Source organism: Argentina silus (assembly GCF_951799395.1).
Source record: "Argentina silus genome assembly, chromosome: 9".
Taxonomy (NCBI): Eukaryota; Metazoa; Chordata; class Actinopteri; order Argentiniformes; family Argentinidae; genus Argentina; species Argentina silus.
This window is the reverse complement of record NC_139663.1, coordinates 15391388-15463476: the sequence shown is the minus strand read 5'-3', so window position 1 is coordinate 15463476 and position 72089 is coordinate 15391388. Positions and strand designations below refer to the sequence as shown.

The window sequence follows — 72089 nt, the reverse complement described above, 5'->3', positions numbered from 1 at the left end:
CAGCTGCTGTTATGGGCCAGAACTGTACACACTAGAGACAATTTCTGAGTCTTTCATTCTGTCCTCTGGCCGGTAGAGAGACTTCATTATGTCCTCTGGCCGGTAGAGAGACTTCCTGCCCTCTCCTCTCCCTGCCACTTCCCGGGGCTGACTTCATATGCCAGTGTAGTGGAGGTGGTTTGTCTACACATGAGACCCAGGTACACTTTCCCAAATACAGTCTCCCAAAAACATCACTAAAGTGGTCTTTTCGGTTAGGGACAATTCAATAATTAGAGAGAGCGAGAGAGAGAGAGAGAGAGACAGAGAGAGAGAGAGAGAGAGAGAGAGAGAGAGAGAGAGAGAGAGAGAGAGAGAGAGAGAGAGAGAGAGAGAGAGAGAGAGACAGAGAGAGAGAGAGAGAGAGAGAGAGAGAGAGGCTGGGTAGGAGAACCCCTGCTGGTGCTGCTACTATACTACCCCAGCCTCTCCCTCTCACTCCCAGCTCCTCACAAAGAGGGCATTGATTCTCCTCCATGTTGTCCCTCCGCACTGGGGCCAATCTGTTCCCCGCTTCCCCAGGAAATGTCCACTTAGCCTGGGGAAGCCCGGGCTGGCTCAGGCTCCCCACCGCAACTTTGATACCAGCGCTGTCCAAACACTCACCGTGGCGACTACACGGGTCAGGAGGTCCCGTGGGGAACTTGTCGACGTGCCCACGCTGTCCTGCGAGACCTCAGGTAAATAAAGGCACACGGAGAAGACTAACTCTAATGATGAGGCCTTTAGACACCTCTGAAGACAAGCTGGTCTTACACACTCATGTTGTTGGACCACCGCTCTCTCTAACCACACTTTACATATGTATTACTGTTATGTTTTCCCACGTTTCTTGAAGAGGCCTACTATGTCCAATGCAGGGAAATACTGGGACCTTAAAAGCCTTGTATGAGGACAGCAGTAGCCACACACCTGGTATGGCCTGGATTGATTGACTCGTTTGTAGTTCCAAAGAGGTGTGACACTGAGAGGGTCATGAGCATCACCAGACACTTCTCTGACTGATAAGAACTCCTAAAATGGCCGCACCAACGCCTTGTCAACAACTCCCTGTTCCACCAAAGAAAATACGTTTGTAAAATAAAATGAAACGTTTTTATTGATATTTCCGCACCACATGAGGTACCTCTAGGCCTATAAAAGGGATGTGAGGATTACATAAGTATATGTACAACACATACAATCTCAATGAGGGAATTTTACATTTTCCTGAGTATGTCACAGTCTAATACTGTAGCGACATCCCAACTGGGGAGACATTGGGACACTCGTAAACACACACTTAGTTGTTCCATTCCTTTCATGCCATTTTAATAAGAGAGAAGACACCCAGTTTTACAATCAATACTTTGCCGAGGAATAACCCAGGCCTGCATGAGGCAGACCTGTTCAGGCCTTGTAAACTTGAAGCTGTTCTGTTACACTTCTTAATGAATTACATCCATCTCAGGGTGGACAGAGACTGTGGTGTCACACACACACACACACACACACACACACACACACACACACACACACACACAAACACACACACTGCATACTATACTAGTAGTACTTCAGTACCTCACACACACACACACACACACGTTATATAAGAGAGTGCTTAATGCTGAATCTCATCCATCTCAGGGTGGTATATATAGTATATATATATATATATACTATATATACTATATACTGATAAATGTATGTACTCACTGCAATGTAAGTCACTTTGCATAAAAGCGTCCGCTAAATGGCTTATATTATATTTATATACACATATATATATGTGTGTGTGTGTGTGTGTGTGTGTGTGTGTGTGTGTGTGTGTGTGGGTGTGTGCCTCAGAGCTCATCACAGATCAGCACCTTCTCTACTTGCTCTCAGCAGAGCTTCAGACCTCTCCAAGTCCTCTTTACACTTCCTATGGGAGAGAGCTTGATGCTCACTAACACTAAGACAACTTCCAAACCTAACTGTTCCCAAACCAAACATCCTTATTGGGGGGAAATGTCAGCAGCTCCCTGAACAATTACCTTATTGTCATGTAGGACGGGCCATGCCATTTAGTGTAGTCAATGATAACCAATAAGGCCTACTACTTAAAAGCCACAACAAATAGAAATGCATTAATGCGGTCCTCACAGTATTAGCTTAGCATTAGCCCAGATGACTCAGCAAACACTTCTGACTGTACCCACAGTGTTAGCTTAGCATTAGCCCAGATGACTCAGCAAATACTGACACTCTAGGTCTGTGTTGTGTCACCATAGACTCTGATAGAGTAGCAGAGGTTGTGGATGAGGGTTCACTGAGGTTGTCTCTGTCTCTTCCGGGTCTGTCTGCCACATACACAGTTCCACAGCACTCAGACACGCTCACACACAGTCCAGTAGCACTGCTAGAGTTACCAGAGCTATCTGTAGCCTAGCCTTGAGTCATACACTCACGCACGCACAAGCCCACACACACACACACACACACACACACACACACGGTTGCAAGCATGCAAGACCAAACACATGCACGCGCTAGCACAAGCCAACACACACTCATGCAAACATGCGACCACACAGGCAAGCATAAGCACACACACACACACACACATACACACACACACACACATTTCTCACATCACTCTCTCACAATTTTCTTTCTCTTAAAGGCATTTACGTTTGACATTATTGTGATTAATAATAATCACAATTGGTAATTGGAACTATGTTACAGATTATAGAAAAGTTCACTGCCATTGTCTTCTACAAAACATTTACATACCATTTTTAGTGGCAGGGAAAAGGGCGACCCACAGCTTGAAGTGACAGGAGCCAATATCTTAATATCTGGGCCTAGTTTAGTTTGTTTTCCAAGAGTCAGCACACATTCCTAAACAGAGCAATTTGGGAAAGTTTGGATAAAGGGTAGCCTACAACACAAGATGCTATCTAATGGTGGACTGAGATTCCATTGCAAGTACCTCTGGAATCAAATCAAAGCACAACTATTTGTTTTGCCTTTGACAATACATGGTCAACAGCACCACCTGGTGTTGGTTTTCTGTAACACCAAGCGGAACGCTGAACGTTCTATCCATTCATTCGTGTGTGTGTGTGTGTGTGTACTTTTAGGCACTCCAATCCAACTCCTATTACAACAGCATCATTGTCATTGTCAGCTTTACATGTTTGATGCAGGCAATTAAGCCCTTTAGGTTTTTGAGGCCTTTTGTTGTTCTAGATTGAAATCATGCCAACTGCTATCTAAAACCTCAACTCCTTCATTGGAAATGGAGAGAAGCTGTCACGCAACATTCTTAGACTTAGACACACACACACACACACACACACACACACACACACACACACACACACACACACACACTGTAGCCAATGGCTAAGTTAGATTGTCTTTGTCTGCCGTAAGGTAGAACATATATTACAAATCAGTGTGTGTGTGTGTGTGTGTGTGTGTGTGTGTGTGTGTGTGTGTGTGTGTGTGTGTGTCTGTGTGTTTCTGTGCATTTGGTTTAATGGGAAATGAGACTGGCTCATTTGGCAAGCTAACTCAAAATCTATGCTAGTTTTCGTATTTTCAGTTACGAGTCATGCTGGTTTGAGGGTGAAACTCTGGCCAACACGTTCTAATGTTTGTGTTTGTGTGTGTGTGTGTGTGTGTGTGCGCATATACTTTAAGGCTCTCCAATCCAACTCCTATTACAACAGTATCCCCCTTTGAAGACAATGTCAGTATTACATGTTTGATGAATAAGTAGGTCTGGGCATTTTGTTGTAGGTTGATACATTACATTTTAGACATTTAGCAGATGCCTTTATCCAAAGCAACTTACAACAAGTACAAGTACATTTGTCTGAAATAAGTAAATCATGTATACATCAGTCATCACAAGAAAAACAAATCTATGCTAGGACCCGCGGCCATTGGCAGTCACAATGCTAGAAGATGTTTTTTTCACTTTTCTTTTATTCTTTTTTTTTAATTATTATTATTTACAGTATAGAAACTGTACAGGGGGGTAGTGGGATGAAGAGGTCTTTAGGAGGGACAGTCAAGATGTAGCCTGAAGAGATGGGTTTTCAGTCTAAGGCGGACGATAGCTAGTGACTCCTCACAGCAGTGGAATGTTACACAGGAACATCTGAGGAACCAAATGACGGCACACAGAGAGAGGGAATGTGTAGCCCGAAGGCGTATTTAATATATATGTTATGGTAACAGTGTTACGCTTACTCTGAGATTAACTTATAGATTCCCATCTTTTATTTGAGGGTATTTGTGTACATATGGTTTCACCATTTAGCATTTAGCAATGACAACACTTTTTATACATAGTCCCCCTATTGCAGGGCACCAAATGTAATGGGTCAGATTCATATAAAGACCAAATTAAGCACTCATGTTTAGTATTCGGTTGAAAACCCTTCGCATGCAACTGCCTGAAGTCTGTGACCCATTGACCCCACTAGAAGCTGGGTGCCTTCTCTGGTGATGTTTTGCAGCCATCTTCAGTTGTTTGTTTTGAGGTATATGGACAATTGGCTTGATGGGTGTCTCCCGGTTAGTCAGGTTGTGCCTGCAGAGTTCTGGAAAAAGGTATTGTGGACAGATTCGATAAATATTATCATGTACCAGAGTGATTGCAAGAGGAAAGTTTGGAGAAAAACGGAACTGCACAATATCCACAGCATACCACCTCATCTGTGAACATTGTGGAGGGGGTGTTATGGTTTGGGCATTTATGGCGGCCACTAGAACTGGCTAACACTTGATGATGATGTAACTGCTGACGACAGCAGCAGAATGAATTCTGAAGTGTACAGAAAAATCCTCCAAGAGAAATGAAAATGCCTCTGAACTCATTGGATGGTGCCCCATCAAGACAATGACCCCAAACATCTGAAGCTAAGCAGGAAAGGAACTAGATATCTATCATAGAAAATTACCTGTGCAAAATAATATCAGCAATATTGAATAAATGTTCAAATTGAGAAATCTGGTCTTTCTTTGTTTGTTCCATGACTGTTGAATGACTCTGTGAACTGAGTCCACATACACTGATCATATCAGAGCTCCACGACTCCATATGTAGTTTACTTAGCGTAACTGAACAGGCTCTCTCTCCCTCTAGAGCAGTGGACACTCTCCCGGGGGGGCGCGAGTTGGCTACAGGATGGGAGGGGGAAAAAAAACACGAAAAAATCACGGACTCACTGGCTATTAGTAGACCTACAAAGGAGATGCAACAGATTCCCCCCCCATGTCGAAATGCAAGTGGTTGGACTATAATAACACACAAACAAATCAACCACACAGTTTCATTTCAAATCTACCAATACAGGGGGTAGTATTTTGAGCCTGTGGCGCGACGTCACGTAAGTGCTACTATATAAGCGTCCGCACACGCGTCGTAGCTCCATTCACTCTAGTCCTAGTCTCTTGCCAAGGTCGCTTGTGCCAGCTCTCGCTAGTCTATCTGTTATCAATCTCGATATCGATTTACTTAGGCCTATACTTCAAAACCCAAACAGTCTTTTCAAAGACTAACCCCACAAACAGTCTTTTAAAGATTATCCCCATCTCAGCCCTAGCCAGTAATTTTTTAACTGCTTGGCGTGCACTAGCTAACTAGCTAGCAACTTTTTCACCGTGTTGCAACACAACTATACGACCCACGCGCCTAAGACACACAACACACACTCACTCACAAAGGACTACAATTGTTAAGTCTTAAAATAAAATCTGCATTGCCTGCAAAATCGTTATTGTGTACTGTTGTATTAAAGATCGTGCCTAAGTCCCGACTGATTAGCCCCCCGATACTAGTCTCTCAACATAGCCACACACACATCGTTACATCATAGCCTAAACTTTATTGAAAACACAACTAATCCACATCCAAATTATTTCAAAACCAAACAAAAATTGAGAGATTTCTAGTGAGGACCAACAAGGCAACCGACGCATCACCAGCTGCAAAAAAGCTTCGAAGGTACGATGAAGCATACCTGCAGTTTGGGTTTACAGTCACAGCTGATCTGAGACCTCAGTGTGTCGTGTGTGCCGAGGTGCTGGCAGATCGCACACTACAGGAGAAGTCATCTTCAATGTCCTCGATATATTTATCCATGAAAATGGTTTGGCTTGGGACCGATGCGTTGGCCTATGCACGGATGGTGCGCGGGCAATGACGGGCCGTGAGCGTGGCCTAGCTGCTCGCGTTCAGCAAGTAGCTCCACTTGTGAAATGGACACATTGCATGGTCCATCGCGAAGCCACTAGCTGCTAAAAACTCCGTGCTGAACCAATCCGTGAAAATGATAAATCTCATCAAATCACACGGCCACTAAACTCTCGCTTGTTTGGGGTCCTCTGCCCAGGAGATGGGGTCAGGGCACGAACAGCTGCTTCTGCACACTGAAGTTCGCTGGCTCTCCAGGGGGCGGGTGTTACAGCGGTTGTATGAGCTGCAAGAGGAGGTGAAGTGGTTTTTTGACAAATCAAATCAGATCTGGCGAAGCATCTGGATGACACAATGTGGCTTGCGTCTCTGTCCTATTTGGTCGATATATTTGACCGCTTGAATGGCCTCAACCTGTCTTTGCAAGGCCGCGAAACTCATATTTTGCTCCTCGCAGACAGTGGACACCTTCACACAAAAACTTGACCTCTGGCATGGCCGCATCAGCCTTGCAGACTTTATCACTGATGCAGGCACGTCACACGATTTCTCCTCTCTATTTCAAGCGTCTGAGCACCTGTCAGCAATGAGAAAACAATTTGCGACGTACTTTAAAAGAGGATTATCGCTCTTTTGCGTGGGTTCGAGATCCATTTGTGTGCATAGCAAACGAGTTGTCAATTGATATGCAGGAACAGCTTATTGAGCTGAAGAGTGACAGTAGGCTGAAGGAACTCTTTACTCCTGCCCTCTTTCGTCATTCTGGGCAGCATTGATGCAGGAATACCCTAACTCTGTGACGTCGCCTTGAAGATTCTCCTCCCTTTATCGACATATTTGTGTGAGGCAGGATTCTCAAAAATTACTGCACTCAAAACGAAATACCGCAATCGTGCACAAATCGAGGATGATTTGAGGCTATGTTTATCAGACATTGCGCCAAGAATTGAGGATCTTTGCAAGGCAAAGCAGGCTCAGGTCTCACATTAACATCGCCTACCTGCAAGCATCTGTAAAAAATGCAGATGATATGCCCACTATTAGGCCTAGTAATAATAACAATAATAAAGCATAAATTCATATCAGAGGTCTGGTGCCAATTCCCAATTATAGCAATAGCCTAGTAATGATAATAGGCCTACTGATGATGATAATGATAATGATAATAATAAAAAATAAAAAAAATAAATAATAATAATAATAATAATAACAACAACAATAAAGCATGTAACCTCATATAATTATATAGCAATAGCCTAGTAATGATAATAGGCCTACCACTACTCATAATAATAATAATAATAATATAATAATAATAAAAATAATGCCTGCAAGCTCACATTAGAAGTCTGGTGCTACTGCCAATTATAACAATAGCCTAGTAATGATAATAGGCCTACCTACCGCTACTGATGATGATAATAATAATAATAATAATAATAGTGTGGGCCTAACAATAATAGCCTAGCCTAGGCTATCTATCTATCTATCTATCCTAACTATCTATCTATCTATGCAAGGTGGTGTAGTGGGGGTGGCGCCGGGAAGGGGGGGGTGGCGCCACGGGAGGAGGGGGGGCCCCAACTGCAAAAGGTTGAGAACCCCCCTGCTCTAGAGGATTGTGTGCAATTAATCTCTTGATTAATCAGGATGTCCCTGATTTCTGACATCAGACAATCACTGGTCAATTTGCAGAGGATTTCATTTGCTTAATTAAAAGCTGCACAACCTAATTGAAAGTAAACATTGGAATGAAATAGCATTTGATAATATACAGTACATACTTTATTAGGAACACCTGTACTGAGGTGGTGTAATGTGGGGAATGTTTTCTTGGCACACTTTGGGCCTGTTAATACCAATCAATCATCGCTTGAATGCCACAGCCTATTTGAGTATTGTTGCTGACCATGTGCATCACTTCATGGCCGCAATTTACTCATCTTCTAATGGCTACTTCCAGCATGATAATGCACCATGTCAGAAAGCAAAAGTCATCTCAAACTGGTTTCATGAACATTGACAATGAGTTCTTCAGTGGCTTTCCCAGTCATCGGATCTGAATCCAATAGAACACCTTTGGAATGTGGTTTTCACAGCTTTAAAGTGCACCTGAGAAATCTGCAGGAATTGCGTGATGCAATCATGTCATCATGGACCAGAATCTCAAAGAAATGTTTCCAACATTAGATTAGATTAGATTAGATTCAACTTTATTGTCATTGTGCAGAGTACAAGTACAGAGACAACGAAATGCAGTTAGCGTCTAACCAGAAGTGCAAAAAAGCAGAAAAGTGCAGTGTGAACAGTATATACAGGTAGTGTAGTATATGTGCAGTATAGTAGTGTAGTATAGTATAAGTAGTGCAGTGTAAGCAGTATATGAATTAGCAGTAGCATTATAAGCAGAATAAATAGAATGCAGTATGAACAGTGTAAGCAGCATATGAGCTGTATAGGCAATGCAGTATAAGCAGTATATATGTATTAATAGTAACATTAGAGTAAATAGCAGAATAAATATGGAATGCCGTATGAACAGTATAAACAGGTATGTACAGTATGTACAGATATGTGCAGTGTATTAACAGTAGTATTAAAAGAAAAATATAAGGATATGTGCATTATGAACAGTATAGACAGATTATGAACAGTATAGAGAGATATGTACAGAAGAGCAGTGGTATGTAGTAAGAGCAGTGTGTACAAGTGAGGACACAGTATGTACAGTTATAGGAATACTGGGTGTGGAGTGTGGAGTCATTGTGGAGTGTGGAGTCATTGACAAGCCAAGTCCTCACTTCCAGGTACTGTACTAAGTATGGGTTGACTTACAGCCATAATGGGTACACACAGACACAGATACAGACACAGACACAGACACAGACACAGACACAGACACAGACACACACAGACACAGACACAGATACAGACACAGACACACACACACACACACACACACACACACACACACAGACTTAGCCTTGTCTCGTTCACAACAGCATGGTGTGAATGTTCCACTGACTATTAGGTGAACCAGCATTGTTATAAGGGTAACAACATAAGAGGTCATGTGAGGTGAAGATAAACTGTGTTTTCTCCTCCACCACCTTGCTTAGGCCTGCAGAGGGCAGTACAAGATTCAACATTAAATATCCTTTTATTGCCACAAGTGAGCTTGTTAGAATCTGTTTTCAGTACAGTGTTGTGGGGAGCTCTTCATTCACCAACATATACAGCAATGAGACAAGACAGACTACACAATACAGTACATTAAATACAACATTGTGCAATGAGTGTGTGCATGATGCTGTATTGTACTCACAGATCTTGACGTATATTGACTAGTTTGGATTGTTTGTGTACTGTTTTTATAGATTTACCGTCTATTTTTCCAAGTGGAAATGTGCTGATTATCTCAGCAGTCTGCCGCCCTGCTTCCAGTTTAACACACTTCAGTTAAGTGTTTGGTTTTCTGTACATTAAAGGAAGAAAGGTAATGTGTTTCTTGGAGTCATTAACAAGAGTTTTAGTCTGTCTGCCTGCCTGCCTGCCTGTCTGCCTGTCTTACTGTCTGTCTGTCTGTCTGTCTGTCTGTCTTTCTGTCTGCCAGCCTGTCTTTCTGCCTGCCTGTCTTTCCGTCTGTCCGTTACTCACCCTTGTGGCTGAAGAGCTCAGTGAGGAGTGTGCTGGCGGAGGTGATGACGGCAGAGGACTCGCAGGGCAGCTTGTTGAGGAGCTGGGCGATGGTGCAAACACGACGACGCTCTGCCATGCTCAACCACTCCGCCTCAGACAGGCCAGGCAGGTCACCAGGCAGGGATACTGACCCTAGGACCTGCGAGGAGGGGAGGAGGATGAGGAGGAGGAGGAGGGGCGGAGAGGGAGAGGAGGAGGAGGAGGGGAGGAGAGAGAGAGGAGGAGGAGGAGGAGGAGGAGGAGGGGAGGCGGAGGAAGAGGAGAGTAGGAGGAGGAGGAGAGGGACAGAGGTATAAAACAGCCAGACTCAACAAGGTAACAACAGCATTTCACAAAATCATTCACTAGGCAGATTGGGATTACACAATACAGCCACCAGTGAGACATATGTATGAGATCCATTATTGTACTGTGTGTGTGAGTGTGTGTGTGTGTGTGTGTGTGTGTGTGTGTGTGTGTGTGTGTGTGTGTGTGTGTGTGTGTGTGTGTGTGTGTGTGTGTGTGTACCTGCTCCCCTGGGGCGGGTCCTGCAGCAACAGACACTGGCAGAATGGTGCTGTAGAACTTCTGTCAGAGCCTGACACTGCTCCACTAGATGGGCCCTGGTGTTGGAAGGAGACCCGGCCTCCTCACACCGCGACAGCCCCATCACCACCACTGGCTTCATGTCCATCCGCTGCAGTTTAATAACAAGAGGCCCCCCTTTAGATCAGGGTGGCCTTGCACCTAAATCAGTCAGACAGTCAATGGTGTGGCTTGGCAATAGTACATAGTTGGCTCCCCTCTTGATCAGATGCTACTAGAATCTTTATATACATATTGTATGCAGAATAATAATAATAACAACAGACATTTCAAATAGATTCACAATATACAGAATAATCAATGAAATGTTTCAGAAAAATGTACAAGAATAGAATGATTCAATATGACCCATATGAATCAAAGAGACCTTCAATTCAATACATAATACAATAACACAACAATAAATAATTAGTTTCTCAAAAGATTATATTAGATGGAGTAATATTCTCGTCATAATTGTAGGCTACAGTATATAAAAGTACATATTTACAAAGCTAGAATGGATGCGCGAGCTAGACTGGGCTCACACATCAAACGGCGCGAAAGAGGCTGCGCTCGTGCACATCACACCATAGCCAACAGATTATGTTTGGGAATATACAGTACCAGTCAAAGGTTTGGACACACCTTCTCATGCAATGGTTTTTCTTTATTTTTTTTATTATTTTCTACATTGTAGATTTATATTGAAGACATCAAAACTATGAAGGAACACATATGGAATTATGTAGTGAACAAAAAAGTGTTAAACAAACCAGAATATGTTTTATATTTTAGATTCTTCAAAGTAGCCACCTTTTGCTTTGATGACAGCTTTGCACACTCTTGGCAAGGTGTGTCCAAACTTTTGGCTGGTACTGTATATTTACAGATCGACACAAAAACATCTCCATACCTGGGTTATAAAAAAGCATAAAACAGACTACAGTCAGTGGTGTAGAGTGGATATACTACACAGCTGGCTCCCCTAATAAAATATATGACACAATGAATTAAATATAGCTGCCGCGAGCAAAGAGAAATAGAGCAACGGGTTATCTAGGTAACTTTAGCTTTCCCTCGGGGTTTGATTTTCTATTTATATGGATGTGATCAGAAATGTACTCACAACTAGATTTCTTGCATCACATATACAAATAGAAACGTCAACTCATTCACTTTGGCTAATCAAGTTAGCATCTGCGTATTACTATCGTCAGACACGTACTTCAAGAACCGCAAATGCAGGCGATCGTGTCAAATTGGCCCTGTGGAATTGGGTCAACCAGTACCGCGAATCTCTGGGGTCCCCACCTATTTCATTGAGAAATGCCTTCACGTCCATAAATTAGTGTGCGGTTTGCCAAAACATGAGGATCGGAGGTTGAGAAAGACCTAGGGAACTCCTGATGGGCCGAAGCTTTTATTCATTTTTTGTTTGTTTAACAAAATGCATACTCCATTAAGCGTTAGAAATTCCAAAGCTACTTGTGGAGCAACTATATGTCCTATAAGGGTTGCAAGTGGGTTGTAACCAAATCTAAATTATTTCACTCCATACAACAGTAGTAATGTGACATGCATCAGATCTATGCAAAAGAAGGAGACTAGGAGGGAGGAGTCGACTTCTGGCTATTGGAGGACAGTCATTGCTGATTTTTGTATCGATGTTGTCACAATAGGCCTACTAAGATCATATTCCGTATGAGTAGCCCATTAGCCAGAAGGTCGATATTAGCCAACATTATAGGCTCTGGAATTTCATACGCCATTGTGAAGGTAATGTAATCCTGTCCGGGTTCCAAGATTTAAACCGGTTTGACTACACCGAGGAAATAGACCGTTGATGTCCTCAACACCATGCATCTTTATCATGATTAAACCGTTTATTACTGTAGGCCCGACTGCCATTTCCCAAGCTTCCAAATGTACGTTTTTCAACGCTATTTTTTTTCATTGGGTCAAACGTTTTTCAGCGCAAATGACTACAGGTAAATATGCCCTTTAAACTAATCAATTTACCAATAATGGTAAATTGATATGATCATTGTGCGAATGGTCAGTGTTTGTTTCAGGGGGTAGAGTTTTGAAACGTCACCATGGGCTGTGTCCTACATATCCGACGATCATAGACTTAATTTTCGTAAGGGATATAATGCATAATTGTTTTGATATTCAAATGAGTCAAGACTAAGCAAGTCGAATTAGAAAGACAAAAAGGTTAACCAGAATGTTGTTTTGTATTAAGTTTGGCACTGTATTGGAGAACTGTGTTAATTCCAACAACTTTATAACCGTTTCTAAAAGCTGCCGTTGGTAGGTCAATGGAAGATAGGCGCTTTGTGTGTCCTGGGAGGAAGGATAATATTACTGTTAGAGGCTGCAATCTAATAACATATAATTGTATCGAATTCAATGAAATGGAATTTAATCGAATCGGATCGTGACCTACTTTATTTGTACATCTGTTATAACGGAAATTGATTTTTTTTTCTTTGCACACACAAACATGAATACTGGTTGTTGGAGCCTACTCATTTCACTCATCTATAGCAACAGAGAGAGGGGGAAGAGTTTGTGAGCACATAGCACAATAACAATTCATAACAGGAAACAAAACAGAGATGGGTAGGGAAATCACATGATACCTTTCAAATTGCAATAGATACCCATGTCACCATACTGTATCTGTTCGTGGTACTGAGAAATACAAGCCACGCAGATCAACGCAGATTATAGTATATCAATGGAAACACCCACGCTTTACCTGTGCAAGATGTAATGTTGACGTTATACTATCAAGATGGTGAAATGTATTGTGTTGAACATGTAGGTAAGCTGCATATAAACTTTGGACAATCACTCACTCCTGCGTGGCTCTGTGACATGATGAATTGAAGGGGATAGTGATCTCTGCCATTATGGTTCACATGTTATAATTACATATATTCATATACTAACTGGACTGGGACAGCAAAACGGCCCGACGGGAGGACAGGGAGGGAGTAGAGGGCCACAACGTTCATTTTGGGCTCACAGCCCACAGATTTACCGGCCCATCCACCGGCCCCGCAGCCCACAGATCGTCCGGCACAGGGAATTCTCCGGGTGCTCCAGATGGCCAGTCCGCTACTGCTCGTAGGCCTGTTTAAACCGCTGACTGTTATTATCTTGATCAGCCCAACATGCTTCTTGACTACAGTCATGAGAAAAAATTAGGACACCCTATGAAAACCTTTGTCTTCTTCAACATATTCAAACATATGGACATTTGATATTCATTTGAACAATATTGAAAAATTGAGGTAATATAACTAAACAAATACAACTGAAACAAATTATTTAAAAAATTATTGGTAAAATGTAATTAATAGAAATGCAATCTTCTTGTGAGGAAAAAGTTAGGACACCCCTACATTTAGTTCCACTTAAAATGCCTAAAATTATAATAAAGAGCACCACATCAGGTGCAAATGATTAGAACATCGTTACAGAGGATTTTGGAGGAGCCTGTCCTATTTAAACCTCAGATATTTAGTTTGGTTTGCTCTTGATTGTTGAAGTGAGTTGCATCACCATGGCGAGATCAAAAGAGCTCTCTGAGGCCTTCAGAAGAAAAATTGTAGATGCATATGAGTCTGGGAAGGGATATAAAAAGATCTCCAAACTATTCGAAATTGGCCATTCCACTGTCCGGAAAATAATTTACAAGTGGAGAACATTTAAAACCACCACCAACATGGCCAGGTCAGGCCGCCCAAGCAAGTTCAGCCTAAGAGCTGACCGAAAGATGCTTAAAGAAGTCTCCAACAATCCCAGAATGTCATCACGAGACCTACAGGTATCTCTTGCCACAATTGATGTCAAAGTACATGCATCCACCATAAGAAAGAGACTGAACAAGTTTGCATTACATGGGAGGTGTGCAAGGAGGAAACCCCTGCTGTCAAAAAAAACCATCAGGGCAAGACTAAAGTTTGCCAGAGAACACCTAGAGAAAGACCAGAACTTCTGGAACAATGTGCTTTGGACAGATGAATCCAAAGTTGAACTATTTGGGCACAGTAAGAGTAGACATGTTTGGCGCAAAACCAAGACAGCATTTGAGAACAAGAACCTCATACCAACTGTGAAGCATGGGGGTGGAAATGTCATGGTTTGGGGCTGCTTTTCTGCAGCAGGGCCTGGTCAGCTCACCATCATAGAATCCACTATGAATTTTGTATTGTATCAGAGGGTGCTTGAGGAAAATGTGAGACCATCTGTTCGAAAGTTGAAGCTGAAGCAGATGTGGACCATGCAACATGACAATGACCCAAAACATTCCAGTAAATCTACCAAGGAATGGACTCAAGAAAAATAAATTGAGATTTCTGGAATGGTCAAGTCAAAGCCCAGATCTTAATCTTATTGAGATGCTGTGGATTGATTTGAAACTGGCTGTGCATGCAAGACACCCCTCGAACATCACACAGCTGAAAGAATTCTGCAAGGAGGAGTGGGAAAAACTTTCTCCCAATTGATGTCAGAGACCTGTAGACAGTTATAAGAAACGTCTAATTGAGGTTATTTCAGCCAAGGGGGGCAATACTAGCTATTAGGGCATAGGGTGTCCTAACTTTTTCCTCAGTAGGAATTGGCATTATTGTTAATTTTTCGTTAAATAAATGATTACAAAGTTACATTTTCATAGTTTTTTGTTCAATTACATCCCCTTTATCTATAGACATTGTTAGAAAGAAGATAACATATTGATATGTCCATATTTTTAAGAGAATAACTTAATATTTTGGGGGGTGTCCTAACTTTTTCTCATGACTGTATCTACTGGTAGTCTACTCATCATAGTAGTGCCAACATATAATCTCTGCAAAAATACATATTTGTTTCTCTCTCAACTCAATATAGTGCTCATAAAAAGACAGACAGGTATAATACGTCCTCGTTCAAGGGTTCGAAGCTTATCCAAAACGACTCTCGTTTGAGTAGGGCCTGCTTGAGGTCGCCTCCGCGTCGGAAATCCTACACGCGAGTCTCACGGACGTGGATTAGGCCATTGATGATACCATATATCGACGGACTGGACTATATAAAACTATATAGACTTCTTTGAAAAAAAACGGTTAGCCTATCTATACACTACAGATCCCAACCAGTGACTTTTTCAAACCAACTGCATGACTTCAGAAAGTAGCCCATAGGATTTTACTTGGATAATTAAAACAAACAGCAAAGTAGTCCTAGTAAAGTGTGTAAAGGAGTTTCTGTTACCCAAATAACTTTCAATTGGTACAATCCTTGGACAAAAGTTAACTTTAAATCTATGACCAAACCTAGGCATACACAGTATGTGGGTTTGTGGTAAAGGCAATGATTTGTTTGTATATATTGTTTATTATTAGTGAAATGTATTTGTGTTAGAACTATTTTATCATTGCATAATCCTGGGACAGACAAGTCGAGTTCCCCTCCAGGTTTGCACACATGGCATATCGAACACTTTGATATCAATGTTAGGCTACAACATGCAGCGCCATACCAAATGTTTTATTCATTTATTATTATTATTATTATTATTATTATTATTATTATCATTATTATTATTATTATTATTAAAGAACAATATACGATTTACAAATCAGGGAGTATTCGAATTTCCTTTTTCAGCGTGTTATTGAAATATGCCTAGTCCTCGTTTTCCTGCGCATTAATCAATGGCAAAAAAATGTTTTCGTAACGGCGACATCAACATTGGACAACATAGGCTACACTCTAAAAACTGTTGGGTTAAAAATAACGCAATGCATAACGTAAGCTGGTTAAATATTGGACAGAACAAACGCTGGGTTGAATCTACCCAGTGTATTCGGTTACCTGATTAACCCAATTGTTTGGGTTGCCTAGACTACCAAAAAATTGGTTAATTTGACCCAGCTAGTAGGTTGTTTCTTACGTTCATGCTGTTTTCCCATTTGTATATCTGAAACTGCTCATTCAGTCTTTAAATCAGCACAACTAGGCCTGCATTACCAATAAAAATAGTAAGGTAATAACTTAACAGTTAACACATTGCATTACATAGGCCTAATATATAAGTACATTAGGGCTAAATAAGACCAATAATGACAAAGTGTTGATTAAGTACACAAACTTTTATTTCAGTCTTTTGGTCAACTTCAAAAATCAACAATTTACATTTTCAATAAATAAATAGGCTACATTCTGACATTATACATTTATATTCAAAAGAAAAAAACAGAAACATGTAAAAACAAATCTTATCATCATTGAAATTAATCCTTGTAACAGGCAGACAAAAACATGCCTCAGTCCATACTCAAATGTACAAAAAGAAGAAACAAAGGAATAAACTAATTATGCACCTGTTGCTCAGGAGCATAGATGGATGCTCTCAAACATCAAGACGAAAGGTGCTCCTGTGCTCAATCAATTAGTTACAATCGATAACAATGGGCCAAAGTAGAATAATGTGCTCTCTTTATTTGAATAAAATAGAATAATTATCGGCGACGTCTCAGGTGCATGCTCAATAATATGATAAGATGTAGCCTAGGATTGGATTTAATTGGATTTATTTATACATTGTTTTCCCTAATATATAACCCGACCCAAACGGGGTCAACCAGTTATGAGTCAACCCACGCATGACTAGGCATATACACGTGGTCCTCCAAAGCAGTTTCATGATGACTGATTCCGATTATTGTTGATACCATGAATATTAGTGTTATATTACTAAATTTTTGCCATTATGATTGTCAATTATGTTATACCCTTGTACCACATTTTCTTTTACAATATTATAACAGTGATTTAGTTTGTTCTATGCATTTTAGATCGCCTGTATGAATATAATTATGTATTCAAAATATGCATATTTTCTATTTATTAATCTGTAAAACGTTGCTGATGCTTGCAGATAACATATAATTGATTGCATCCGTAATCTTATGTCATTCAAGTCAAACATTTTGATCACTTTTGGTGTTAAATTGACAGATTGCGATAACATAATTTATCTTCAGAATTATATATTCACGTTAAAATATTCTTAAAAATGCTTGAAAACGCTTGGAATACAAATGTGTCATGTTAGTAAGCCACCATCAATGACGTGTTGCCTAAGATACCTCATAAAACCACATGCTACAAAGGGCTGAATGCAAAATACCCCCCTAAAATGAAACAGTCTGGTCCGGACTGTATTTGAATGTCATACAACATCTTTTTTTCTTTTGCCTCTATACTCCAAAGGTTTGTATTTGAATCAGACACTCACTATGAGGTGAAATTAGAGATTTTCAGCTTTTATTTAAGGGGTTCTTAGACATAATCCCCCTATTTTAGCCCTCCCTGGTTGCTATGGCATTACGTTTTGGGTCATTGTCCCGCTGTGATGAAGCGCCGTCCAATGAGTTTGGAGGCATTTGTGTCCAATATTTTCATGAATACCATCAAATAAAAGCTGAGAATCTCCACTTTAACCTCATAGTAATTGTTTGGAGTGTAGAGCCAGAAGAAGAAAAAATGCTTCACTGTCCCATTATTTATGCAGTATGTAATATGTCACAAACACCTCTATTATAAAATCTGTATTTGTATTTCTTATTTGAATAAATGATGTGTCATTATTTTATTCACAGTTGCTGAAAATCTCCTCAGATGAAATCCAGCCAGTGCCCGGCTACCCTAAAGTAAAACATATTTACAAAATGCTTTTCTTCAACAACAGAAAAAGGAAGGTTCTCATACTTCTACTTTGTACTACCACTTTCATTGCGTTGTTTTTTTTGCGTGGTCAGACATCTTCCAAGACATTGTTTACATATGCCCATGGCCTGCTGGACAAGATGTCCCTCCAGTCCATTCCTTCTTGTGCCTGTCACAAATGCATGACAGAGCCAGAGGATGATCCCTGGTTTGTGAAGCGTCTCAAACAATCTCTTAATCCATTTCTGACAAGAGCAAACAAGGAACTTCCTGGGGATACCATCCAGTGGTGGAAGGTAAATGCTTTCTGTGTTATTGAAGATTAGTTCCCCACAATCCAACTGTCAACATTGTCACTGCACTTAACTTTTTTACTTCACTTTAATTGTTTTGGTCATTGGGTTATCAATAGGAGCAGAACTTATATGTGAGGTAGATATAATTAGATATTATTAGGGATTCTGCTCATGTATGGTCTGCCTGTCATCATCAGAGGTTGCAGAATGATAATGGAAACCTCAGCAAAGCGGTGGAGGAGCTATTTCAGGTCATCCCTGGCAAGGAGCTGTACTTGGATGCAGGACCTGAACGCTGCAGGACCTGTGCTGTGGTGGGGAACTCTGGGAATCTCAAGGGGTCCCACTACGGAGCCCACATTGACCTTAATGATGTCATAATAAGGTACTGATAGGTGTGGTGCATCAGTCTGTTTGCCAGGGAGGTTATATAGGCACACACATCTTAAACCATTCGTTAACGAGGCTTCATTCGCAACAGGTGTGCGACAAAGCCTCGCTTCCGCACCTTGGCCACGGTCCTGTAGCACCCTCTACAGGCCGAATGCTGCATGTCTATAATTAGCAAAATTATTTAGTTAATGACAACTGTTTTTAAGAACCTGTAATAATGCTGAAGGATGAAAAAATATGTTTTACCACAATATCTTTTGACTTCATATTTTGACCCCCAGTCACAATAGAGGGTAAACTTCTCCCTATCAACCAGAATAAACAAGGCATCTACCAAAGGCTATGAAGAGGATGTGGGGACCAGAACCACTCATCACGTCATGTACCCAGAGAGTGCTGTGGACCTGGACAACACCACTCATCTGATTTTGTTCCCTTTCAAGACTCTGGATCTCCAGTGGCTCCTCTGTGCCTTAACCACAGGCTCTACCGTCAAGCAGTGAGTGTCCATGGACTTCTAACTTTCTCTGACTAGTTCAGAAGTTAATCTACTGATAGCCTACTGTTAATTACACGTTTTAAAGATCATTGAGTGCTCTTTTAGAACATTATCACATGTATTTTGACACTAAAAGCCATGATTACAAAAAGGACATGATAACATCAAAATGATCAACACATGTCTTTTTACCTTATTCAACAGCACATATGCACCAATTAAAGAAAGGATCAAAGCCAACAAGGACTTGGTGAGTCAATTAGAAACATGAGCATGGGTGTTATGGTTTCTAGAGAGTTGAAGATGCCAGGTGGTCTCCTCTTAATTAAAGGAGGTGGTAAATTCTAAGTTGGATCAAATAAGGTCTTAGGTTGAGTTTAAATTTATTTTGCTAATGAAAATGAATTACAATACTTGAACCCCAGAGTGGGAACAGTGATGCCCTACAACGCTACCTTCTCCCTGACAAAATACCAACTGGACCAAATATGTTCTCCATTTTGATGCATCATCATGTGTCCACCATTCTCATGTTGTGCACACAGGATTTAGGATGTATATAGCTTCTGTGGCATAACTACACTGATTGAGATAACTATGTAATTTATGATTCATGCAGGTAATGGTCCTGCATCCTACTTTCATGAAATATGTTCATGATATTTGGCTTGAAAAACATGGCCAATATCCATCCACTGGATTCATGGCTCTGATATATGCCATACACATATGTGATGAGGTGAGCCTTCCTTTCCATAACACTAACAATGTTCTGCCAGTCATTTTGACATGTACAGCTCAGCTCACTAAGGTAACTTGTGTACAACCTGCACTGGGAATAGAACAACACTGACACCAAGAGGCAGGAAATCACTGACTAATGATATACAGTGGGGGAAATAATTATTTGATCCCCTGCTGATTTTGTTAGTTTGCCTGATTACAAAGAAATGAGCGGTCTATAATTTTTATGGTACTTTTATTTTAACAAATAGAGACAGAATATCAAAAAAAAAAAGTCCAGAAAAACATATTATATAAAGTTATAAATGAATTTGCATTTGATCAAAGGAAATAAGTATTTGATCCCCAAGCAAAACATGACTTAGTACTTGGTGGAGAAACCCTTGTTGGCAAGCACAGAAGTCAGACGTTTCTTGTAGTTGGTCACCAGGTTTGCACACATCTCAGGAGGGATTTTGGTCCACTCCTCTTTACAGATCCTCTCCAAATCCTGAAGGTTTCAAGGCTTTTGCTTGGCAACTCGAAGCTTCAGCTCCCTCCACAAATTTTCGATAGGATTAAGGTCTGGAGACTAGCTAGGCCACTCCATGACCTTAGTGTGCTTCTTCTTGAGCCACTCCTTTGTTGCCTTGGCCGTATGTTTTGGGTCATTGTCATGCAGGAAGACCCATCCACGACTCATCCTCAGTGCTCTGGCTGAGGGAAGGAGGTTCTCGTCCAAGATCTTACGGTACATGGCCCCGTCCATTGGCCCCTCAATGCAGTGAAGTCGTCCTGTACCCTTAGCAGAGAAACAACCCCAAAGCATAATGTTTCCACCTCCGTGTTTGACGGTGGGGATGGTGTTCTTGGGATTGTAGCATTCAGCATTTCTCTCCCTCCAAACACGAAGAGTCGAATTTATGCCAAAGAGTTCAATTTTGGTCTCATCTGACCACATCACCTTCTCCCAAGCCTTCTCTGAATCATTTAAGTGTTCATTGGCAAACTTCAGATGGGCCTGTACATGTGCCTTCTTGAGCAGGGGGACCTTGCGGGCACTGCAGGATTTCAATCCGTTACGGTATAGTGTGTTACCAATGGTTTTCTTGGTGACTGTGGTCCCAGCTGCCTTAATATCATTACCAAGCTCCTCCCGTGTAGTTCTGGGCTGATCCCTCACCCTTCTCATGATCATCCTTACCCCACGAGGCGAGATCTTGCATGGATCTCCAGGCCGAGGGCGATTGATTCTTATTTTGTATTTCTTCCATTTTCTAATAATTGCACCAACAGTTGTCTCCTTCTCACCAAGCTTCTTGCTGATGGTCTTGTAGCCCATTCCAGCCTTGTGCAGGTCTACAACTCTTACCCTGATGTCCTTTGAATGTTCTTTGGTCTTGCCCATGGTGGTGGAGAGGTTGGAATGGAAGAGATTGATTCTATTGACAGGTGTCTTTTATACCCATAACAAGCAGAGATTAGGAGTACTTTCTTAAAGTGACAGGAGTAATCTGTGTGCCTCATGGGCATATAACCGGTCTGTATGAGCCAGAATTCTTGCTGGTTTGTAGGGGATCAAATACTTATTTCCTTCGATCAAATGCAAATCAATTTATAACTTTATATAATGTGTTTTTTCTGGACTTCTTTGTTGATATTCTGTCTCTATTTGTTCAAATAAAAGTACCATAAAAATTATAGACCGCTCATTTCTTTGTAATCAGGCAAACTAACAAAATCAGCAGGGGATCAAATAATTATTTCCCCCACAGTACATCATCCATAGAGATATACAACTCAAGATGGCACCGGTTATCTTTCCCATTTACTACATTTGTGACATCATGAGGGGTGCCATGTAGTCAACTTGGGTGGGACTTCCTATGAGCTGGGAAGGAATCAGCCAATTGGATCAACACATGGTCTTCTTCTTCAATAGGTTTATTTATAGATTATAAATGGCTTTCATGTATAGGATGCCATCTAATGGTGCCAATAAATCACAGACCTGAGACACTGGAGCTGAGTTGAACAAACCCACTAGCACAGTAGGTGGTAGTGAATCACCAACATTTGACACTCAAATCACAGATTAAGTTGACGACATGGCACTCCCCATATCATCACAGTCCATTTAGGGGAGTGCGCCTTCTAGTGTTTATATCTTTATAGTATCATCACACAGTGCTAGCATGTTGGTGTTGCCCATGGCAATAGAAATAGAGATCAGTATGAAGCCCTTGTTTTTTCTTTTCAGGTGAATGTTTATGGATTTGGGGCAGACAGATATGGAAACTGGCATCACTACTGGGAACCAAAACCAACCAACCTTTTAGATTTCAGTTCATCGCATAGTAGAAATCATGAATATAGCATCACTATGCAGCTCTTTGAAAGACAAAAAATCAAGTTATTCAAAGGAAACAATGGAGACTAATCTATATGTACTAAGGCTGCCAGTTGATTATAAACATTTGTTGATTAATCTTTTCCTATTAGCTGATTAACCAATTAATCTAATGTGGAAATATACTGTTTTTCGCCCTTATTTTTCACCTTAAAATATTGGTGGTCATAGAATTTCCAAACATTCCTAGACAAGAAACCCAAAGTGGTGCTTAAACAATGAGTTGGGGAGTAATAGGGTACTTTACAAGTTAGCAATTAAATGATGGCCTCCAAATCAAAGGTGCAAATTTTTCCATTATAGATGAAGACAAGAGGGCTTACATTCTTACTTGGCTATATGCCACTCACTCTAGCCTTAACATCTTGTCCATGGTCTGATATATAGAAATCCAATACATAAAAAATAAAAACATCAGTTGTCAACTGAAACATTCTTTAGATTACCGTAAAATAAATGTTAGTAGCCCAGCGTTTATTTGCTTTGAAGGGATGGTTCAGCCTGAGTCGTCCTCATAGGCCAGTAGTAAAAGCTGCTTCCGTTCTCCATTCTCTTCGCTGCCGCGGGAAACAGTAACAGTTAGCAGCGCCCTCTCCAATATACAGGATTCTAATGGTACTTAAGTTAGCATTGCTGAAATTACATGCCAAAATCTCCTCAGAGAAACTTCAAACAACGTCTCCCTCTTTCACACACACAAACACACACACACAAACACACACACACACACACACACACACACACACACACAAACGTATCTATTCCCGCCCTCAATCAAATGTATTAGTAGTTATTTCTGCATTCTAAATTCATGACTGTATGCAAAACATGACCGTTTTTGATATTTTGTATGATTTCATGACTGCTTATCTTCCCCGGCCTTGTATAAGATAAAATTAATTTATATCTTCAATAATCAATAAAAAGCCATTGATCTGTCTCTATGGCTTTACCATATGTTGAATTTTATACTCTCAAGTAAAATGACAAAAAAGCAAAAGATCAATGGAATGTTGAATGTCCTGTTCCCCTATCCTGTTGAGAAAGTAATGTTTTTTTTTGTTGTCTTTTTATATATTTTAATATGTATCATGATGACAAGCCTATTTGTCTTCCTTGAATAAAATAGAAGAATGCGTTTTTCTGTAAACATTATGTGTAATACTCACACTCACAATTATTAGGATCCTTCCCACACTGGTTGCAGACAATAGAGCTTTTTCATTTTGCAGTGGCTACTTCTGAGGTAAACTCGGAGCATATTGGGTACACATATCTGTGTATATGTATGGCATAGGCCTACTTGTATTTTATTTTTTCTAAATAATCTTTTTGCTGTCAAAAGTGTAGACTATTTTCTTTTAGTGTAATGACGAAGAAGATACTGAAAACCACAAATGTCATTGATTTAAATCACATTAAATGAAGATTTATGTTTCTTGTGTTTTGTGAGTTTCTTTTTAATCCATTTCCCTTTTCAATGTTATGTATGCATTTTAATGTTATATATAAGTTACCTTAATGTGTCTATTGTATATTTCTACCTTTCTTTCCCTGTTTTAGCTACATCATCAGTTCAGAATTACATTCAAATCCAGAAATTATGCATTTCTGTAGGGGACCCATTTATTCATTACGTTACCGTCATTCAGTTACTGGATGTATATCCACTCAACAACCAAACTCTATCTGCCGACATATTTGAATGAGTTTTGGAGAAACTATCGGATGAAAAAAAAAGAATATCGAATGAAACGTTTTGGAATTGGAATTGCCAACATTTTTATACACCCCCATTTTCATTTTATATACCCCCATTTTCAGGGGCTCAAATGTAATTGGACAAATTAACATAATCATAAATAAAATGTTCATTTTTAATACTTTGTAGAGAATCCTTTGCAGGCAATGACTTTGTTTTTGTCTTCAGCAAGTGAAATCGGGTTGACATCAGGTGATTGGCTCGGCCATTGCAGAATATTCCACTTCGTTGCCTTAAAAAACTCCTGGGTTGCTTTCGCAGTATGTTTTGGGTCATTGTCCATCTGTACTGTGAAGCGCCGTCCAATCAACTTTGCTGAATTTGGCTGAATCTGAGCAGACAGTATATCCCTAAACACTTCAGAATTCATCTGGCTGCTTCTGTCTTCTGTCACATCATCAATAAACACTAATGACCCAGTGCCATTGGAAGCCATGCATGCCCATGCCATCACATTGCCTCCACCGTGTTTTATAGATGATGTGGTATGCTTTGGATCATGAACAGTTCCAAGCCTTCTCCATACTTTTTTCTTCCCTTCATTCTGGTACAGGTTGATCTTAGTTTCATCTGTCCAAAGAATGCTGTTCCAGAACAGGGCTGGCTTTTTTGGAAGTTTTTTGGTAAAGTCTAATCTGGCCTTTCTATTCTTGAGGCTTATGAATGGTTTACACCTTGTGGTAAACCCTCTGAATTTGCTCTTGTGAAGTCTTCTCTTTATGGTAGGGTTGGATAATGATATGCCTACCTCCTGGAGAGTGTTCTTCACTTGGCTGGATGTTGTGAAGGAGTTTTTCTTCACCATGTGAAGGCTCCTGCGATCATCCACCACTGTTGTCTTCCGTGGACGTCCAGGCCTTTTTGTGTTGCTGAGCTCACCAGTGCATTCTTTTTTTCTCAGAATGTACCAAACTGTTGATTTGGCCACTCCTAATGTTGCCGCTATGTCTCTGATGGATTATTTTTGTTTTTGCAGCATAAGGATGGCCTGTTTCACTTGCACTGAGAGCTCCTTTGACCACATGTTGTGCGTTCACAGCAACAGCTTCCAAATGCAAATGCCACACTTGGAATCAACTCAGACCTTTTACCTGCTTAATTGATAAAGAAATAACAAAGGAATAGCCCACACCTGTCCATGAAACTGCTTTTGAGTCAACTGTCCAATTACTTTTGGTCCATTGAAAAAGAGGGGGCTACATATTAAAGAGCTGTAATTCCTAAACCCTTCCTCCAATTTGGATGTGAATACCCTCAAAGGCTGAGAGTCTGCACTTTAAGCCCATATTCATTATATAACTGTAACTTGAATATGTTTTGGTAAACAGCTAAAATAACAAAAATTGTGTCAGAGTCCAAATATATATGGACCTAACTGTATATTGAAAGTTCCACCAAAGTTACACCAAATCAGAGTTCTCTTCACCTCACATGACCTCTCACCTGTTATGGTAAGAGCTAATGAACCCAGAGTCAGGACACGAATATAAAGTAATAGGGTATTTAATGAGGGAAAAGCAGGGTGGAATGGCAAACGGGGTAGGGCAGGCAGGCAGGTAGGGCAGACAGACAGACAGGGCAGGCAGGCAGGCAGACAGACAGTCAGTCAGATAGTCAATCATCCGGGGGGGGAGGGAGTCAATGGTCAACATTATAGCGGATCGTTCATCAGTCTTACAACTGTTGAGTAGAAGCTGTCACATAACCGTTTGGTCCCAGGTTAGGCGCTCCAGTAGCATCTGCCAGACGGGAGCAGGGTGAACAGTCCATGTCTGGGGTATACACTGGAAAATAATCGTGTTTATCACCTGAAATGTGAAATGCAGACGACTGCTGTAGCTGGATAGTCCAGGTTGTCTGCACACTCCAACCAATTCAGGTGATCTGAATTCACAATAAATAAAATGGAGCGAGGAGTGTATGTGACAAAACTTCCCCCCGGCTCATGAGCTCGTTATCTGTCTGTTGGCCCCAGCACGAGTGGGATCTTTCGTTACAAGCTTGGGAAGCACCTCTTTCTCATGTCTTGCACTGTGTGTAATCCGGGTGTAGCGGCCTTCCAAAGTTTCTTAAAATCCAAACTAAGGCCGTGGATCGGGTGAACAGGTGGTCCCTTTCAAACACACTTCCGACACTTTCTTTAGAAAAATATATCCATTTATTACCACAAAAGATGAATCAAAATGTCTTGATAATTCCAGCAATATTGTAAGGTAAACGAAAGTTAACTTAGATATTCCACAGATGATCAAAAGTGCTCAAAGTGCTCAAAGTGTTCAAAGTGTGTTTGAAAGGGACCACCTGTTCACCCGATCCACGGCCTTAGTTTGGATTTTAAGAAACTTTGGAAGGCCGCTACATTTAAGTCAAAAAATTGTTTGCCACCACCGTCACCTGACCCGACATTTGCGTTACCAATTTCCAATCAACCCAAAGGCCTACAAGTGACGTATATTCCGTCTTTACCGTAAAACTAAGAGTAAACAGTCATATACATTCAAAATCGTACCAAATACCATATACATTCAAAATCACTAAAGAATAACTATAGAATAACTAAAGAATAATATTCTTAAGGGCATGATTATGCATATTAATATCAATATCAAAATGGCTACGACACCGGGTGTGTGTCCATGGTTGGGATACAGAAATAGAGCGCTATATGTGTTACCCGTGAACGTCTGAAGAATCAGATTGATGGCACACAGAGAAGGTGGTGGGGTTTAGCCCGAAGGCGTATTTAATAATAAAAGGGGAAAAGGGGTAGGAGAGAGAAGGATAATCCAATAGAGAGTAGTCAAGGGTCGTTCCAGGGTTCGGCAGGCAGGCGGGTAGTCAGACGAGCAGGGGTTTGGCAGGCAGGCGGGTAGTCAGACGGGCAGGGGTCGGGCAGGCAGGCAGGTAGTCAGATGGGCAGGGGTCAGGTAGGAGATCACTCAGTATATACAAAGATAAGCAGGCTGCTAGATCTCATACCTGCTGGACTGGTTTAGTTTGTTTAGTTCATAATAAAGAATCAGATGGTGGGATCAGTGGCATTTCCTCCTCTTACAATGTGTTATTGTCAAACCACTTTGACAATTTGCATGCTCTTTGTTCCCTAGTCAAAGGAGGTGAGAGAAGAGTCACTCTGCCAACTGACCACGGAAGTACTACCTAGCACTACAAGCTCCGGTAGCTTTTTAGCCTACCACAAAAAAAGTAAGGTTTATCGTTGGCAGTTGACAGACACGAGCTGCTCAGGTAGACTTCAGTAAATTCAGTGACCTTACCTTGACCTAACTGTAGCCTATTCAGTGACCTTACTGTAGCCTATGCTGTAGTTGAGTCAAAACACTTGGAATTTAAACATATTTATATTTTGCAATGCATTAATTTATCCCATGATTTTGGATACATTTATTAATTTATCCTGAAAAGATGGGGAAAATACCACTCCCGAGTGTCGATATTAAAAACACCCACACGTTTTCAATCTGCTCATGCTCCTTTTTCATTCCGTCAGACGTTTTTCTTCACAGGCGACCACAGGTAATACATTTCACGTGCGGTTAAGTTAAATTATGATTAGATTAGATTAGATTAGATTCAACTTTATTGTCATTGTGCAGAGTACAAGTACAGAGACAACGAAATGCAGTTAGCGTCTAACCAGAAGTGCAAAATAGCAGAAAGTGCAATGAACAGTATTTACAGGTAGTGCAATATATGATCAGTAGTAGTGCAGTATAATATAGTATAATATAAGCAGTATAATATAGCAGTGCAGTATAGCAGAATAAATAGTTACAGTATGAGCAGTGTAGCAGCATATGAGCTGTATGGGTAATGCAGTCTAGCAGTATATATGTATTAACAGTAACATGAGGTAGATGCAGAATAAATATAAATATGGAATGCCGTATAAACAAGTATGTACAGTATGTGCAGTAGTATTAAAGAAAATATAGGATATGTGCATTATGTGCATTATGAACAGTATGAACAGGTATGTACAGAAGAGCAGTGGTATTGAGTAAGAGCAGGGGAGGGGAGTAATAGTGCAATAGTGCAATTATGATGTTTGTAATTGTAAATTGATATGATCATTGTGCGAATCTGCTTGTTTTTTCATGATATTGAGTCTTGAAATGTCACCATGGGCTCTGTATATCCGGGTTGTATTGTTTTGGAACTTTAAAACAATATTTGTTTCGTAATGTAATGCATTATTGTATTGATATTAAAATGAGACAAGACCAGGCTAAGCAAGTTATTTCAATTAGAAAGACAAAAAAGGTTATATGTTTAGTTTTGTGTTTAGTTTGGCATTGTATTGGAGTGCATACACCTGTATGAGAGGAACTATAACAGGTAGTTCTCGTAAGTACAAATTTAACTATACAGTTCCGTAAACTACATTGATTAACAACTGTTTTTTTTTCCGGTCCAATATTTTTCATCGTAGGCAACGACAGGTTAATGCTTTAGGTAAATGGATATATTTATAATGGTTAATTGATATTGTCCTGTTTGTGTCATGATATTGCGTTTTGAAATGTCGCCATGTGCTGTCCTACATATCCTACTATCATAACCTTGTAGAATCGTGTTTTTCGTAAGGGTTATAATGCATTATTGTCTTGATATTCAAGATATGAGTCAAGACTAGGTTAAGCAAGTCGAATTAGAAAAAATAAAAAGGTTAACCAGAATGGTGTTTTGTGTTTAGTTTAGCACTCTATTGGGGAACTGAAATTAATTCCAACAACAACTAACCCTAACCATAACCCTAACCCTAACTTTTTTTGGTGAGTATAAAGCTGCTGTTGGTAGATTAATAGAAGATAGGCGTTTCATTGTGTTTCCTGGATAATTAACGACATACATACAGTGTTGCAGCCATGGACAGCTGTGTCGCTTTACAAAAAGAGAGCACATGAAAGATATTTCAACGACTTAACGACAAATAACATATAAACGACTCGAGCTATTACACTCAAACATAGCCTATGCACAAATACAGTGGCTTCGGAAAGTATTCGGACCCCTGCACTTTTTCCACATTTTGTTGTGTTATAGACTCAATTTAAAAATGATTAAATTGTGGGGGGGTTTGCCATCAATCCACACACAATAGAAGTGGGGATATACAGCGTCCCCATCTAGGATAAAAAGATACTGATCAGAAGCACCTTACCTGGAACGATAATAGTATTACTGCAGCTGGACCAGACATAGCCTGTAGACGTTGGTGGCGAATCAAACTAAATAGCAGAGAGTACAATCGAATATAATCGAATTACATCGATATTAATCAAATTCAATCGAATACAATCGAATAGTGATCTACTACTTTATTTGTACATCTGTTATAATGGAATTGTATTTTGGAATATTTTGCTCTGCTCTCAATCCTGCGATGACAACACAGAAACGTACCACACACTATGAATACAGGTTGTAATTTCACTCATCTATGGCAACAGAGAGAGGGTTTGTGAGCACATATAATATAATATAATATAATATAATATAATATAATATAATATAATATAATATAATATAATATAATATAATATAATATAATATGCCCTATTTTGAATTGCTATTGTTGCACACAGAGAGGTGGGGAAATCGCGTGGTACCTTTTAATTGGCAAAAAAAAACACGCTGTCTCTGTTCATGATGCTGCATGGGTATACAAACCCTGCAGCTTAATATATATATTCGAAATCTGCAAGATTGAATGTCGACGTTATGCTGTCAAGACAGTAACATTCATTGTGTTCTACATATAGCCCATATATGTATATTATTCTGTCAAACACAAGATGATTGTATTGGGTGAAAGGGGTGTACTCTTCAGAAATATTTGAGTAGGGCGACCAACTATTATTTGAACAAGCCTAGCCTACAAAGTCAACTGTCCATGTTGGGAAGTTATAGTAATGACAAAACACTCCGCTTATTTCAAATTGGGTCCACTCCAGTGTGCAGTGTGCCGGTTGTCTTTGAACCAAGTTAGGTAACAGAGAAACTGCCCTGAATTATTGTATCAGACTCAATTCCACAGCATTAACTTTTCATTAATTCAATTTATTCTCATTGAGATAAAATCAATTTTACAAGGGAGGCCTGGTTAATGAGTGAATGAATGAAGAATGCTAAATACATAAAGGGTTGAACAAAGAAACTGTCCTTAGACTGTATCAGACTAAAGTCTACAGCATGACATTAATGATTGAAATTAGCTGAAACCTGTTGCATTGCTCTAATTCACCACAGATGGATCGATACAGCAAGCTGGTGGTCCTTCTCTCACTACTGGGGATGATAATAATGTACTACTGGATGTGTCACCCAAGTCAGGTGTTCCCCCAGAGCAAGACAGAGGAAAACACTCATCGTCTCAGGTACAGTAAGGATCATATCAATCTGAGTGATTCTTACCATCCTAAGGGTTCGGCTGTCCCTGTGTAAGAACCCTGTCAGTGCATCCCATTTTGTACTACTTTACTAGAAGTAGTAGTAGTATTAATTTAGTAGCTATTGTATAGTGTGAAGGTAAACCTACGGTCCCCTTCGTAAGTACTGGAAAGAGGATGCATTTAGTCTTCTTTTAGCTCAATACATCATACTTATCGTATGATGAAGCACCATCCAATGAATTTGGAGGCATCAATAAGATAAGTTCAATAAGAAATGATGGCACATTTCTGGCATTTGGAGGCTGGTACTTGAGCAGACAAGATGTTTCTGTACGCTTATTATGCTGCTGTCAGCAGTAATATCATCAATTAAGACAAGGTAGCCAGTTCTTGTGGCTGCTATACATGCCCAAATCAAGTTTCACAGATGAAGTGGTATGCTATAAATCTTGAGCATATCCTTTAACCTCATACTAATTGTTTGATTTCAAATCCAAACTGTTGGAGTATAGAGCTAAAAAAATATTTCCTCTTTCCAATACTTATGTAGGGCACTGTATGTCATGCTGTTTGGCTTATTCCTGTGTGTTTCCAGCGCCATGCCAACCACCAGCTCCAGAACACCGTCCCCGTGCTCCTGTCCAGCAGGCTCGTACACACTGAGAGATCACCTTCCCAAAGACCAGTCTGAGGACATCGTCCGACGGAGAGCAGAGGAGTACAGGAAACACCTTGTCAGGTGGGAGAGATGGCATTTATGGTGTCACAGATTCCTGGCTAAAGGAGGGCCAAAGCTGATTATTATGAACCACCAGGCACATTTTTGCCATTTAGCAGACGCACATGGTGTGTGTGTGTGTGTGTGTAAACACAGGCAGGTATCTGTGTATCTCTGATCTGTGAGGTTTTAACATGACTGGTTGGAGGAGAGAGAGTTATTTGTTTTCATTGTTCTACAAACCATCAAACAAGTAGCTGTATTGCGTGTACAATTTACATTACAATTATAGAACTATTAAAACTTCAGAATCTACCAAATATTCCTTGTCTGTCTCTCGTAGGACCAAGTCCAGTTTGAACAGGCTGCTCTTCGCTCCGTCCAACTCCCCTTTACAGTACCCCATCCAGGGATTCACTGTGGTCCCTCTAAAGAAGAGCCTCATACCAGGTCAGACACACACACACACACACACACACACACACACACACACACACACACACACACACACACACACACATACATACACTACTAGTCAGCACTACTGTATGTACATATACTTATTGGGAAAAATAACAGTTTATGTTTTGAGATGGTTTGTAAAGAAGTTGTATTTACTAGTACCTAGTAGATCAACACATCAGCTCATTTCCAGCTCAGATTCATACTTATTGGTTTAGGACATCTAAATAAAAGTTACCAATGGCATTTCCTTCAAATAATATACTTGTTATTCAGATAACTTTATTGTTAACAACATTATTTCAGCTTTAGCTCTGCATGCAGCCAAAACAACAAATTACCAGGTTGGTTGGAAAGTCTTTGATATGATAGGGGGCTTCAAGGGTCTTCATCGCTACCGAAACGTTCGTTGGTGATGGTTCAGAATCTTTTTTTCAGTAAGGGTATTTCAACACGGATACTGAAAATACACTGATTAACATGAATGAATGATCAATAAAAGCATTTACTAAAATGGTGTCTATGCTTAGCAAGAGTCACTATCAAATGTCCAATAAGGATGGCTCCACAGGGATGCAAATTGCAGTAATCATCAAACCCGTTTATTCATGTTAACTTCTGCATGAACTCATATGATTGACCCTTATTGTACAGTGCTTCGCTTTTCCTTCTTTGGGTTAAAAGAACATTACACTCCAAAATCAAAGTGTGTCAGATGCTTTCAGACCTCACAGGTAGTCTCATAATGTCAATATGAGTTCTACACCATCGGTTGTGTAGGTCCAGCTATATCCTAGGCCTCAAATGTGAGTGAGCTGTGCCTATATCAATGATGTCAGAGCGTAGACTTGTATATGGCGTGTCTACTGTACTCTGTGTCAATGATGCGACACAGTCTCCATAAGATGTCTATTCATTCAGAAAATGTCATTGTCCCACTCTTGGGCAATTTGTTTTGCAGCTGTATTAAAGACATTTCACATAATGCATTATAAAACACAATATAAAAAACACACAGACTCAAATATGCAGGTACACAAACATCATCATTGTTGCAAAGTGCATGTGTAAGAAAGTCTATGATGTGTACTGTCCATTTATGCGGGGTAGAGATGGTGTCTGTGGTGGGTCTTATCCAGGGCATATGTAACAGTCTCCAAATTATTACATTCTGGGGGATCGTTTCTGCGGACCAGGAAATACGGTCCGGTGGGATCTTATTATCTGCCTATACCAGTGTTTGACCACCTGTTTTGTCCAAAATGTAAGAAACGTTGTCTGGGGAAGGCATTAGCAAATATTACCACGAAGCAACATCAATTAGCAATAATTAGAACCCCCCCAAAAAAATAGTGACCCCAGCGTGATTCGAACCAGCAACGTTTGGGTTAAAAATCGTTCATTGGAGACTGGGTTGTATGATGTCTATGGTGGGTCTCGTCCAGGGAATATAAACTGTCTATGGTGTGAGCCCTGTTCTGTACATGCAGGTGAGTGTTCATGTGTTCAGCGGTGTCCTGGCCATAGAAGCCCCTCCCCCAGGGGAAGAGGGCCAGGTGGACGGCCAGGTGGTTGGTCAGGGTCAGGGTCGGATCACTCTCCAGTCCCCCAGCCTCGCTGACCTCAACAACCTCCTGGGACGACTCACCTACACCAGCACTGTGTACCGTGTACACACCGGAGACCTGGGTAAGACCTGGGTAAGACCTGGGTAAGACCTGGGTAAGACCTGGGTAAGACCTGGGTAAGACCTGGGTAAGACCTGGGTAAGACCTGGGTAAGACCTGGGTAAGACCTGGGTAAGACCGGGACCACAAGTCAGCTACTGGCATCTACCCCTATAGAAGGTCATACTTGTGATGATTGTGATATGTAGTTGTTTCGCTTCCTCTAGACAAATGCATATGGCTCAAATGAATGCAAATGTAAGAGGAAACCAGGGGCCTGCAACTGTTTGAATATTCAATATATCCTTCTGTACATGATTAGACCTCATCTCTTCTCTCCCCAGCTCACTTCACATATGAACAGCACGAGGCAGTCTTCCCCATAGTCATCCAGCGACCATCGATTCCTGTTCTATACGACATGGGAAAAGGTCAGATTCTCTTTGTTTTCTGAATGATATATAGACAGGGCCCAGCCATGGAAAAATGTCTATTTCGCTCAATCAAGTTTTCTCAGTGGATTGTGAATTTATAGTTCCTACTCTAGCAATTAAGCTTTTGGGCCATGCTGGATTTTGCCTCAAATCCAATACAGCTGCCATAATACCATTGAATTAATAGTAATCTATAAATGTAAACAAATATATGATCAAATACAATTTCCAGAGTTGTGTTATATATCTAAGCCCATACACAGACTATTGAGTACAATTTAACTTTTCTGTGAATCCAATATGGCCCCTATAATAACAAGCTTAAATATTTACAGGGACTACTGGACTGGCACACTTAAAGTTTGTTTCAGCTATTTTCTCTCTCAAGCTCTTTCCCTCTTTTTAGATTCGGTTATGAAACCTCTAAGGAACGCTTTAAGAGCTTCCCAAGCCACTCCAGGAGATGGGGCAGAGGGCACATTTGTCTCCTTGAATAGATTGATTTGATCTTTCAATGATACATTTCAGATTATGTCCATTAGTAAACTAGAGTTCAGCCTCCATCTCTGAGATTTACTAATCTTAATTAATGGAAGTAAAGGGAGGGGTACCTCAGCATGATCAGAGATAATGATACTACCAATTGAACAAGAGAGAGTATTTATCCTGAATTCGCACGCGCAACTATGGTGTAGCAGGTTAAATTACTTCACTGACTGTGTATGTTGGTATAGGCTACTTCACACTGTAACTATCATTAAAGCCAAGCAAGATATCTACTTCCAATGTGAAGTGTTTGACATCACTATAGCATCTAACCAGAGTGATAATCTTTCCCTGTAGACATCACTACAGTGTCTAACCAGAGCAATAATCTCTCCCTGTAGACATCAACTCCCAGGTGACCATCGTGACCAAGACGTTCCTGCGGTACCGCAAGCTTCAACGCCTCATCAGCAGCATCAGGATCTTCTACTCGGACATGAAGATCATCATCGCTGACGACAGCCTGGAGCCTCAGAAAGTCAATGGATCCAACATAGAGCAGTACATCATGCCCCCGGCATAGGTACAAACCACAGAAATGTAGTTACTCTAGTTTAATCGTTTATTTGATTCTTTTTTTTTTTTTATTGAAACACAACGCAGCATAATTTTGGTCTACAGTAGATGTTGAAGAAAATGTAGTTACTGTAAATGTACGTTTTTGTTAATTTGAGTAGTGACACAATAATAATAACTATTTATATAAACTGTTTCCTGGTTGGCTCTGGTGTCTTCAGGGCTGGTTCGCTGGCAGGACCCTGGGCGTCTCCCAGGTAACCACAAAGTACCTGCTGTGGGTGGATGATGACTTCCTGTTTACGGAGCAGACCAAGATCGAGAGTCTGGTGGAGGTGATGGAGGCCATGCCTGAACTGGACGTGGTGAGAAGAACTGGTTCTACTGTTTTAACAAAAATGTTAATGGTTTCTACTATAATACCATGACAAAAAAACAAAACATGGAAACCCAGATTCAAGTCCAGTCTGACAAGCACTGGCCTTTTCACCAACTCAATCTGTTACCTCTCTCTGTGTGTGAGCAGGTGGGCGCGTCCGTGGGCAGCAACACCTTCCACTTCTCCCTGGTCTACCAGGAAGGCGATGGGGAAGATGGCGGCTGTCTGTACAGGAAGCAGAATGTCAAATACCAGCCCCTTCCTGGTTTCCCACAATGCTCTTTCACCGACGGGGTGGTCAACTTCCTCTTGGGTCGCACAGATGCTGTAAGGAGAGTTGGTTTCGACCCCCTGCTGAAGAGAGTGGCACACTCGGGTGGGTTTGGTCAATATTCTTTTATTTATTTATCCTCATTAGCTGTTACATAAGCAACAGCAGGGCACACAAATCATCTAGTTGCACTCTCTTCCCATGCAAATAGTTCAATCTGGGATTCTAACAACAATATCATTAGATTAGATTCAACTTTATTGTCATTGTGCAGAGTACAAGTACAGAGACAACGATTACAATAAAAGTCTCCAGGAATAGCCAGGACACTAATGACACTGTCAGTCGCTAATACACACCTTTCTTTATCGCTAGGGATTCTTTATCACTAGGGATTCTTTATCACTAGGGATTCTTTGGCAACAGCGGCGGGGGTTAAACAGAATAACCTCCGAGCTGCAATAGTAGTCCCCAATATGCACTGGATGCGCTACATGGTGAGTGAAATGAAACGCCAGGGCTAGAAGTTTTACGATAATTTAAAGTACAGAAAATGTCTGTACTGATCCCAGATTGCCCCTTTTAAATAATTGTTTTTGGTTACCCTGAACCTGTTGCTGTTTTAACCCCATTATGAACTCTTCAGGTATTCAATCATTGGGAAATAGCCCTACAGTATACTCATCCATCCATCCCTTTCTCCTTTCTCCTCATCACTCCCTTCTTCCGTTTCAGAGTTCTTCATGGATGGCCTGGGCACCCTCCTGGTGGCCACCTGTAGTCATGTCACCATCGGACATCAGGTCAAGCAGGAAGGAGACACGCAGTACTCTACCTTCCGTACTCAGACAAAGGATGACAGGGAAATGAAACTGGGCCTTCACTTCTTCAAGAACCATCTGAAATGTATTCATTTTGGATAAGTCAGTGTCCCAGAAAATGTATTTATGTATCGTGCATGCTTGCGTGTGTGTGCAGGCGCTTGTAATGGATGAATGGACAGAGAGTGGCAGGGTTCAGTCATTAATCCCTGTAGTTTGAGCCAGAAATGGGATTAGGATTACTTGAGGTGGGAAGCAGCTCTGGGCTAACAGGGTCAATTGTGCAGGATTGGCCTTTAATCTCGGGTGACATTCAAAGCCGCAAGCCAAATGGACAGACTCCTCCCCCTCAGGGTCAGACCCACACCCTTCTCCCTCAAGTGTGCACTCATTCACTCCCCCTTATGCGTTTGCTGGCATTGGATTGGTTCAAGCAAGGGCCTTGCTGCGGGGGTTTCCAACATATTTCTTACACCAATCCCTATCCTTTTAAATCCATGAGATTTAAGCCTGTGTGAAGATTCTGGAGAAACAGCAGCTGTAAACCAAGGTCAGCTGTAATAAGACAAACATGGGATTAGGATTGATCATGTGTGTGTAGCGGAGGTGGTTTAGAATCATGCTCTTGTTTTTCAGTATGTAGCCCCGTCTGTGGCCAAATGTCACCCTCGTATCATGAGGATGTCTTCTTGGTCGAGTGGGCTTGGCTTCCAGGAGGCTAGGGTTCAATCCTCATTTGTTACATACGGAAGGTCCAGAAGGCTCTAGAAGGTCCAGAAGGTTCTAGGATTGTCTTGAAACCAAGTAGAATAGAGAAGGCCGTAAGATTTTACAAATCAATGTCTGACAACAATTTATATTACTCTGGTGAATGTGATATCATTGATTTTATCGCCTGATCAATGGTGACTTAATTGTCATGTTGCCTGTCACCTAGCATTTATTAAATTAGCCACACTTTGACCCCAGTTCCCCAAAAACTGAGATGTGCCTAGTTTATGCTATACCTGTAACATGTTCACCGTGATTCCTCTGTCAAATCTATCGGGCGTTTAACTGATTTGCAGGAAATCTGTCTGGGAACGTGATTAGTGTCTCATCACTGTTGACTGCAAGTCTGATATGTGCATTGCCTAGGGCTAAAGCCCTCAAAATTTGATTTGCATGAATGAAATAAATTATGTTTCTGTTCCACTGGTTGTTGTGTTCCACTGGTCCTCTCCCACGCTATCATCAACACATGTATTTAGTATTATTTGAATAGTCTACATATATCTATTCTACTGTTAAAATCAAGAAAACTACCGGTAATCAGCAGTTTTAAATACCTGGGAGTCCACATCACAGAAGACCTGACCTGGACTACCCACATCAGTACACTGGTGGGAAAGGCAAGGCAACGCCTGTTCCATCTCAGGCAGCTGAGGAAATTCAAAGTCTCCCGGAGGATCCTTCAGTCCTTCTACTCTGGAGCTGTGGAGAGCATTCTGGCTGGCAACATCACCGTCTGGTACGGTAACAGCACGGCCCAGGACAGGCGAGCTCTGCAAAGGGTGGTACGCCGAAAAGACCATGGGAGCTCCAACCACCCCTCTCCATGTCCTGTACACCAGGAGGTGTAGGACCAGAGCCTACAGGATAATGAAGGACCCTCACCACCCGAAAAACAGCCTGTTCCAGCTGCTGCGGTCAGGCAAACGCCTTCGCTGTCATGCAGCAAGAACGGAGAGACTAAGACTGAGTTTCTTCCCCCATGCCATCAGGATCATCAACGATGACCCCACCAGTGCCCCCCTCAAGTCACTCACACACTCATTGACATCATAACACATATGCACACACATAATCATCCATTGCAGACTCATCCTCCACTGTAATTATCTGTACTGTCAACCTGTCATTGCCATTGTATATTGCCATTCCATTGCGTACATTGCTTCACCGCTGTTTATACTGCTTATACTGTTTATACTGTTTATATTGTTTATACTGTTCATACTGTTTATATTTTTTAGTACTTTTATTTTATTCTATTTTAAAACTTATTGTTGCACTACTCTGTGGCACTGTCACTTTTGCATTTCACTGTATACTTGTATGCACGTGACAAATAAAGAATCTTGAATCTCTTGAATCTTTAATAAACTGTTTCCATGGGAAGAGAGTGCAACAACATTTGATTTGAAGAGTTGCCCTACTGTTGCTTATGTAACAGCTAACGAGGATGAACAAATATAATAATATTGACCAAACCCACCTGAGTGTGCCACTCTCTTCAGCAGGGGGTCGAAGCCGACTCTCCTTATAGCGTCTGTGCGACCCAGGAGGAAGTTGACCACCCCGTCTGTGAAAAAGCATTGTGGGAAACCAGGAAGGGGCTGGTGTTTACCCGTCATCTTCCTGTTCAGACAGCCGCCATCTTCCCCGTCACCCTCCTCGTAGGCCAGGGAGAAGTGGAAGGTGTTGTTGCCTACGGATGCGCCCACCTGCTCACACACAGAGAGAGGTAACAGATTGAGTTGGTTGAAACGGCCAGTGCTTGTAAGACAGACTGGGTTTGATACCGGGTGTCTATGTTTTGTTTCTTTGTAATGGTATGGTAGTGGAAACCATTACAAATGTTGTTGAAAACAATAGAATGGGTGTCTCATGTTTTGGTTTTTTTTTTTTAAGGACCAGTAACACTAGCAAAGATCAGTAACACCAGTAACAACCACTAGAGACCAGTTCTTCTCACCACGTCCAGTTCAGGCATGGCCTCCATCACCTCCACCAGACTCTCGATCTTGGTCTGCACATCAAACAGGAAGTCATCATCTACCCACAGCAGGTACTTTGTGGTTACCTGGGAGACGCCCAAGGTCCTGCCAGCAAACCAGCCCTGAAGACACCAGAGCCAACCAGGAAACAGTTTATATAAATACATATATTGTTATTATTATGTTGTTCTATTATTATGTGTCACTACTCAAATAAACAATTAAACTTAAGGAGCTAAATTTTCTCCACATTTACTGTAGACCAAATGATGCGGTGTTGTGTTCAATTAAACACTCAAATAAACGATGAAACAAGAAATTACATTTCTGTGGTTTGTACCTGTGCCGGGGGCATGATGTACTGCTCTATGTTGGATCCATTGACTTTCTGAGGCACCAGGCTGTCGTCAGCGATGATGATCTTCATGTCCGGGTAGAAGATCCTGATGCTGCTGATGAGGTGTTGAAGCTCGCGGTACCGCAGGAACGTCTTGGTCACAATGGTCACCTGAGAGTTGATGTCTACAGGGAAAGATTATCGCTCTGGTTAGACGCTGTAGTGATGTAACACTTCACATTGGAAGGTGGATATCTTACTTCATTTAATGGTAAATGTTTTGCCAATGGTTTGCTCTGTCCTTCTGTGTTTCCTTCAAGAGTTGTGGTCAATCAATCCTATCATGTGGTAAAACTTTACAATAAGGATACAGGTCTGTTGAAAATTTTTTTGTAACTGTCTATGAACCAGACAGTTTATATTCTCTGGATGAGACCCACCATAGACACCATCTCTACCCCGCATAACTGGACAGTACACATCATAGACCTTCTTACATGTGCACTTTGTAACAATGGTTATGTTTGTGAAGCCAGCATATTTGATTCTGTGTGTTTTTTTTATGTTGGGTTTTGTAATGTGTTACGTCCAAGAGTGGGACAATAAAGTTTTCTGAATCTGAATGAATAGACTTTAGGTTAGATCTTATGGAGACTGTGTCGCATCATTGATACATAAACAGTACAGTAGACACACCATAGACAAGTCTACGCTCTGACATCATTGATATAGGCACAGCTCACTCACATTTGAGGCCTAGGATATAGCTGGACCTACACAACCGATGGTGTAGAACTCATATTGACATTATGAGACTACCTGTGAGGTCTGAAAGCATCTGACACACTTTGATTTTGGAGTGTAATGTTCTTTTAACCCAAAGAAGGAAAAGCGAAGCACTGTACAATAAGGTCAATCATATGAGTTCATGCAGAAGTTAACATGAATAAACGGGTTTGATGATTACTGCAATTTGCATCCCTGTGGAGCCATCCTTATTGGACATTTGATAGTGACTCTTGCTAAGCATAGACACCATTTTAGTAAATGCTTTTATTGATCATTCATTCATGTTAATCAGTGTATTTTCAGTATCCGTGTTGAAATACCCTTACTGAAAAAAAGATTCCGAACCATCACCAACAAACGTTTCATTTTTACAGGCGGTAGCGATGAAGACCCTTGAAGCCCCCTATCACATCAAAGAGTTTCCAACCAACCTGGTAATTTGTTGTTGTTTTTGCATGCAGAGCTAAACCTGAAATGATGTTGTTGACAATAACGTTATCTGAATAACAACAAATTCACTTATTGTGTGTGTGTGTGTGTGTGTGTGTGTGTGTGTGTGTGTGTGTGTGTGTGTGTGTGTGTGTCTGACCTGGTATGAGGCTCTTCTTTAGAGGGACCACAGTGAATCCCTGGATGGGGTACTGTAAAGGGGAGTTTGATGGAGCGAAGAGCAGACTGTTCAAACTGGACTTGGTCCTACAAGAGACAGACATGGTATATTTAGTCGATTCTGAAGTTTTAATAATTCTATTGTTCTAATGTAAATTGTACACACAATTCAGCTACTTGTTTGATGGTTTGTAGAACAATGAAAAACATAATTCTTTCTCCTCCAACCAGACATGTTAAAGCCTCACAGACCACCAGAAATACAGAGATACCTGCCTGTGTTACACACACACACACACACACACACACACACACACACACACACACACACACACACACACACACACACACACACACACAGGTCATGTGCGTCTGCTAAATGGCAAAAATGTGCCTGGTGGTTCATAATAATCAGCTTTGGCCCTCCTTTAGCCAGGAATCTGTGACACCATAAATGCCATCTCTCCCACCTGACAAGGTGTTTCCTGTACTCCTCTGCTCTCCGTCGGACGATGTCCTCAGACTGGTCTTTGGGAAGGTGATCTCTCAGTGTGTACAAGCCTGCTGGACAGGAGCACGGGGACGGTGGTCTGGAGCTGGTGGTTGGCATGGCTCTGGAAATACATAGGAATAAGCCAAACAGCATGATATCGGTTTCACAGTGTACAGTAACTACTTTACATTTTTACATTTTTGACATTTAGCAGACACCTTTATCCAAAGCGACTTACAAGTACATTTGTCTAAAGTAAGTGAATCATCTATACATCAGTCATCATAAGAAAACAAATCTATGCTTGGACCAGGGACCATTGGCAGTTGAATCTGATGCGGGCTGCTACCGGGAGCCAGTGAAGGGTGCGAAGGAGGGGGGTGACATGGGAGAATTACTAAAGTATTACTACACTTGGCTCGAGAACTCCTCTATATATATCTAGAAGAACAATACACTCTTAAAAAAACAGGTTCAACCTAGAACCAAAATGGGATGCACAGACAGGGTTCTGCTAAATGTCCAAAATGTAAATGTAAATGTAAATGGTTCTTCCACAGGGACAAGCCGAACCCTTAGAATGGTAGAATTTAGAATTACTCAGATTGACATCATCCTTACTGTACCTAAGTCGATGAGAGACTGGTGTGTCCTCCTCTGTCTTGCTCTGGGGGAACACTTGACTTGGGTGATACATCAAGTAGTACATTATTATCCCCAGTGATAGTGAGAGAAGGACCACCAGCTCGCTGTATCGACCCATCTGTTGGGAACGAGAGCAATGCAACAGGTTTCAGCTAACTTCAATCGTTACTGTAATGTTATAGACTTTAGTCTGATACAGTCTAATGACACAGTTTGTTTGTTCAACCCTTTGTGTTTTTAGCATTCTTCATTCATTCATTCATTGTTGACCAGATGTTATATAGATGTTTATCTCATATTTTATATAGATTTCATCATTAATAAATGTAATGAAATTGAATGTAATGCTGTGGAATTTAGCCTGGCGCAATTATTCATGGCAGTTTATATGTTACCTAACTTGATCCAAAGACAATCGGTGTCGTGTCAGTATGTGTTCCCTTGTCAGATAGCGTTCCCCCTTGTGGTTGTAAGAAACTGGGTGATGAAACTTGGGTGGGTGATGAAACTTGGGTGAATGATGCGTCTTTACATACAGATGCTGCATTTACAAAAGTACACCGATTGGCCCAATTATTTTGCATGTATTTAAATAATGGTTTACACATACAAATCAAGAGGTGTTTGTCTGTGGATAATAAATTACATTTGTGCTTAGTGTTTTTTGTTTACGGATTATGGTGCACATAATGGCATTAATCTATCTCCATAGAAAGCACAGCACTGAAAAACAGAGATAACCAGAGTATCATAGTAAAACGTTTATGAATAAACGACTTGCTTCATTCACAGGCTACTCCATCACTCTCCGTGGTTCATTCGTGGGGGACACCATGTTTACTGATCGGGAACACTATCTGACACGACGCGTTAGAGGTCACTGTTGATAATGGTTTTGTGTGTCTCCTCTAACGTCCGACAGCAGTTAATGTTAAGCCTCGTACTGTACATCCAAGCGCTTATCTTCCATTGATCTACAAACTTTATACTCACCTTTTGAAAAGGTTATAAAGTTGTTGGAATTAAGTCAGCTCTGTGTGCCAAACTAAACATAAAATACCATTCTGGTTAACCTTTTTATCTTTCTAATTCGACTAGTCTTGACTTGAATATTAAGACAATAATACATTATATCCCTGACGATTCTACAAGTCTATGATAGTAGGATATGTAGGACAGCCCATGGTGACATTGTAAAGCTCAACATCATGAAACAAGCACTGATAATTCGCAATGTTTATATCAATTAACTTCTATAAATATCTTAATTTAACTAAAGCGCGTGTTTACCTGTATGCGATGAAAAACGTTTGACCGAATGATTTAATCATATTCGTTTCATATTAGTTTATCGAGCTGTAAAGTTATGTTAGTTACAGGTTACAGACCTGCGTTAGGCAACATTGCCTCTCACCCAAGTAACACAGTAAACACAAAACACCATCTGGCTAACTTGTGTGTCTTTTTTATTGAAATAACTTGCTTAGTCTTGTCTCATTTGAATATCAAGATAATAATGCATTAAATTACGAAAAATATATTGTTTTAAAGTTCCAAAACGATTCAACCAGCCGGATTGGACAGAGACTATGGTGACATTTAACAATTCAACATCCTGAAACAAACACTGATGATCGCACAATGAACATATCAATTAACCATTAGAAATATCTTAATTTAACTAAACTGCAGGTGAAATGTATTTACCTGTAGTCGCATGCGATGAAAAACTTTGACCAGGCTTTGAGTACAGTACATCAACGATCAGCCACAACCCTCAGGTAGGTGTTAACCTGTTAACTGTCAATCTTCAACTCTCACTAGCCAGATCTCGACTCCTCTCCCTTTGTTTTCTTTCCTATGCACTGAGTAAGTGTAACACCATTACTTTTCTTATTGTATATCAAATTATATCGTGTGTGTTTTTAGTCGAGACTCGGGAGTGGAATGTCTCCATCATGCCATTATTCTTTCCATTATTGTGTGACAATAGTAGCAGGATGCTTTCACCTATTATGTTTTCTCAGAGCAGTGGCGATGGGAGGATGGAGATGGGTTTGAAGGAGAGTTATACAATCCAGTCAATCAATCAATCTTTATTTATAGAACATTTCCTACATAAAAGAATGCAATGTGCTTCACAAAAAGATAAAATATATACTGTTTCTGTACATATGTGCATATCATTAGCACAATAAAACAACTGGACCCATCTTTTGAGGATGAAATCATTTATTTACTCAAAATCATGGGATAAATTCATGCATGGCAAAATACAAATGTGTATTCATACATATGTTTAAATTCCAAACTATAGGTTAAAGGTCACTGAATCAGTAGCTTTACTGAAGTCTACCTGAGCAGCAAGTCAATTATTTTTATTGAATGTCTTACTTTTAGTATGTCTCGTCTTATCTGTTGTGCCTGGGCACTTTATCTGTCTCACCGTGGGAGAGTGAGAAACGTCCTCTCGATTCCTTTGTATGTCTTGACGTGAAGAATTGACAATAAAGCCACTTTGGCTTTGAACCCATCACCACTGCACCACCTATAGGCAAGCATCGCAGTACTAGTTTATAATACATCTAAAAACTTCAAGCACACCTATAAAACGTTGTATTCCCAACAGCAGGCACTAAACCACAACCATAAATACCCACTCTATAACACAGGCAGTTCTGGTTTGACTGGATTGTTGCAGTGTCAAGCATTCACATTTTCTCTGATCAACTAAAAGATACAGAAAATATTTTTCTGCATGTAACCTACTGTATCAAAAATGTAAACTTCCAATGCATTAACAAGTAAACATAATTTCATTACTATGTTACAAAGAGTTTGTGGGGGAAAACAACAAAATCAAATATATACAGATAACTTGTTCTTTTACATTTCATACAATATTGTTAAAATATGTTATACAATTCCCAAATAAACTGGAATCTTATCGCCTCTGCTAGAGAATGCAAATGAAGAGAGGTAACAAACAGTCATGTATCAACTGTCATTTCATATTTTGAGTCCCCAGATGACTCAGCTCAGTGGTATATTTGAGGAGTGGCACCAATGAAATTACTGGAGGCTTAAAATAGTCCCACAAATGTCTTGCCCTATTTACCCAATACTGGGTTTTTATTAGACTAAGATATGTAAATGCAAGGGGTAAACATGATTTCAGGCGGGGGGGAAATGGCGGACAAAAAAAGGTTTCAGCCCCAAAACGTCATGGCTACCCTCAGGTAAAACAAAAAACTACGACACATTTGGAGAATCTCCCTCTTGAATTGGTTTAATCACACAACTTTTACTATCGCTAAGAAGTTTCTATCTATTCAGTTCGAAAAGCATAATCTAAAGGTAGCAAGATTTCTCAGACTGGCTACCCAGGCAAGCAAACGGTTGTCTGGCAACTTGCTCCATAGATTTGCGTGAGGGAACTATTTAAGTCTCCATAAGCGTTAGCCAATAGAACATTGACCCCTTCATTGGTGCTTCTAATATACCACTCTGACTTGACCTTTGACCACACTAACTGTAGGCAGGTCAAACCCGTTTTGACGATTTCTGGGAAAAACCATTTAAACTGTAAAACCATGATATATCTTGGTATTTAACAATAGTGTTTGCAACAAAAAACAAATATAAATCTCAAACTCACTCTAAAACGACCGTTTATATTCTTAAAATAATTTAGATTTCACGCTACGCTTCCGGTTTTCTTCCTGTTTGCCGGGTCAGTTGCCCATTTTCAATACAACGGTTTTTGTTATTCAACTGTTCAATAATTTCGACAATATAGATCAAAATATATAGATATATATACAGTAAAATATGTTGATTTGCTTGCTGCAACCGTTATGCTTGTCAGCAAAGGCTAACTGCTGATACGCTATTGTTTCTATAAGGAAAACACTGACAGTTTTATGCAGTAAGTGTAATTATAACATTAACTGACAGCTAAATGTACACTATTTCGCATTATTTGGGATATTTTGAACAGTTTAAAAAAGCCCGAAACGGCTATTTTGCTTGACAGCGGACTTAAAACTCTCAACTCGTCCCCATTAGGATAGTATTGTGGCCAGAACGTTTGACCACGCGAATAAATGATGCTACATTTCAGCTTTAAAACACTTGGGATCTCCAGAGGAGTGAAGTGTAGGGTTGTAACGAGTTCAATAAGACATATTTCCGCATCTCAAACCAGTTACCACTTTGACCGTGACCGAAACCAGCATTCAGAAAGTCCATTTGAAATACTTGTAATATTCAAGTATATCATTCTTAACATGTGCATGTAAACATTAAGTGAAGTTGCAATTGCTTTAAGACACAAGTGCTAGAAAAAAAAAAATACCATCAAACATGGCATTTACCACTTTATAAAATCATGGCATTCACCACATTGTAAAATCCAGCACTAGTTACAGTCTGCTGTACCACCTAAAGTTCAAGGATTCAACCCTTACTAAGTCACTCAGAAATTACTGAATTGTTCTCTTAACCAATCCTCAGCAAGCAACTCTTCTGCCAATCAAACCTCACCACCACCTAGCACCAATATACCCATACATACTCATGTTGGTCCTACACCACCACCTAATCCAAGACCCTCTCTGGCACTCCAAACTAACAACATACAGTACTGCAAGTTCCCAAAACCTCAAGTAATACCACACCACACTTTCCACAAAGCAGTTTGTCAACGGGTAGAACCACTTTGTGTTGCTTGATGTTCTAGAACCCTGCAGGCTTGGAAGGCTGGAGGTGTAGGGACTGGGAGAGACCATTTCTTCAGGATCCTGGGGGTGGTTGCAGGGTGGCGACGGGTGCTCCCCCCGTGGCGAGGCCATGGAAGGAGTCGGGTGCACGCTTGGCATACTCTACCAGCTCGTAGGACTCTCTGATGTCAGACAGACCGAACCAGAACACGATCCAGCTGCCGTTGACGAAGCTGCCGTCACAGTGCTTAAAGTACCTGAGGATGCCAGAGGAATGGAGGAGAGAGAAAACGAAAGAAGGGAAAGTATAAGACAAAGAGATATGGTGTTTTTTTAAGAACTGATTTTGTTAAATACATTTTTGAAAAATACAATATGAAAAACATATTTTTCTGCTCTCAAGATTCTACAAAACAACTAATGAAAATGCCTTAGCCAGAGAAATGTTACATTCCCCATGTTATACATTCAGACTTGAGCTCAGCAGGCTAAACACATTGTTGGAGCCCAGTAGGAGAGACTCACCAGGGGTTGATACGGTTGGTGGCACGGGACCTCCAGAAGAGCTTTCCCAGGTCCTGGCGTATACACTCCCAGAGGATCTGACTGGTGCCCTGGCCCTGCTTACTGCTGCTCACCACAAACTTGTCCAGGTAGGGCGTGCCACTGCTCACTGGCTCCCTGGTGATGATGGCCGCTGCGCTGTACCTGCAGGGGGAGCAGCACAGTCATTTGACACTAATGAAAGTATTTAATGACCTACTACTGGCCTCTAACACCAACTGAGCCACAGAGAACCTCTAGAACAGGGGTGCCCACACTTTTTCGGCTTGTGAGCTACTTTCAAAATGACCAGGTCAAAATGATCTACCTACATTAAAAAATGCTAAATATATATTGCGAAATATATACATGCGAATGCATGGTGACACGTGACCCGTAGAAGAGAAGCGATCTCAGACTGGCCGCATTGTACGTCAATCAAGTGGCGGACTCACACTGGCTCAATTGCCTCGTACCGTGCTGAAGCACAAATGTCCGTCGTAAAAAAAAAAAATGTTTTAATGTCACACGATCAACCTGCACTACTCTCGCGATCGACCGGTCGATCGTAATCGACGTATTGGGCACCCCTGCTCTAGAACAATCAAACATTGTACTAACTGTGGGGTGCTTCGCGGCGTAGCACACTAATGCGCATACCACATAATAGCAAGGTCCCTGGTTCGATTCCGACCCTCGACATATCTTGCATGTCATCCCTCTTCTCTCTCACCCATCCTTCCTGTCAATCTCTACTGTCTCTATCCCAATAAAGCAGAAAAGCGGTAAAAACATTTAAAAAAATATAATAAATAAATATATAGATCAAAGTTATTTAGAGAGTGTTGGGTAGGACATTTTGTTGGAAAAAATAAGCCACATCAAGAGTGAATAAGGGAGGGGGGGGTATACCCTACCCTTCAGAGAGGTAGATGGAATGGAGACGTCCTTTGAGAGTGTCGATGTAGTCCTCCCTCAAGTCCTTCTCAAAGGTCTTGTTGATCAGGGCCAGCAAGCGGTCCAGGTCAATGTCATCCAGTGTGCTGTACCTGGATACATACATGGGAGTTCAGGTCCGAGGTCATGTGAGGTGAAGAGAGGATTCAGGACATGCCCATGTTGACAATCGACCCAGACTGTTTTTAACATTTATAAATGTTATTAGGAAGTCATTATACAGGTATGTTTGGTATTTCCAAAAGCAATTGCTTAATGGAGCAAGCAGCTTTGTTCAACAAACACAGGGAGTGGTATCATATGTCAAATAATTCTAATCGCTATGATAACAAGCCATGCCCTCATTTTAAGGACATGACTGATTGCCATCATGGGTGAACACACACACACTAAATGTGTTTAACAAAATGACTCGACAAAGTGAGTTTGTTAGAACCTGTTCAGTACAGCGTGGTGGGGAGCTCTTCATTCACCAACATATACAGCAATGAGACAAGACAGACTACACAGTACAGTACATTAAATACAACATTGTACAGTGAGTGTGCATGATGTTGTATTGAACTCTATTGCATTGTATGTCTTGAGACATAGTGGAAATTGAACCATTTCTACCTCCTTCCATTCCTCTCCTCTCCTCTCCGTATCTACCCAGTGTTTGGAGAGTAGGGAGTAAGGGTTAGGGAGTAGGGGCTAGGGTTTAGGGAATAGTGGTTAGGGAGTATGGGGTAGGTAGTGTTCCAGAGGCAACACTGTGACTATCAGGTGAACTAGCATTGTTATAGGGGTAAGAACACAAGAGGTCATGTGAGGTGAAGACAACTGTGTTTTCTCCACCACCTTGCTTAGGTCTGCAGAGGGCTAGGAAGTAGTGGCTAGGCGTTAGGGACTAGGGGCAAGGGAGTAGGGGCTAGGAAGTAGGTGCAAGGGGTTAGGGGCTAGGGAATACGGAACAGGGAATAGGGGCTAGGGGTTAGGAAGTAGGGGCTAGGGAATAGGAGGTTGAGGTTGTTTCTGGACACAGTGGACAGGGCCAGACTTAGGGTTAGGGTTAGTACTCACTTGTGAATGGGGTCTCCATTTTTGAACATGGTACCGGAACCTAGAACAAGATGAAAATGGAGATGTGATGAGGACACACAAAGCAACACTAGAATAGGAACTGTAGTGTGGTCGTGTCTGGTTTGAATGTTGACTGTGTTCATGTGGCGTGAAACAAGGAACTATAGGTGAGTTTCCCCTCAGTTCTTAACTAAGGATCACCTGTTCGCTTCAAGGGTGAAGTAAGTTGCCCCTAGGCACTGATCTGTGATCAGCGTATCCCCCCCCCAAACCTAACCTCCCCCTACTCTCTTGAGCTTTGCATTGACTGATAACATTGCCTTAGAGAGTAGGATAATGCGATGGGGCCATCTGCTGGTCAGCTAGTGTATCTGCAGTATAATTACCTGACAAGGCTGGAATCCTAACTCAAGATCTGTGCGCCAAACTCGAATCATGCACATTTCCCATTGACATCAATGCAAGATTCATGTAAATGTCAGAGAAACACACATTGCACACATGTCGAGTTATGGTCCCACCCAGCACGTCTATTTCTGAATCTGCTGTGCTAAGTTAAAATCTCCTCTCAAAATACCCTTCCCACACATGATCCTGGGATGGTTTACACATGTTACTGATACACACACACACGCACACACGGCTGCTAAGTGATCATACAAAATCATTGTTTTATGCATTTAGAATGCCTAAATGCCTAGAGACTTTAGACTGAGTTCACACTGGTTCCTAAAGGCATTCTTCTACTATTCATGCTGCATGTCCTCTCCAAAATAATTCGAGAATAATGCGAAAATTAGCAGACATGATCTGTCATTAGTTAACCACCCCTGAAGTCAAACTCTGCATAGCAACAGGAGAGGTGGACCCCACACATGCTTGTGCTTGTGTGTGTGTGTGTGTGTGTGTACAGCCAGGCAACAGCGGCAGGTGCAGTGAGTTTAAGGGGGTTTAAGTCATGGGGGGTTATTGGGTGAGGGGTCACACTAACTAGCTTGTCATCTTAAACCCAGCCCTAGCTTTAGCTAGCTACAAGTGGTAGATTAGTACGGACTGGGATAGTGGAAGCAATATGGCCAAACTCCCAACATGGAGCTATCACCACATTTGCTTACACCTATGAGATCCTATCAGATGGGTGGATTGTCTTGTGTTGATTGTTTGTGTACTGTGTTTTTATATTTACTGTCTGTTTGTAAATGTTGTCCTTTGTATACTTGCTGCTGAGGAAAATTAATTTCTTCTTGGGGATTAATACAGTAATACTCTCCTCTCCCGTCACCTGAGCCAACCCAGAAGGTAGGGAACAGGTGATAGGGATTGGTTTGAAATGCTTATGTGCTTGATTTATCTGTACAATAAGCGAAGAAAGGTGCTGTGTTATAGGTTGGAAATCTTGGGGTCATTAACAAGAGTTTTGGGGGGTGTCTGCCTGCCTGCCTGCCTGCCTGTTTGTTTGTCTGCCTGCCTGTCAGTCTGTCTGCCTGCCTGCCTACCTGTCTGCCTGCCTGTCTTTCTGCCTGCCTGTCTTTCCGTCTGTCCGTTACTCACCCTTGTGGCTGAAGAGCTCAGTGAGGAGTGTGCTGGCGGAGGTGATGACGGCAGAGGACTCGCAGGGCAGCTTGTTGAGGAGCTGGGCGATGGTGCAAACACGACGACGCTCTGCCATGCTCAACCACTCCGCCTCAGACAGGCCAGGCAGGTCACCAGGCAGGGACACTGACCCTAGGACCTGGGAGGAGGGGAGGAGGAGGAGGGGAGGAGAGGGAGTGGGAGAGGAGGTGAGGGACAAAGGTATAAAACAGCCAGACTCAACAAGATTCAAGATTCTTTATTTGTCACATGCATACAAGTATACAGTGAAATGCAAAAGTGACAGTGCCACAGAGTAGTGCAACAATAAGTTTTAAAATAGAATAAAATAAAATAAAATAGAAGTACTAAAAAATATAAACAGTATGAACAGTATAAACAATATAAACAGTGGTGAAGCAATGTACGCAATGGAATGGCAATATACAATGGCAATGACAGATTGACAGTACAGATAATTACAGTGGAGGATAAGTCTGCAATGGATAATTATGTGTGTACATATGTGTTATGATGTCAGTGAGTGTGTGAGTGACTTGAGGGGGGCACTGGTGGGGTCATCGTTGATGATCCTGATGGCATGGGGGAAGAAACTCAGTCTTAGTCTCTCTGTTCTTGCTGCATGACAGCGAAGGTGTTTGCCTGACCACAGCAGCTGGAACAGTCCGTTTTTCGGGTGGTGAGGGTCCTTCATTATCCTGTAGGCTCTGGTCCTACACCTCCTGGTGTACAGGACATGGAGAGGGGGGGTTGGAGCTCCCATGGTCTTTTCTGCCAGGCGTACCACCCTTTGCAGAGCTCGCCTGTCCTGGGCCGTGCTGTTACTCTACCAGATGGTGATGTTGCCAGCCAGGATGCTCTCCACAGCTCCAGAGTAGAAGGACTGAAGGATCCTCCGGGAGAATTTCCTCAGCTGCCTGAGATGGAACAGGTGTTGCCTTGCCTTTCCCACCAGTGTACTGATGGGTTACTAGGGTTACTACTAGGGTTACTACTACTAGGGTTAGGGTTACTAACCCTATCCCTAACCCTAGTCCAGGTCAGGTCTTCTGTGATGTGGACTCCCAGGTATTTAAAACTGCTCACCCTGTCCACAGCAGTACCACCGATGTCCAGCGGCGTGTAGGTCCTTGGATGTTGTGCTCTCCTGAAGTCCACAATCAGCTCCTTTGTCTTGGAGACATTCAGGATGAGGCTATTCTCCTGCCACCAGAGTGACAGGTCCGTCACCTCGTCCAGGTAGGCTTCCTCATTGTTATCCGAGATCAGCCCCACCACAACTGTGTCGTCCGCAAACTTGATGATGGAGTTGTCGCTGGACTTAGCCACACAGTCGTGGGTGTACAGGGAGTAGAGGAGGGGGCTAAGGACGCAGCCCTGGGGGGACCCTGTGCTCAGAATGAGTATGCTGGAGGTGTGTCTACCCACCCTGACCACCTGTGGCCTGGCCGTCAGGAAGCCCAGGATCCAGGCACACAGGGGAATGTTCAGTCCTAATCCAATTATCTTTTCAGCCAGTCGGGTGGGGACTATGGTATTGAACACTGAGCTGTAGTCTATAAACAGCATTCTCACATAGCCCCCCTTCTGACTGTCAACGTGAGAGAGAGTTTTGTGGAGGACCTGGGAGACTGCATCGTCCGTGGATCTGTTTGGTCTGTATGCGAACTGCAGTGGGTCCAAGGTCGGAGGGAGGGAGGAGCAGATGTATTCCTTAATCTCCTCTTGGCGGCTTTCACCGCCCTCTGCAGTTTGTAGGACTCCGCTTTATACTCCTCCATGCTGCCGGATGCCAGGCCGGAGTTGTAAGCAGCAGTGCGGGCTCTCAGAGCGGCACGGATGGAACTGTCGACCCAGGGTTTCTGGTTGGGGTAGATCTTTACCGTTCTTGTTGGTACAATGTTGTCGGCTAATGTTGAGATGAAGTCCAAGACAGTCTCTGTAAACTCGCTGACATCGCTGGAACTTGATTGAAACATATCCCAGTCGACGTCACTCAGCGCGTCTTGTAACACGGCCTCTGATTGGTCGGACCACCGCTTTCCCTCCCTCTTCACGATCGCTACCTGTTGGATCCTCTGTTTGTAAACAGGCATCAACAAAATGGCGGAGTGGTCTGATTTCCCAAAGGGAGGGCAGGAAACAGCTTTGTACCCATTCTTAAACTGAGTATAACAGTGGTCCAAAGTTCTATCTCCCCTGGTGGCACACGTGATGTGTTGGCGGAAGTTAGGCATAGCTTTTTTAAGGTTAGCCCTGTTGAAATCACCTGTTACTATCATCGCCGCCTCAGGGTGGTTGCTCTGATGCCGGCACAGCGTATCATGTAGGGTCGATAGCGCTGCCTCTGTGTTGGCCTTTGGTAGAATGTAGACGGCTGTGATGATAATTGAGCTGAACTCCCGGGGAAGGTAGAATGGGCGGCATGAGATGGTCAGATGCTCCAGGTCCGCCGAGCAGGTCTGAGAAAGCGTCGTTACGTTGATAGGGTTACACCAGTTGTTGTTGGTCATGAAACAAACTCCACCACCCCATTCTATCCGCCCGGAAAACAGAGAAGGACTCGGAAGGGCAGATGACTCAGTCCGGTACCAACGAGGTAAGCCATGTCTCTGTTAGACAAAGGATGTTACAGTCTCTTACGTCTCGCTGGAAAGTAATCCTCACCCTGAGATCATCCATCTTGTTCTCCAGAGACTGGACATTAGCAAGAAGTATGCTAGGCAGAGGTGGACGGTGGGCCTGAGCTCTGTCGGTTCCGAATGCCTCCCCGCTTCCCCCGGTGTTTCCTCCTCTTTTTGGGTGCGCTCACATTGTTGTTATCGTGGGGGGTCCTTCTGAACTCCACCGGCCACGCCGGGTCGATGAAATAGTTATCAAAAATACTTGGTCTTAAGTTGTAATTTACATGTAGAAGTGTGTCCTTGTCGTAGTGTATCAGTGCCAGTGAGTTTCTCACAATGAGAGAATTTAGAAAACACATAAAAGCTAAAAAAACGCACATCCTCTGCGGAGATCTCACAACGGCGACCGGCATCGGCGGTGCCATTTTCAAGGAAAGACAAGGTAACAACAGTGATTACAGAATCACTAGGCAGCAACACACACACCCCCCCACACACACAGGCACACACAGGCAGACACACCTTGTGGTTCTGGTTTTGTAGTCCCCCTCTGCTGTTGAGGAACATGACTTTGAGAGGCTGTAGGACCCCTGAGAGGGCTGCTGTCACGTCCACAGAGTCCAGGACCACTGAGCGTCCGGAGGCGTCCCGCCCTACAGGACACACCAGGGGGATGGTTCCATTGTCCAGGCTCCACTGGAGCAGACCTGTGTCCACAGAGATGGAGGAGCCACCACTGATCACAACACACAGAGAGGGAGGGAAGGAGGCAGAGAGGGAGGAATAGAGTTCAATATAGGCCTATGTAGGTAGAGAAAGAGATATGTTCACTGTTTGGATTACATGATACAGCCACTTATGAGATATATGTATGGGAGATCCATTATTTACTGTGTGTATGTGTGTGTGTGTGTACCTGCTCCCCTGGGGCGGGTCCTGCTGCAGCAGTAAGGCCTCAGCGCTAAAGAAAGGTATAACACTGGCAGAATGGTGCTGTAGAACTTCTGTCAGAGCCTGACACTGCTCCACTAGATGGGCCCTGGTGTTGGAAGGAGACCCGGCCTCCTCACACCGTGATAGCCCCATCACAACCACTGGCTTCATGTCCATCCGCTGCAGAAAAGAGAGCCCAAAGGCCAGACTCTGCACCATCTCACAGCTCTCAAACACTGACTTGTCAACCTAACACAAGGACAGATCAGACAAAGAGACATTCAGGAATTCAATCAGGGATTCAAACAACAACAAAGCTGTTACACAGCCACTTATTTTTTTGGTAAACAGCTGAGGGATGGAGAAATTAAACCACTCTTAAATTCATGGACAGAGCTTTGGATGCAAGGACTGGCCATCCAGGAGTTTAAAATGATAGTTAAAGTGAAAATCATAATTTCCAGTGTTTTGGTTCGAATTTTGGCTCCACCAGATACACTTGGCATCACCCAAATATGAAAAGAAAAATAGGCTTCTGTCGTTTTCCAGTTCTCATTGTAAAAATATAGGCCTGCTCAAATGGTCTGTTTTCGATGGGTATAATTTAAGAGGTTATGCGTCCATCACCACGACCTGCTCATGCTCGAATGTGATGCGTGCTCTGGGTAGTAAAACTCAATCAAATAAACCAATTATATCGTTTGTCTACATTTCACATCCCTCCCATTTTAGCCAGCACTAGCACTGAACACATTTCATTTCTCCCAGCAGGTACAGATAACAGCCAAGACCAAATTAAACTGGCCATTTAGTATGTTGTGGTAAAATGATGCAAGGCTGTTCAGAATACAAAGGTAAGAAAATGCAAGTTAAGTTATCTTGTTTGAGCTAGCACAGTGTTGTATTTTGTAAGCTAGAAAAACTACCTGTCTGCTAACTTATCTTAGTAGAGTTGCTAACAATTTTACAAAAATGCGAGCGTCATGCCCAGTCAGTCCTGTAGTCTGTAAAAAGTAATGTAATTGATGTAAACAATTAAAAAGTGTGTAATATTTACCCAGAAATAATTTAATATGGAAATCAAAGTCACTTTATAGGGCCTTTAATGTTTTGAAGCTATACATATATTGTTTACAATGACATTGTTTACAAACATAGGAGTACAGCAATCTTACAGTTTGCGTTCTATAATAGCGTAAGACGGTTCGTTGAACTAAGCCCATGAGCCATTTAGAAGGTATAGGCCTATTCTTCATGAATCAATGGCTATCATTATTCATCTAAATGTCCAAAATGAATGTAGCAATCCCAGATTGCCCCTTTAAGACAATCATAAAATAGTTCAGTCTACTGTCAAGTTATAAAATGTTTATTAATTTTCGGCTAAACTCACATTTTATGATTATGATGATGACCACTGATGCACTTTCCTTTTAAATTTAGCTTTCAAGACTTAAAATAGCCGAAGTCAAAATGCCAAGTAGGGGGCAATAGAGAAACAGGCTACAGCAGAAGCAACGACTCAATAGATTAATCTATCTACACATTCAAGATCGGGTTAAAGTTCAAAACTTTCTCGGCGCATTTTGGCCAAAATTACGAATGGATGCGATATGATCATAAATGTACTCAGAACTTAATTTATTTCATCACTTTTACAAATAGAAACGTCAACTTATTCATGTTGGCTAATCAAGTTAGCATGTGCTTGCATCATCAGACACTTACCTCTAGAACCGCAAATGCAGGCGATTGTGACATATTGGCCCTCTGGAAATGGGTCAACCAGTACCGGGCCTCTCGGGGGTCCCCACCTATTTCATTGAGAAATGCCTTCACGTCCCGATAAATTAGTGTGCGGTTTGTCAAAACATGACGATCGGAGGCTGAGAAAGACCTAGGGAACTCCTGCTGGGCCAAAGCCGGGGTTTTGCTTCCATGGCCAGCCGCATTCGAACTTGCTAAGCGGTGCATTCTCCACTGAGCTGTGCTCGGAGCTAGCGCAGGTGAGGGATTTGACAAGTATTTGCCAGCCATTACCATAGCTCTGCAACTGGAAGAGCCCGTATTTACTTTGGCCATGACTGCGGGTTAAGCCGGTGCTAAAGACACTACTGTACCTATCAGCTCAACCACCTCGTGTAGTAGCGAAGTTTTACCGGCGAAGCCACATATACACATTCAGAAACATAGGCGGTTGGCTCAGGTTTCCACGGACTGAACGTAGATGGAGGGAGGAGGCTCCGCGAGTTCACTACCAAAGGCGTGACCTCTCTTACCTCTGGTTGCCATGGATACTGTATTAGTGCAACTAATAAAAACAAGTGATGCGGACTACCCATGGTCTAAAACTGTGGATATTGTTTTTATGAAATGTTTACCGATCAAAGGATATTTCGACTTTGATGATGTATTCTGTCCTGGAACTGAATCAATAACACACTCACCGGCCACTTTATTAGGTACACCTGTTCAACTGCTCGTTAACGCAAATATCTAATCAGCCAATCACATGGCAGCAACTCAATGCATTTAGGCGTGTAGACATGGTCAAGACGACCTGCTGAAGTTCAAACCAAGCATCAGAATGGGGGAAGAAAGGTGATTTAAGTGACTTTGAACGTGGCATGGTTGTTGGTGCCAGACGGGCTGGTCTGAGTATTTCAGAAACTGCTGATCTACTGGGATTTTTACGCACAACCATCTTGTGCGTAAAAATTACAGAGAATGGTCCGAAAAAGAGAAAATATCCAGTGAGCGGCAGTTCTCTGGGCGAAAATGCCTTGTTGATGCCAGAGGTCAGAGGAGAATGGCCAGACTGGTTCGAGATGATAGAAAGGCAACAGTAACTCAAATAACCACACATTATAATCAAGGTATGCAGAAGAGCATCTCTGAACGCACAACACATCGAACCTTGAAGCAGGGCTACAGCGGCAGAAGACCACACCGGGTGCCACTCCTGTCAGCTAAAATTAGACAATAGAAGATTGGAAAAACGTTGCCTGGTCTGATGAGTCTCGATTTCTGCTGCGACATTCAGATGGTAGGGTCAGAATTTGGCGTAAACAACATGAAAGCATGGATCCATCCTGCCTTGATCAACGGTTCAGGCTGGTGGTGGTGGTGTAAGGGTGTGGGGGATATTTTCTTGGCACACTTTGGGCCCCTTAGTACCAATTGAGCATTGTTTAAATGCCACAGCCTACCTGAGTATTGTTGCTGACCATGTCCATCCCTTTATGACCACAGTGTACCCATCTTCTGATGGCTACTTCCAGCAGGATAACGCGCCATGTCACAAAGCTCAAATCATCTCAAACTGGTTTCTTGAACATGACAATGAGTTCACTGTACTCCAATGGCCCCCACAGTCACCAGCTCTCAATCCAATAGAGCACCTTTGGGATGTGGTAGAAGGGGAGATTCGCATCATAGATGTGCAGCTGACAAATCTGTAGCAACTGAGGAATGTTTCCAGCACCTTGTTGAATCTATACCACAAAGAATTAAGGCAGTTCTGAAGGCAAAAGGGGGCCCAACCCGGTACTAGCAAGGTGTACCTAATAAAGTGGCCGGTGAGTGTAAATACCAACATACCTCCACAATACAGTCAAACACTCATTTCCATTGTGGCCCTCAAACGGTAAAGTACTAAATCTCATAGGCCTACACATCTCATCCAAAAAATTTGATGAGATTTCGGGGCAAAAACAACGATGTCATCGGCCTCCTGGGGAGAGATATTATTAAGTAATAGTGCAGTAATGGTAGTAATGGTGTACCTAATAAAGTGGCAGGTGAGTGTATATCCATATAGCCTCGAATGGTCATCCTTGTGCTGTTGATTGTAGGAAAGACGTATTCAGCTTTGTTTATTAGAATACATTGTTTCTAAAGAGCGAAGCAGTTCCGTTTTTGCACACACCATTACGCAATACACTACAGATTTAGCAAATCCACATAAATTCTGAACAAGAAAAACAACAGAAGTAGCATCATATCCAAGGAAAGTATAGCAACGTTTAATAGTGCAGCAATACAGTTAAGTTTAACGTACATCAGACAAGATAAGGCCACAGCTGAATAATTGTAGTAGGCCCAGTGATATGTTGTTATGCCCCACTCAATCCCAAACAAAGCCCTTCCTCTAATGCACTTTTGGACATGAGGATTAGTTATTCAGTAAATATTGTGTCTATATGGCAAAACTTCCACCTAGTCCTAGCCTATCAGAGGCCATGTTGGATTTACAGGCATTACTATGATGTTACCATCTACAGAATCACAACCCTCTCAGATCTCCACAAGTGCCTAGAGGCTAGGGGTCGATTTGGGATGGACATAATCACAGCCCTTTAAGATGTTTATCTTTCTTTGAACTGGCTCCTACTGTAAATGAAACCTGGGCCGGGCTGCATTCAGCAGGGCATCATTTTGTGGAAATATCAGATACTAGAAATATATGATGTCGAACAGAAGTACCTCTCAGACATATGGATGGTGTCAGCTCTACTCATGACACATCTATTTGCAACGTTCAACACCCTCCTTGAATGTAACCCTTATATCAACTGGCTCTCAATTATTGCAATTGTGGTTTTATTTTGCCATTTGGTAAAAGCCCATGCTTATTTAGACTTAATATACATACTTAATTTATCATATACAAGCCTTGAGATTGTCCAAATACAGTAACTTCCCTGAATTGTTATAAATATTATAAATCGATTACATTATTTGACATATCAAGATGGGCAACAAGCCATTTATTCAAAGCAGATTAGTCACAATCCTTTGAATATCTGGATTTTTTGTCTTTCGCTGAGCTGCATAGTGACATAATGCTCGTGATTTCTACTATGCGCTGAAGATAAATATAAAAGCTTATTTGGTATTGGTTCCCAGTAGTGGTTCCAGTTTCCAAATCTGTCTGCCCCAAATCCATAAACATTCACCTGAAAAGAAAAAAGGAGGGCATCATACTGATCTCTATTTCTATTCACCTGGGCAACACCAACATGCTAGCACTGTGTCATGATGCCATAGAGATATAAACACTAGAGGGCACACTCTCCTAACTGAACTGTGATTATATGAACGTTATTCATTTTCTGAGGTTTGAGTGGGAGTAAATCGAATGTTGTTGATGCACTGCCACCTGCTGTGCTGGAGCATTTGCTCAACTCAGCTCCAGTGTCTCAGGTCAGTCATTTATTGCCACCAATAGATAGCTTCAAATCAAGGCTTACCTCATCACATATGTGTATGGCATACATCAGAGCCATGAATCCAGTGGATGGATATCGGCCATGTTTTTCAAGCCAAACATCATGAACATATTTCATGAAAGTAGGATTCAGGACCATTACCTGCACAAATTATGAATTACATAGTTATCTCAATCAGTGTAGTGATGTCACAGAATGTGCACAACATGAGAGTCATGGACATACATGATTCATTAAAATAGATAACATATTTTGTCCAGTTAGTATTTTGTCAGGGAGAAGGTAGTAGGGCATCACTGTTCCCACATTGGAGGTAAAGTATTGTAATACATTTTTCTTGGCAAAATAAACTTTTAACTACTCATATTTGATCCATCTGAGACATTACCAACTCCTCACTAAGAAGAGACCTGAGAAATTTAAAAAGAATTCATTTGAAATCTTCAACTCTCTAGAAACCATAACACCCATGCTCATGTTTCTAATTGACTCACCAAGTCCTTGTTGGCTTTGATAATTTCTTTAACTGGTGCATATGTGCTGTTGAATACAACAAAAAGACCTCAGTTGATCATTTTGATGTTGCTGTTTTTTGTGTAATTGTGACTTTTAGTGTCAAAAACCCTGTGATAAAGTTTTAAAAGAGCAAAGATCATTTAAACATGTCATTAACAGTAGGCTATCAGTAAATGAACTTCTGAACTAGTCAGAGAAAGTTAGAAGTCCATGGTCACTCACTGCTTGATGGTAGAGCCTGTGGTTAAGGCATCGAGCTGCCACTGGAGATCCAGAGTCTTGAAAGGGAACAAAACCAGATGAGTGGTGTTGTCCAGGTCCACAGCACTCTCTGGGTACATGACGTGATGAGTGGTTCTGGTCCCCACATCCTCTTCATAGCCTTTGGTAGATGCCTTGTTTATTCTGGTTGACACATAATAGAGAGAAGTTTACCTTCTATTGTTACTGGGGGTCAAAATATGGGTTAGGGTTAGGATGTTGTGGTAAAAAAAACTGTTGTCTTAAAAACTGAAATACTTTGCTGTTACAGTACAATATATAAAACATCAATGTCAGTTGCTTTTAAACATTTTGTTACGTTTTACACAGCAATGCCACCCCAACCGTGCCCCTCAAAAATATCCCACCCCCCCACCGAAAATACAATTCCCAACTGCTGAGGATGTTCTGGTGCATGGCCTGCTCCTAATGCACCACACCTGCCAGTACCTTATGATGACATCATTAAGGTCAATGAGGGCTCCGTAGTGGGACCCCTTGAGATTCCCAGAATTTCCCACTACAGCACAGGTCCTACAGCGGCCAGGTCCTGCATCCATGTACAGCTCCTTGTCAGGGATGACCTGAAATAGCTCCTCCACCACTTTGCAGAAGTTTCCATTGTCATTCTGCAACGTCTGATGATGACAAGCCATACATGAGCAGAAACCTTAAAACTGTACTTTATACTCCAATACCATGCCGCCCATCTGGTGTTCAATCTCCCCAAGTTCTCCCATGTCACCCCCCTCCTTTGCACCCTTCACTGGCTCCTGGTAGCAGCTCGCATCAGATTCAAGACCCTGGTGCTCGCCTACCAGGCGGCAAAGGGAACAGCCCCTCCCTACTTGCAAGCAATGGTCAGCCCCCAAACCCCTGCCCGATCACTCCACTCTTCCACCTCGGCTGGTCGCCTGGCACCGCCGCCTCTACGTAAATGCAGCAGTCACGCTACTTGGTCACCACTTTTCACTGTCCTGGCGCCCCCCTGGTGGAACAAGCTTCCCACTGCTGTCAGGACTGCAGAGTCACTGCCTATCTTCTGCCGTAGATTGAAGACCCATCTCTAAAGGCTACATTTTAACTGTCCCTCCTAAAGACCTCTTCAACCCCACTACCCCCCTGTACAGTTTCTTTACTGTAAATAAAGAATAATAATTATATATATATATATATATATATATATATATATATATATATATATATATATATATAATATATATATAATAATAATAATAATAATTCTTCCTTCTTCTAGCATTGTGACTGCCAATGGCCCCAGGTGATGACTGATGGATAGATGATACACTCACTTCGACAAATGTATTTGTTGTAAGTCGCTTTGAATAAAGGCGTCTGCTAAATATAAAAAATGTAAATGTAATTGTGGGGGGGGACATGCAGCGTTCGGCCTGTAGAGGGAGCTACAGGACCGTGGCCGGGGTGTGTCGGCGAGACTTTGTTGCACACCTGCTGCAAATGAAGTCTCGCCGGCGATTGTTTAAGATGTGTGTGCTTCTGCCATTTGAGTAGGGGAGCTGGAAACGGCGAGACGGGCACGCTGTCGGAGAGAGAGCGGACCGTGTGTGAAGGAGGCTGGAAAGCCAAGAGACATTGAAAACCATTGTATGAATAAACGGGAAAGTTGTTCCCTTACCGTGAACGCTGCGTCTGCCTCTGTGTGACAACGAACATTGCTACAGTAATGTAAATGTAAATGCAAATGTACCATCTGCACAGCCGCTCTTCCTATATGCGGACTATGCGTAGGGGCCCCAAGCGCAACGTTTTGTTGTCTCCCACCAATGAAATCGGAGAGGGGACTATGATTCGGTCTCTGTCCGTTCGTATGTCACATGCTTTTTCTTCCGACACCACTGGGACAATTTTTCCGAAACTATGGTGAAAGATGCGTCTTGCCAAAGAGATTGTTTTAGTAGCCTAATGACGTCCAAATATTTTCTCTCTGCACCAAGAGGAAAGCCCTCCCTGTGCTGCAGCAGGGACACAGCGCTGTAAATCAGAGGCAACCAGTGTAGTAAAAAGTTTATGAATAAACCTTGCTTCATTCACAGGCTTCATTCCGTCACTCTCCTTTTATAGAGGGGCGCTACATCATCATTCGTGGGGGACACCATGTTTAGTGTACACTTATTTAAAAAAAAAAAAAAAAAAAGTTTTGTTTTGCTTGGGAGGTATGCCCATAGCAAATATGTTGGTTTTTACTCAGAAACGTTCATTTGAGCAATTCCCCTATTAAGAATGTGTGGCATGTTAGGCTCTTTTAAAAGGTTTGCTTTTAAAAAGCCAGCCCATAATATGTGTATTATTTTTCCTTTCTTTTTGTCGGTTGTGGGTGAGAGGTGGGGGGTGTCTGCCTTTTATTGCTTATCTAGCCCCATAAAAGGTTGGGGCGTGGATTGATGACGTGGAATGATGACTGATGACCTAAACAATTCCAGTGAAGTTGGAAGTTACAGTAAGTGCTGTGACGATGTTCTCGGGAACTAATCTTCAATAACAATTATTTACCTTCCACCACTTGATGGTATTCCCAGGAAGTTCCTTGTTTGCTCTTGTCAGAAATGGATTAAGAGATAGTCTGAAACGCTTCACAAACCAGGGATCATCCTCTGGCTCTGTCATACATTTGTGACAGGCACAAGGAGGAATGGAGTGGGAGGACGCCATTACTTTAGCGGAGACTGTTCTGACAGTCACTGTATCTCCAGAGTGGGAGGACGTCTTGTCCAGCAGGCCGTGGACATATTTAAAAAGATCCCGAAATGGGTTGGACGATGTCTGACCATGCAAATAAAAAACGGAAATGATAGTGCTGATGCCAAGCAGAAGTATTATAGCCCTGCTTTTTCTGTGTTTTAAGAAAAGCATTTTCTTCTTGACTGTAGGGTAGCTGGGCACTGGTTGGATTTCAGCAACTGTGAAGAAAATAAGTATACATACTTTATTTAAATACAAATGTACAAACATTTTATAATAGAGGTGTTGTGAAATATTTAATTTGACCTTAAAATACAGTCCGGACCAGACTGGTCTACATTTGTAGGTATATTTGCAGTGCATTTGGCAAACAAAGCATGGTCCTTTGCAATGCAGCGTGGCCCTTTTTACAGTACATATTAGATTCAAGATTCAAAGTGTTTATTATCATATGCACAGTAGAAAACATGTTTCCCTGTACAATGAAATTCTTGCTTTGCTGTCCGCAGAATGCCAACCAATATAAAATGTACAATACTAACAAATATACAATATTTACTAAACAAAATGTACAAGATAACAAAATTTAAGACAGCATGTGATAATAAAAAAGCAACAATAATAATAATAAAACAGTGCAAATGTAAGCAGTGCAATTATGCATGTGCAAACTGAAAATGTAACAGTCGGGTTCAGTTATATGAGGTAGTACAGTTATATGAGGTAGTCCATGATTATAATCTCCTATGCGTTGTTTAGGAGCCTGATGGCAGTGGGAAAGAAGGAGTTCTTTAGTCTGGTGGTCCTGCATTTAACACTTCTGTACCTCCGGCCTGAGGGTAGAAGTGTGAGCAGTCTGCTAGGGGTGGGTGGGGTCCTTGAGGATATTGAATCCGATGGCGTGTCAGTATGTGTATGAATTTGTTTATTGCCTATGTCTATTGTTATATTATGTAGCCTAATGCTTTAAGAGGAGAGTGCAACGTGTTGGCTAATCTCCCCTTCTGGGCCGATCAGCGCGGTGTTTAATCGAACTGTCTGCTCGTGAGCGTAATGTGGTCTCCTTTAAAATTTCCTCCGTTACGTATGCCTAGTTTTGTAACTCATTACGCATAATTATCTGTATAAAACATTTTGTTTTGTCATAATGCAACGAATAAACGAATAGATTAAACAACGGTCTACAAATAGTCACCTGCCACGCACAAACTGCGCTCTCATCATGACTCCCAACTCATCCAAATATGTGGGTTGATTTCAAATAATGCTATATAAAGCAAGGTAAATTCATACATCCACATAAATCAAAGAACTCATATAGTCTACAAGCATGAGCTTTTATGCACGAATCCGGCAACTTCAAGAGCGCGCGTAATGTGGGTTAACTTAGACAGGATAGGCGCGCGACATACTGCGGGTATGCTACTGTGACTATAAAGTACAGCCTGACAACATTGAGTTAAAGCCATCAGATCCAATCATATTTGCCGCTAGTGATTTATATAGCCTATCGGTGTTATAATAAACATAATCTTTCGAATGTGACCTTTTCAGTAGTTTTATTTTGCTGTTAAAAGCACCCCAGTTGGTTAACATGTTGTTAAGCACTTTGAAACAAATTGCTAAAAGCCAACCCCCCCCCCCCCCCCCCCCCAAAAAAAAAAAAAAACATTGATTGATTGACGAAACAAGCTTGAGATCAAGGTGAATCTTACCTGCGTAGACCGCCGCCTGTACTGTCTGATCACCAGCTCGGTGAGTAACTTGCTCTTCCAGTATCTTTATTGGCCGGAGGAGGCGGGGAAGGCTAGTGTCTGTTGACAACATCTTTAATTGTGTATAGGCTCTATACGTGTATGAAACCGATCACAACACGCTTCAGTGCGTGCCTATATGAGCTTTGACAACATTGTTACAACTCCATTGTTTTAGGAAAACATTGGCCGCCATTGTAACTGAGTGTGAACTGGGGGGACCTTACCAATGGATGACCTAAACCGTTATACAGAGGTCATCTTCGTGGTGCGAGATCTGGTCTTAGGAGCCGCAGGGCAGGGCTACCTCGTCACCAGTGCATGGTTCCAAATCGCCTTCTCTCCAATAGCAGAATTGGTGTGAGCTCGTATAGGCACATTAACTGTTTCACTACTCATAAGGGCCTCGTTTCCCTGGAAAGCTTTTGCGAGAGTTTGAACGATGCATCCTCCTAAGTGCCGCTTCTTCTTATGTGTAGAGAAAACGTTCGTTAAGTGCATGTTAAGAGCATCCTTAATAGCATCCTAATAGCATCCTAAGATCAGAGAGGTACATTATGTCAAATATCATCGATCGGCTTGAAACGGTGCACTCAGGTCAGCTAAATCTGTTCCAATGTTTATTTTCACATGGGGAGTTATACACAATGTTGACAATAGAGCAGCTCTTGGGAAATATTATTTCCGTATGGCAGTGCATCTCAACACAACAGCGGCTTCCGATGACTTATTTAAATTCTTGTAAAAGCAATAGTCTCAGTATTTAACCTTCTAACATATTTGGTTACTTTGATGCGCCCGAGGTCAAAGTGATGATATCACGTTATGAAATCTAGAAGCGATGAGTTTGTAATCTACACATTCATGATTGAAATATAATTAAGCTTATGATACACAATCTCCTCATTTTCATATGTGCACGTTTCAAAACAGCTTATTGATTAGTAAATTGTTGCAAAGACATCTGCGAACTGTTATCAAAGTTGCCTGGATGAGTAGCCTATCAAAGATCCCAGGGAGGTGAACAAACCTATGAATTCTATATTTGACGCACCTGTTGTGCGTGTCCTAACTCAGGAGGGCAACGTTACACCTTTTACATTTACATTTAAGTCATTTAGCAGACGTTTTTATCCAAAGCGACTTACAATACTTAGTCCTTACGATGGACATTGCTCTCTTGTACTCTAAAGTGGTCTGAGGCTCTCGTGAATTTACGAGCGTTTTCAGGTGCATCGTTATTAACGAAGGTTTTGGGAAACAGCCTTAACAATAGGTATTAACCAACATAACCCAGCGGAAATCAAACCCACAACCTAAGCGTTGTTAGCGCCATGCTCTACCAACTGAGCCACAGACGACCACCTCCTCTGCAGCCCCCCCCCCCCCCTAACCCTAACCCTAACCCAGTCAGAGCCTCTGACAGTATGGACATTTTTAAAAACCAGCTTTCGACCCATCTGTATATTAGCAGAAACTAAAACATGATGGCGCAATGCATCTGACTCTTGATAATTCCATGTCTCAGTGTTCTAATAAGTATTTGAGTCTGTCCCTACTCAAATATACTACGATCATTGCTGTTAGGCCCTTTGTCCACCGTGGAGGAAGTCATGAAACGTAAGTTATTTTGGAAGGTTATAGTGAGTCTTATAAAAAGCACTGTTGAAACGGTTGTGGTTTGAGCTCGCGCAGTGTTTGGAAACAGGGAAACAGGTCTGGTGAGTTTCGGCAGTTGCCTTATGTTAGAAATTATTTTTTATAAAAACAGTTTATTATTGCTATAATAAAAATACATTACTGCAGTGTGCTAAATTTACTAATGTGATGGCCTGTTGATAAAAGAGATGAATCAAGCATTAGTCCCATAGTACGTTGGATTAATACATGGAGACGTTAAGCCAGGTCATCAAGAAAGATGTTGCAATACACGCATACACAAAGAGCTATAGTGGAATAGTACCAGGCTAGGGAGGACAGGCTAGGGAGGACATACCAGAGTAGGTGTCTTATCTCTTACAGGGTGCTGACTCTGCAGCTGGGATGACCAGCCCGTGAACAACAAGGGATGCCAAGTCTAAACCACGGTTCCTCCCCAACCAAATAGCCAATCATAATCATTTTGTATTCTGTAAATACTTTGTTTGACTGTTTGAATGCATCCATTTTTGGAAGGTTGGTTACAGATTAACAGCTTGCTGACTGTGATTTTCTTCGCCAAAAGTGGTCCTTGTACAAGTCTAGAATTTTGACATATAAATAAATAGCTAAAAGTAAGAAGTAGTTTGTCTTCTCCTTCAAATAAAGAACACGTTTTCTCACACTTAGAGACCAACCTGACAAAAAAAACAATCCCGATAATTAAGACAACAAATGAAGACTCACCCCTCTCTGTAACATATCATGTCATATACACGTATATGTCATGTTCATTTCATGTTCCCCCTGCTATAAAAGTAATACAAACAGTTTCCATGGAGTGATTGTCGGTGTGTTGTGGTTAAACTAGGCCGAGGAAAGTTAGGTGATTAAGCACATCTTTTTGGGCAATCCCCCACAGAGGCCACAGAACCCATCTTGCGCCCGTGAAACGGACTCCGCTCTTTCGGAGTAAAAGATGCGCCCTTGATACAACTGACGCAGAAGCGTTGTTTCCCCCTGTGCTTTGGCTCTCCATGAAGCGAACTGCTGCTTAGAAATGTTTCTGTGTGAGCTCGTATATGATAAGTCTATGATTTTGTTGCCATACTCTGAAATGACGCCCCTGTCGGCGGGGGACCACAGCTGTTGGGAGCAAGCAACAGCATGCTTACTGAAACTCATTTTCACACGTGGTCAACCTGCAGTGTTGTTGTCTCACCAGCAGAGGGCATGAGTACCCTTCCACGATGTCCCAACATCGGGTGCAAGTTTACAGTGTTTGATATCATAAACCATAGGTTATCAAAGACCATGGGAATTACATTACCTGAAATAATTTGCTTTAAAGGCCTATTTCAATCTGAGATAATCCACAGGGTGACAGTTTAGTTTAGTTTATTCGGTAATTGTTAAAATAACGCACACATACACTCACCGGCCACTTTATTAGGTACACCTGTTCAACTGCTCGTTAACGCAAATATCTAATGGTGTGGGGGATATTTTCTTGGCACACTTTGGGCCCCTTAGTACCAATTGAGCATCGTTTAAACGCCACAGCCTACCTAAGTATTGTTGCTGACCATGTCCATCCCTTTATGACCACAGTGTACCCATCTTCTGATGGCTACTTCCAGCAGGATAACGCGCGATGTCACACAGCTCACATCATCTGGTTTCTTGAACATGACAATGAGTTCACAGTACTCCAATGGCCTCCACAGTCACCAGCTCTCAATCCAATAGAGCACCTTTGGGATGTGGTGGAACGGGAGATTCGCATCATGGATGTGCAGCCGACAAATCTGCAGCAATGATGCTATCATGTCAATATGGACCAAAATCTCTGAGGAATGTTTCCAGCACCTTGTTGAATCTGCGCCACAAAGAATTAAGGCAGTTCTGAAGGCAAAAGGGGGCCCAACCCGGTACTAGCAAGGTGTACCTAATAAAGTGGCCGGTGAGTGTAAATACAAACATACCTCCACAATACAGTCAAACACTCATTTCCATTGTGGCCCTCAAACGGTAAAGTACTAAATCTCATAGGCCTACACATCTCATCCAAAAAATTGGATGAAATTTCGGGGCAAAAACAACGATGTCATCGGCCTCCTGGGGAGAGATATTATTAAGTAATAGTGCTAAATGACGTCACTTGTGTCAGTATAATCCCCGTGTCCTGTCTTACGTCCGTCCTTATGTTGAGAGTGTGTTACAGCCGCCTCTCTCTCTCTGGGGGATGTGAGCCAGGCTGTTCTCTCGCCCTGGGGGGGTTTCCCCATGATCAGACCAGCCTAGTGGAGTTCAGAGCAGTAATCTGGTGGTGATGTTGATGATGCGGTGGTGATGGACAGAGACTGAGCCCAGAGCACCCAGCCCACCCCAGCCCAGCCCAGTAATCTGTTGATGTGGTGGTGGCCCCAAGCCAGCCTACTGTGACCTGGATACAAGCCTATCTATCTCTCTCTCTCTCTCTCTCTCTCTCTCTCTCTCTCACTCTCTCTATCTCTGTCTCTCTCTCTCTCTCTCTCTCTCTATCTCTGTCTCTCTCTCTCTATGTCTCTGTCTAACCCAGGGAATCAATGATCAGTCCAGCCGAGTGAAGCCCAAATGAGGAATCTGGTGATGATGGATACAAGCTTCTTTGTCTCTCTCTCTCTCTTTCTCTCCCCATATCAGCCTGTCTGCCTGACTCACGACGGCCAAACCTGGCAAGTGTGTTTGATACCATTCCTCATTCCATTCCATGCCTTACTATGAACCCGTCCTTCGATTTCTACCTCCGCCAGCCTCCCCTGGACCACAACCCCTACAACTATCATTGTTACATTGTAACAGTAACTCTACAAAGGGATCTAGAAGGACATCTCTAATCTGAGAACTCTCAATCAGCATCCTGACACGGCTCTTTAGTCAGATTGAAAGCCAGTGGTAATCTGTGTGATTAATCTGGCGCTGGCTAAAGCTGATGTTGATCATAGACAGGTGCCACTAGAGCAAGTGTAGAGAATGGATGTTTGATACGTGTTTGATACCATTCCTCATTCCATTCTATGCATCACAATGAGCCCGTCCTCCGATCTCTACCTCCACCAGCCTCCCCTGAAGTAAAAGAGTATAATAGGTACAGCAGCAATCATGTCAAACAAACTATTCAGTTGGTACAAAAATTAATTAATGAATACGTAATCCCGATCTTTAATACCATCAGCACTTAGGTTATACAATCAAACAGAAGAATATACAATCAAACATTTCTGTGTGTGAGAGGAAAAAATGACGTAGGAATGTTCAGTACAGTGTAAATATGAAATCTATATAAATGTTTAATGTCATTGGACAGACCACAAACGACAGTGTGAGACTCTCTGAACTCCTCCCCTCCGTTAAAACAGTCATCGTCTCTGGTTCTATGGCTCTGAACTCCTCCCCTCCGTTAAAACAGTCATTGTCCCTGCGTCTGCGACTCGGTGTCCCAGGTCTTCCTGTGGGCGTTCTTCTTCCGGGTGTGCTCGGCCATGACCACGGCGGCCATGACGGCCACCAGCACCGTCAGGGTGATGACCAGCACAGTGACCGTTTCCGCCACGCACAGCTGACCGTCCACCCACGCCAGCGAGGCCCCGGCCAGCTGTGGCGGCCCGCGGCAGGTCACATTGGCGTAGTCGTCCACGTGGAGGTGCCTGACGCTCAGGATCTTGCTGAAGACGCGGTGGAGGTCGCAGTCGCAGCTCCAGGGGTTGTGGGATAGCTGGAGGCGCGTGGAGGCCGTGTGGAGGCTCAGGAAGGTCTTGAACTTGAGGCGCTGCAGCTGGTTAGACTCCAGGCCCAGCAGGGAGAGGCTGTGGAGGGGGGCCAGGGCCTCCGTGTCCAGGTGGCTGATGTTGTTGTGGCCCAGACGGAGCACCTCCAGGCCGGGCAGCATGGCCAGGGAGCCCTGGCGGAGTGCCTGCAGCTGGTTGGACTGCAGGCTGAGGTGGCGCAGGCGGGACAGGCCACGGAAGGCTCCGGGCTCCAGGGACGTGATGCGGTTGTGGCTGAGGTCCAGCTTCTCCAGGCTCTCCAGGCCCTCCAGGCAGGACACCTGCAATAATAATAATAACAATAATAATTTATTACATTTAAAAATCACTTTTAATAATACAAGAATAATCTCAAAGTGCATCAAATAAAATAGAAAACAGAAAATTGTAAAAAAAAAGAAGAAAAAAAAAAAGAAAAAAAAATATATAACCATATAATAAAAGCAGCAATCAAAGTCCAGGAGGAAGGGTAGGCCAGCTGATAAAGAGTCTGAACAGCCCTTAGATTGTCAGGAAGATAGTTCCGAAGAGAGTTTTCAATACAAAACATACAACACAAATTTTGACTCCAAATGTATTTAAAAAGAGCAACACAAATAGGAAATAGGAAAGAAAGCATCTATGAAAGTGAGGGACAATGAAAATTGATATCGAATCAGAATTAAAACTTGAAAATGTACGTGTTAACTTCCAGTCATCACCGGCAGAGTACTCTGATGAAGCAATGTCACACATTCTTAACAGTACACATGCTTATTGGAATGTACCCAGCATGAACCGTAAAGCACAAAAGATTAATTAGATTTAATTGATCTTTTTAGCTTAACCTTTTTTTATTTTTATTAATTACTATGTAAATACTGGGTCCATTATTTTAATTAAATCCCTGATTAAATAAAATAAAAAAATAAAAAATTTAAAAAGTGTGAGTGAGTGAGTGTCTGATCTCCCCTCACCTCCAGCAGCTCCAGGTGGTTGTGGTCCAGACGGAGCTCCCTCAGCGAAGACAGACTGGAGGAGAAGTCTGAGGGCAGTCGCCGCAGGGCGTTACGACTCATATCCAACTTCTCTAGGTAGGTTAGAGAGAAGAAGGCCTGGGGGAGTAGGGAGGGGATGGGGGGTGGAGGGAGAGGGGGGGAGGAAGGAGGGGATGGATGAGGAGAGGGGAGGAGGAGGGAGGGGAGGGATGAGGAGAGGGGAGGAGGAGGGAGGGTGGGGATGGAGAAAATCTTTTTAATTGACACAAATACAGTAAGTGTCAGATTGACAGCACTGTGTGGTTATTATAACAAGAACCCATTTCATCAGTGAATATGTACGATGCCACCACCAACATGGCCGACACAGAGAGGACTAACTGAGACCAGAGAACAACTCAGTGTCATCAAACTGACCAGCTAAACTCCCCAGATTTCTCCCTCCACCAACAGTTCTTGTTTGATACCATTCCTCATTCCGTTCCATGCATTACAATGAGCCCATCCTCTGATTTCTACCTCCACCAGCCTCCCCAAGGGGAAGAAATCGGAGGATGGGCTCATTGTAATGTCACGTGTGTTTGATACGATTCCTA

General features: G+C 42.0%; 4 protein-coding genes and 2 pseudogenes across 6 annotated transcripts in view; 2 read left to right on the top strand and 4 right to left on the bottom strand.

Annotated features, from left to right (window-relative positions):
- The first annotated feature begins 12426 nt into the window (after positions 1 to 12426).
- Positions 12427 to 22577, top strand: LOC310809675 (CMP-N-acetylneuraminate-beta-galactosamide-alpha-2,3-sialyltransferase 1-like). The gene is made up of 7 exons (XM_083677072.1): positions 12427 to 12471; positions 18145 to 18507; positions 18705 to 18892; positions 19217 to 19399; positions 19604 to 19649; positions 20019 to 20138; positions 22383 to 22577. The coding sequence occupies exons 2-7, from the start codon at positions 18214 to 18216 to the stop codon at positions 22560 to 22562; spliced, it is 1011 nt and encodes a 336-aa protein (XP_083533198.1). The 5' UTR covers positions 12427 to 12471; positions 18145 to 18213; the 3' UTR covers positions 22563 to 22577.
- A 4931-nt stretch (positions 22578 to 27508) lies between these two features.
- LOC310809784 (beta-1,4 N-acetylgalactosaminyltransferase 2-like) lies at positions 27509 to 37824 on the top strand (annotated as a pseudogene). Its single transcript, XR_014555099.1, has 11 exons — positions 27509 to 27828; positions 30565 to 30692; positions 31303 to 31446; positions 31769 to 31875; positions 32194 to 32231; positions 33378 to 33576; positions 33899 to 33985; positions 34876 to 35057; positions 35272 to 35415; positions 35577 to 35805; positions 36436 to 37824. The product of XR_014555099.1 is annotated as a beta-1,4 N-acetylgalactosaminyltransferase 2-like (transcript).
- Positions 37286 to 43939, bottom strand: LOC310809331 (beta-1,4 N-acetylgalactosaminyltransferase 1-like; annotated as a pseudogene). The gene is made up of 9 exons (XR_014555098.1): positions 43861 to 43939; positions 42135 to 42271; positions 41486 to 41629; positions 40996 to 41102; positions 40838 to 40875; positions 39621 to 39802; positions 39259 to 39402; positions 38779 to 39007; positions 37286 to 37314 (listed from the first exon to the last, which is right to left on the bottom strand). The product of XR_014555098.1 is annotated as a beta-1,4 N-acetylgalactosaminyltransferase 1-like (transcript).
- A 435-nt stretch (positions 43940 to 44374) lies between these two features.
- Positions 44375 to 56670, bottom strand: nags (N-acetylglutamate synthase). Its single transcript, XM_083677070.1, has 8 exons — positions 56315 to 56670; positions 54570 to 54835; positions 54176 to 54389; positions 50988 to 51168; positions 49437 to 49476; positions 48335 to 48466; positions 47400 to 47582; positions 44375 to 47131 (listed from the first exon to the last, which is right to left on the bottom strand). The coding sequence occupies exons 1-8, from the start codon at positions 56666 to 56668 to the stop codon at positions 46948 to 46950; spliced, it is 1554 nt and encodes a 517-aa protein (XP_083533196.1). The 5' UTR covers positions 56669 to 56670; the 3' UTR covers positions 44375 to 46947.
- A 1925-nt stretch (positions 56671 to 58595) lies between these two features.
- On the bottom strand, positions 58596 to 65043 carry LOC310809674 (CMP-N-acetylneuraminate-beta-galactosamide-alpha-2,3-sialyltransferase 1-like). The gene is made up of 7 exons (XM_083677071.1): positions 65031 to 65043; positions 63127 to 63533; positions 61045 to 61232; positions 60556 to 60738; positions 60312 to 60357; positions 59839 to 59958; positions 58596 to 59544 (listed from the first exon to the last, which is right to left on the bottom strand). Exons 2-7 carry the CDS (start codon positions 63484 to 63486, stop codon positions 59374 to 59376), a joined length of 1068 nt encoding a protein of 355 aa, XP_083533197.1. The 5' UTR covers positions 63487 to 63533; positions 65031 to 65043; the 3' UTR covers positions 58596 to 59373.
- A 5115-nt stretch (positions 65044 to 70158) lies between these two features.
- The window catches only part of LOC310809330 (uncharacterized protein), a gene marked incomplete at both ends in the record, with an annotated part of 2394 nt that continues 463 nt past the window's right edge, over positions 70159 to 72089 (bottom strand). The window contains 2 exons of the mRNA XM_083676530.1: positions 70159 to 70797; positions 71473 to 71610. Coding sequence (XP_083532656.1) covers positions 70159 to 70797; positions 71473 to 71610 — 777 coding nt within the window. The remainder of the gene's footprint in view (positions 70798 to 71472; positions 71611 to 72089) is intronic.

Bases quoted from the DNA above. Each gene is read 5' to 3' on its own strand.
- LOC310809675 (XM_083677072.1), top strand. From the start codon at position 18,214: ATGCTTTTCTTCAACAACAGAAAAAGGAAGGTTCTCATACTTCTACTT. The intron at 18,508-18,704 runs GTAAATGCTTTC...TGTCATCATCAG, and splicing joins ATACCATCCAGTGGTGGAAG to AGGTTGCAGAATGATAATGG. The intron at 20,139-22,382 runs GTGAGCCTTCCT...TTTTCTTTTCAG, and splicing joins CCATACACATATGTGATGAG to GTGAATGTTTATGGATTTGG.
- nags (XM_083677070.1), bottom strand. From the start codon at position 56,668: ATGGCCAAAGTAAATACGGGCTCTTCCAGTTGCAGAGCTATGGTAATG. The intron at 54,390-54,569 runs GTACACACACAC...TGTTGTGATCAG, and splicing joins GACCCGCCCCAGGGGAGCAG to TGGTGGCTCCTCCATCTCTG. The intron at 51,169-54,175 runs GTGTGTCTGCCT...CCCTCCTCCCAG, and splicing joins TACAAAACCAGAACCACAAG to GTCCTAGGGTCAGTGTCCCT.
- LOC310809674 (XM_083677071.1), bottom strand. From the start codon at position 63,486: ATGCTTTTCTTAAAACACAGAAAAAGCAGGGCTATAATACTTCTGCTT. The intron at 60,739-61,044 runs GTACTGGCAGGT...TGTGTCAACCAG, and splicing joins CTTAATGATGTCATCATAAG to AATAAACAAGGCATCTACCA. The intron at 59,545-59,838 runs GTAAGCCTTGAT...TTTTCTTTTCAG, and splicing joins CCATACACATATGTGATGAG to GTGAATGTTTATGGATTTGG.